Genomic DNA, 72,089 nt, shown 5'->3' on the forward strand with positions numbered 1-72,089 from the left:
TTCTCTGGAGTAAAAAGACACACACCATTACAAACGGAAAATGAGTCAAACTTCTATTTTATTGACAGGAGTCCAAAATGAATACAAAAGAATGCCTCCTTTGTATGTTATATATTTTTTTCCTTAAAAGGCTTCTGATTGAGTCAGGTAGATTAAAAGCTAAGAATGTGTTTCAGCTTTTATAGTGAACCTTTTAAAAAAGGTTTAATAACATAAGTCACCAACGTCAAAGAACATATGGTCCCACAATCATTTTTAGATCTATAGCTTATAAAAAGAATTAGATCCTGCATTGATCTGCTTAAAATAGAGGCTTAAAAATGTTCTAAGCCATTAAAGACATTTTTATTATCTGTCTGGTTAACTCTGGACAATCAAGAAAAGAAAATCCAAAAATGCAGCCCTCTATATTGTGTGGAATGTGAGAGAATGCCAACTTATGACCAAGATAGGTAAAAATAAAAGGTTTAAAGCTATGAATGTAGCTGTTATAGTCTTGTATCACTGCAAAACGTAAATAAATGAATGATAGAGCTTATCAAGATTAAAACTTCAGCAGATGTTACTTAAAACGTATTTGTGGTGTTTATCATACTTTAATGTTTGCTAAAACTAAAGATGAACAAATAAAAGTTGCTCATTTATAGATTGATTTTCAGGTACCTTTACTTTTACGGGGACCATAAGTTGATCAGATAATACAAGCCCACACTTCTGGACAGTTATAACAAAGGGTTTATTATCATTTGCAAATGAAATAAATGCACCAACCCATATTTAAAAGGCTTTAACAAGCCTTAAGCATTTTTCAGATGGTACCAAGGCACCAGCATTGCCTAGTTATATTGTGCACCCAATTCTAATAAAGAACTAACACCTCCCTCAACATCAGTTCTACACTGTTTCTGGTTTATTATACACTTCCAAAACAGCAAAAATTTGCAAATGTGTGCAAATATTGTGGTCCATTTGTAGTACTGCTTAGTCATCATCTTCCTCTTCTTCTTCCTCTTCCTCAAAGCTATCTTCAAAGCCTTCGCTGTCCTCCTGGTCTTCATCCCCCTCTATTGCTGTGTCCCACTGTGGATGATTTTCTGGCACAGGCTTAGCCTCATGAACTTCCAACTATAAAGAAGAATTAAATGCAGAAATCAGAAATTTGGGGATGAAAAAACAAATACATGGTAAAGAAAAGGTTTTCTCTGACCAAAGCAATTATAAATAAATAAATTTTATGGTTATAACTCCAAATTTAAGACATTCATTTAGAATAGACATTTATTCCAGAAATAAAAAGGTAAATCTACTAATATATAAATGTCATTAAACTTCTAATACAGTTTGATATTTAGATTTTATAGAAGCTATAGTATTTATTCCATGGCATGAACAATTAATAACTGTGGTTCTTGAGCAAGAACACTGAGTAATGTCTTAGAAATCTGATAAGGGAAGAAAAACTCAAATGTGACCTTCAAAGAGGTATTTTGCAGCTTCCAGACTCATGATGTAAAATTCTATAGCCAATGGTAAGAAATATGGTACCCTTGCGGGAAAAAAAGAGGCACATCTTTAAACAGAACCCCTCTGGTGAGGCCATGTAAAGTTAAAGCATATTATAGTACATTAAAAGGTTATCAATTAAGTAATTTATGTTCAAGGTTCTAAATCATTATACTCCTTTAACTCAACAACTTCAGTTTTTATTAAAAGAGTAGTCCATCAAGTATATCATATATCAAGTATGATATGAGTCTCTAGCATAGTAAGCACTTATTCAACTATACAATCACATTTATTGAAGAGTCACTATGCTTACCTTCAAAGGTTTAATCTGATCCAAACCCATATAGGAGTCTGATCTAAGAAACACTGTATACTGGTAATTCCCAGGCTTGCCTGGTGCAGGAAACTTCAGTTCTACCTAGAAGATAAAATCAGCACTTAAAATCTAAATCTTGAGGAGTGAAGAAATAACAGCTCACTCCTAAAATTCCTAGACCAGAATATGTAAGAGCTAGGTGTTTGTTTACTCAGATGACACATGAAACCCTAACAAAGGTTACAAAAGTTCTGACAATAAATATACATACAACATTTATGTCACATATTATATATACTATACAAAAGGAAACCAAATTAGGCAGAACTGACAGGGTTCACTTAAGAAAGCATATTTAAAGCAGTCAAGTTCTATGCTGACCATCACACCTTGACAACTTGCAGAAATGAAGGAGAGTATAAAAGAAAAAGAAATGAAATGTTAGAATAAAACAGACTTATCAGAAAGGCGATAATTCTTGCCAAATGTTCTTATTTCTAAGATAAATGATGTGAGATAATAGAAAAAATATATACACATATACAGGTCTCTGCTCCTGGTTTCTGGCACAGAGCTCCTCAAACCCCTGTAACTTCCTAAGAGATAAGAGCACCAGGTGCATCTTTTGTTCTAATATTTGGTCTTTGACTCCGGTTTGTAAATCTCTTGGAACTTCCTGGGTGATAGGAATGTGTTTTGTTCTGAGATGACTCTTGGTGGGCTCCTAGACGAGGGCTGATCACCAAAAGACCAAGTCATGATTAGAAACTTGAAACTTTCAGTCCCACCCCCTATTCTCTGGAGAGAGGCTACAATTTGAGTTAATGATCTACATGTCTAAGTGATGAAGCCTCCATAAAAATTCCCAAAGTAAGGAGTTCCAGGGGGCTACTGAGTTGGGGACACGCGGAGGTGCTGGAAGAGTGGTATACTCAGAGAGAGTATGAAAGCTTTGCACCCCTTCCCACATACCTTGCCCTATGTATCTTCCATATGGATGTTCATATATATCCTTTATCATATTTTTTTTAATAAATTGGTAAATGTTCTGAGTTCTGTGAACCATTCTGGAAAATTAGTGAACCAAGAAGGGGGTCATAGAACCCCAATTTATAGCCATTTGGTCAGAAGTTCAGGTGACAACCTGGACTTGTGAATGGCATCTAAAGTGGAAGAGTAGGGGGCAGCCATCCTGTGGAACTGAGCCCTTAACCTGTGGGATCTGACACTATCTCCAAGTAGACAGTGGCAGCACTGAATTAAACTGTAGGACACTCAGCTGGTGTCACAGAGAATTGTTTGGTGTGGGGAAAAACCCACGCTATCTGGTGTCAGAAGTGTTGTGAGGGTGGTAGTAGTGTGAGAGTAAGGAGAAACACGCAAGAGAAGTGACTTTTTCCTTTACAAATGCAAAATACCTTAAAATGTCAAGAATATATGTTATGTCCTATCAAATCATAAACTTCAGACACAAAGGGTTATAAACTCTTAGAAGTTTCCATTGTACTAGGACAAAGGAAGAATGAATTTTTAAGATGACATTAGGATATTCTGGTGACCTGCCTCCAAGCTCTAAAATCCAGATTTTGTAGGCAAGATTATTTATCAAAGTATGCCATTGAAACAAACTTAAAAAATAAAAATCATAGGAGAATCTTTTTTTAAAAAATTAATCTCCAATTTTGGCTTTTCTAGCTATAACACGAAATCTAAATGTCATAAAAGAAAAAAATTTGTAACACTATTAAAAAGCTCTGAATATAAATAAATGGATAAACAAATAAATAAATATTTATCTTCCTTGATAAAAACAACCTTCATAGTAAAACAAACTGAGATACGTATTTGCAATACATATCATGAAGGGCTGATTTCATAATATTAAAAATTAACAAAACCAACCTAAAAGACCAATAACTCAACAAAAATGAACAATGGTCACAGACACAAAAGGAAATACAACTCAAATGCACTGAATTTCAATATTCGGTTTCATCCTTAACAAAGTTATATCATCTCTGTTGTATTTTTGCCAAAAATATTTAAGATAACTATAATCATGACTCACCAATGAGACAAACTCAAACTAAGAGAGATTCTACAAAATACCTTGCCTGGACTCTTCAAAATTGTCAATGGCATGAAAAATTTAAAAAGAAAAAGGCCAAAGAAATGTTCTAAAGAGGAATGGCAAGTAAAAGCAATGTGTGATCCTTGACTGGATCTCAAATTTAAAAACAAAACAAAACAATGACTATAACAGATATTAGTGGAATATTGAATACGGACTGCATATTAGAAAATAATACCATATCAGTGTTAAACTTCCTGAATATAATAATTGTATTGTACTTATGTAGAAGGCTCTTATTCTTAGGAGATACACGTATTGAGGGGTATAATGTCATAATGTCCGCCAAGTATCTAAAGTGAGTCAGAGGGGTGAAATACACATATGCGTGTATGTTCTTTGCATGTATACATACAGAGAAAGATGTAAGACATACATGGCAAAATGTTAACAACTGGTCAATGTAGATGAAGGGGCTTTGGGAGTTCACGGTACTGTGCTTACAACATTTTTATAAGTTTTAAAGTTTTTAAAATAAATAATCAGAGAGAAAAAGTAACATTGGATGCCATTTTTCACCTTTCTGATTAGCAAGGCCATTCAAAATGTCTGACACACTGAGAAGCAATGGGCATACTTAAAAATTCATTCTCCCTAAGGAAAAATAAATATCTAGTAATATCTTATCAAAATTACAAATGTACAGAGCCTCTGATTTATTAACTCTACCTCTATGAACTTATCCAACAGATATGTTTACACATATACAAAATGACATGAGGTTAATCACTGCAGCAAAAGACAAGAAACAATGGTAAGTCTATTACATAGCAGAATGCCAAATAAGTAAACACTCACACAAAAGAATATTGCAGTTGTAAAAATGAATGAGGAAGCTTTTTCTGTACTAACTTGGAACAAATTTCAAAGTACATCACTGAGAGAAAAAGGTAAGGTACAGAATATGATGTAAAAATATACACACAATATCACAGGAAGAATAAAAATTTAATAACATTGATGGTCTCCAGGAAGGAGCATGGGTGAGTGAGAGACAGGTATGCAAGATATTTTAATACATACACTTCTGTATATCATCTGAAATATTAACTATATTAATAATGTATTTTCGAAAATAGGTAAAATCTAAATTTAAAAAATTAAATTGCTCTGTCAAAGAAATACCCTTAAGTTAGCTCTGTGTCAAATAACAAATTGTTTCATACATGTATTCTTGGCTATAAGGGGGGCAGGGGTTTTTATGGATTAAAAATTGGTATCATAGAACTATCTCAAAATTTAAAAGCCTTGCTCTTGTCCAACAAGGCTGGGCAGGCAGAACCTTCTTCCTAAAAAACTAACATAAAAAATCAAGAGGAAAAATAAGAAGAGAAAGGAGTTTCCAAGGGTAAAATATGTTCATCAAATACTATAGTAGTGATGTCGTCACCAGTGGACAATGCCACGTAATCAAATATTCCACGCTAAAAATCTAATCACCCAATCTTACACTTATTTTTAAGAAAAAAGGTAGCACTGATCTAATGAGGATAAAAATCATACATTTAATATAATTTATTACAATATAATTTAATTTATTACAGTACAATATAATTTATTCTGGAGAGAAGGAAAGGCATATATTCTTAGACACTAATAGTGAAAACTCCCCCAAATAAGTTGAGAACAAGTTTTTAAAAGACCGACAAAGTTGCCTACCCTTAGCAATTCAAACTTTATAAATTTTAAACGAGCTTCTCCTAAGAGACATCAGAGAGAAGTTATGAAATGTCTTCATAAATAAAATTTAATAATCCAAATATAATAAACTATTTTTTAAAAAAGATTTTATGAAGTAGCATGATGGTGAAATGCTGTACATTTATAAAACTGAAATACTGTTGTTGGCTAATTACCTCTTCTGTATCTTTTAGTGTACACACATGATATGGCATAGATATTAATGTCTGTTCCTTCCTATCTGCGATGTAAAGCCACCACCATTCTTGTTTTTCCTGCAAAGAAAAGAAGGGTATAAATAATCAGAAAGAACTAGAAATAAAGTTTTGCACTTTGTTTCATTTTAGAGGTATTATCCTTGTTTTATTCATTGCTATAGGCTCAGCACTGATATACTGCCTAGAACAAAACAGAAGTTCAAATAATATACACTGAAAGAATAAATTGTTCTTAACTATTTGTAGATCACCTCTTCAAAAGAATTTTGTGTGTAACTTTGGAGTTTCAAATGGCCCCTTAAACCTTATTGATGGGTCTCTGTATTAAAAACCCCTAATTAACCTTAAATGACAAAAGATATCCTAAAAAAGAAAGCGATATAAACTATTACAATATCATCTAGCAAATAATCTTAGTAATCTTACGTAGTAATAAACAAAAGCCAAAAAGTAAGAGTGGAAGAGACTTGGACAACCAAATGAGGAATCAATACATTAGAAACATCAACACATTACTCCTGAGAGAGCATCCTGGATTCTAAGAGCCTATTTATAACTTTCACTGCACATGATTTTAATATGAATTAGCTCAGCATTTTTAGTTGTACTTCATAAAAGATCAGAAACAGGAAAAGAGATGGGTAAAACAAACTGCCACTAGAGTACACAATGACAGCACGGAGAGCAAACAAGAGACAGAAAACTATAACAAAAAAAAAAAATTATAGAAGACTAAGTGGTCTAGAAGCACCAAAATTCAGTCTGCTCAGCAACCATCACTATATTATATAGCGCACGTCAGTAATTATTTAGTCATCTGCTTAGTATTCACTGTTTAAGAATTGAGTAGGAAAGATATCTTTCTCAAATGGCTTAAAGAAAAATGTTTTGGAGCTAAAAATGAAAGCACTGTAACATTAGTAAGAATAAATAAATCATAAGTGCATGATTAACCCAACTTCTGCTTAACCCAAGGATTAGGAACACCACAATAGGTTTTGTGTGTGTGTGTCTGTGTGTGTGTGTGTGTCTACATGTGTTTTGCACACACGAAATAGGTAAACACATAATGAACTCAAAGCGGAGTATTAATACCTGGGCTTTGTGGGCCTCAGGGTCTACTGCAGCTACTCAACTCTGCCACTGTCATGGCTGTGTTCCACAAAAACTTGATTTATAATAAAACTTTATTCACAAGAACGGGCAGAGAGGCAGATCTGTCTGCAGGCTGCAGTTTGCCGATGCTGGTTTAAAGCCACACAGATCTGGATTATTTTACTTCTCTAACCCTCACTTTTCTTCTCTGTTAAATGATAAGTGCCTACCTCGGGCGTGTAGTAAAGATGAACTGAGATAATGCAAGTAAAATGTGTTAGAATGTCTAGCATATAAAGTACAATAAATAAATTATGATTATTAATGAAATGAGGTAAACACCCTATTATTTAAGTGATGCTGACATTTCATTGTCATAAATATCATTACCAGAACATGCATGTAATATAAGCTCAGGGTTATGTTCAAGAAATATACATTTCTCCTTTCCCTCTCCACTTGGAGAATGCCTTTCCCACCCCTCTCCCAAGAATATTTATGAAGAAGCTAGTGAGTATCAATCCATGGCATGGCACCTGTACCTAGACTCTTTGATGCACATGGTAAAAGTGGAAAAGATGTTCTACCCTGAGTTATTTTCATTTTGAACAAAACTGTTTTTCTGTTATGTGTGATTTTCCCAACCATTCTTAACATATTACATATAATATCTGAGTTTCGATAACATTTAAGCCAATTATTAACATAAATGTTTAAGAAATTTAAGTGGGTAGTGTGATAGGTACATGGGAGGTACATGGGAAGGTAGACAGGTAGATATTAAGAAAATCCTAAATAAATTTTATCTGATAAATGGTACTTTGAGATGTTTACTATACAGATGCAGACTAAATTAGAAAGAGGTATTTTTACTGCTAAAATGTTCTAAGAAAATAAATGACTATTTTGCCTATTAACTAAGCATAATCTAAAATGAAACTGTTATAAGGATAAAAATTATGCAGCTTATAGAATCCCATGACACTTTTAAAAAACAATCAATGAGTAAGATTTATTCACTTGATTTCAGGAGCATCGGCATTGGCAGACTACCAGCGCAGTGGGCAAAATGCCCCTAACAGATGGGCTAATGCTCAGGACATGCCAGAAGATCAGCATGTGCATTAAGATGGAATCCTGGAATGACTTCTCTCCAAGTCAAAACAACAGTCTGTGCATAGCCACTCATTTATTAAGAAAGCCAAATTACTTAGAAATTTGCCTTCAACACCCCCCAGCAACTCTAGATTGACATTCTAGAGCAGAGAGCAGATTTATACATGAAATCACCTGCCAAACATGAGTGGTGAGCAGAAGGTTCTGTAGCAAAGCTGTGAGGCAGTCTGTGGAACAGCTTCCCTGAACTAAGAGGCAACCAGCTCCTGACCTCTAGCCACAGAGGGAACCATCTACAAAAGTGAAATGTCAAGCAAATCCCAAATTCATTTGAAAGACAAACAACAGAGCCTATTAAAGAGATCAAAAGCTGAGCAGGTCACAATCACAAAGTAAACAGGATAAGGGAACAAACAGCATTGCAATGATCTATCCTGAGCTAGGGGTTCAGCCGTGGCTCAGCTCTTAGTAAACTTAACTGGTCCCACGACTCCCATGGACTAGAGAAATTACTGGGACCAAAGCAAGTCTAGTGGCTCCGGGTGGCCAGTACAGGACCCTCAGAGAAAACTAAGAACTTTTCATCCTATTTAATACTTGACAGAAGTGAGAGATTCACATAGCAATAGCCAAAACATGCATTTGAATGATTAAGACTGCCTGAACTGCTAATGAAAAATCATCACAAAGCACAACCCTTAGAAATCTAGGCACAGAAAAGATAGAAGCACAGGAAACCACAGAAATTCTTAAAGATTTAACAATCCCATTTTTAAATAACACATTCTCTAAACATAATTCATGTTGAAATATATCCTTCAAAAATGTGGCCTATCAAGAATAGATCACGTTTAGCACATCTGAGCCAGTACACACCACAAAGTGATAAATGGCAACTGAGAAATATCTGAAGAGAAAGTGAATGGAGTAAGGAAAACACTAGGCTGCGTGTAACTCACCTCAGGAAAGTAAAGACTATAAACAGGATGTGTTATCTTTGATTTGGTTTCCAGTAGAGCTCTCTCCTTTCGCTGTATACTTTGTTGTAATTCTTGCCACTCCTAGTAAAATAAATATTAAACATTTGAAATCAAGTATGTTTTCAATCATTTTGAGGAGTTTCCATCTTCTTCTAGCTATTAATCCTGACAATGCTAACTACTACTGAGCTCAGTCCCACAAATCTGATCATTTCCCTGCTCAAAATTTACAATGCTTCTTTTCCTAAATCAAATCTAATCTCTTCAGCATGACTACATGGCCATTCGTGATCTACCTGGGCCTATCTCTCCAGTCTCCTGTCACTGCCTTCCTCCTTGCACTTTTTATTCTAGTCATTTCAAACTACCTGGACTTCTCTGAACTCACTGAGCTATTTCACTCTTCCTAAACCCTGTTTGGATTTTCCTTTTTCTCTTTCCGGCAAATTCCTTCTCATTCTTCTTTCAGGAGCAGCTAAAGCCTAAAGTGTGAGCTCCTGAGTACCACAAATTTCCCTCTGCCTCAGGACTGAGTTGATCACTCCCTCCTCTGTGCTATCACTGCACCTTGTACAAAATGTACATCATCTCTTTTGTACTAAAGTGTTTATTTATCTGCCTTCCCCACCAGCCTACTATCATTCAAGGGCAGACCCTGTTTCACATTGGGCTTTGCATTTCTGTCATCTAACACAGTACCTGCAATGTGACAGATAGTGAGTAATTATTTGTTACTTGTATAATTATTTGTCAACTAGATGAATGTATTTTTCGTCATGTGAAAAAAACTAGTCTGTCAAAACTCTAAGAGTCATCTCTACTAATCCTAACAGACTCAGAAAGGAATATGTCAGCTCTTTCTCAAAGCAAGGCTGGGGGATAATTTCTTCGATAGGTTTTAGTTTTCTAGCTATCCACTTAATTCTCAAAATACAAAAATAGGCAAAGGCCAGTAACTGCTAAAAACAGCCATTGTTATTTTTTCCCCACCACTACCAAGGACAGGTACATTATTTCCTTTACTTTAATCCTTTGTCCTTTACCTTTTCCTCTTTTTGGCCTCTACTTTTGCCTCAGAGGTTGTTATTTAGGAAATCTCTTTTTCTCTCTTAAACCACAAGGATTATTTTAGATCAATGGCCCAGTCAAAAAGAACAACACAAACATAAACTGCTGATCAGTTTATAGTTCATCTGGCTGGGAACTTCTTTCTACCAACCATTATTGGCCACCAAAGAGTCTTTTCTGCAACCCTCCCATAAATCATCTGCAACTTAATTCCCTGCCATGAGATTTTTTTTTCCCTATTCTTTATAACCTCACAGTCTTAATTACTTAGAGATCCCCTTTACTTAATGTATTATATACCTCTTGAAACAAGGTGGCATTTTGTAAATGTCAGCTCTTCCCTTAACCAACCTTTTGACATTCTTATTCACAGTAATGTTTCCTTACCCCTAAACATTACATGGAATTTCTGAGACTCTTCCAAGTAACTGCTACCTATTGCATAACCCACCTTTCCTTACTCATATTTCCAGGGTCATCTCCAACACTGAAAATTGCCTTAAGACACCAAACTGACTTCACCTCAGACCTAGGCCTTCATTCATCTAGCAATTTAAGATTTAAGAAAATTAGGATTTCCAATCCTTGTTAGGAACTATTTTTCTTTATAATTCTGACCACCATCCCTTGAAAATATTCTTAAAAAGCAATACAAGATTATAAAATATACTGGTAGTAAACTGACAAGCAAACAAATAAACAATAATAAAACCCAAAACTATCATCAGAAGTATAATTCCAATTATTTGAACCTATAAGTCTTACTGCTTCATCATCTTTGTTTTGCTTTTCATCTTGCTCTCTATCAGAGTCTCTGTCACTACCATCTTCTTTTTCACTTTGGGAGTCTCTATTGGTTTCTTCTTCTTCTGAATCACTGCCTTTGTCAGAAACTTCTTCTTCATCTTCCTTTACTGCAGTTTCCTAAAAGGAAAAAGTAAACAAAAAAGTTCTAAGTATCTCAGTGAATATATTATTGAGTTCCTGAAGGTAACTTATTGCCATATTTAATCTGGCTCAAGATTATAATTTCACTTTTCATATAGAATTTTAAAGAATTATAAACATTCTTATTTATAAATATGTGGAAGTCAGACTAAAGACTTTAACATTTGGCTTATTTGTCTAATGTTAGTTATTTTAGTCATTCTTCATAGTTTATCTTCCATAACTGACAGAGTACAATGCAGTAAGGAAAGCCAATATCTCAGACAGTATACTTACTAGTTCATTTCAAGATGCAAGAAAAAGAACAGCAAATTAAATGCAAAGACCAGAAATCAATGAAAGAAAAAGCAGATATACCAAAGGGAAATCCAAACAAAAACTGGTTCTTTGAAAAGATTAATAAAATTGATAAATGTTATTAGGCAAGACTGACAGACCCAAGGAAAAAAAGAGACAGAATACAAATTAGCAATACTAGAAATAAAAGAGACATAACTACAAATCTAAAAGACATTAAAATAAAGGATATTACGAATAGCTTTATGTCAATAAATTTGGTAACTCAAGAGGAAATGGGCAAATTCTTTGAAAAACACAATTATGAAAACTGGTATAAGAAAAAAATATGTTAAAAAGAACTCTATAACTAAACTCCTTTTTAAAACTCTAAGCCCAGATGGCTTCTCTAGATAGTTTTTCCAAATAAGAAACAAACTCAATCTTATATACATTCTTCCAGGAGAAAGAGAGACTATTTCCTAACTTGTTTAATGAGGCCAGCATGAACTCAATATAAAACATGGCAAGGACATTACAGAAGAGAGAATGACAAACCAATAATCTCTCATAAACACAAACGCAGGAATCCTAAACAAAATATTATCAAATCCAAATAAATATAAAAAAGAATACTACATTACGACCAAATGAGATTTATTCCAGGAATGCAATGATTGTTTAAAAATTTTTAATTTATCAATATAATTCACATTAACAGAAAGAATAAAAATCATACAATCATCTTAACAGATAGAGGAAAAGTATTTAATAAAATTCAGTACCTGTTCATGATAAAAATTCTCAACATTAGAAGGAAACACTTCCTTAACCTGATAAAGACTATCCACAAAAACCCTATAGCTAACTAACATCATACTGAATAGTGAAATAATGTTTGCTTTCTCCCTGAGATCAACAAGACAAGGGTGACCACCATCTTCACTCCTAATCAACATTACACAGAAAGTTCTAGCCAGTATAGTAAGGCAGAAGAAGAAAGAGCAGAAAGATTAAAAAATAATAATAAAACTGTCTTTATTCCCAGATGGCATAATCGTGTATGTAGAAAGTCTATTTAACATTTGCACAAATGGTTAGTTACTGTCAATTCATTAAGACTCCTTGATACAAGATCAATATTTAGAAAGTAACCGTATTTCTATACACCAGCAATAAACATTGCAGAATAAATTATTTTAATGTTATTTGCAATAGCACTAGAAAGCATCAAATACACAGGAGTAAATCTAATGAAAGATGTGCCATGCCTCTGCCACTGGAAATTACAAAAAACTGCTTAGAAAAATTAAGGAAGATACAATTAATAAAGATAAACCATGATTATGAATAAAAAGACTCAGCATTGGTAACATATGAATTCCCCCCATATTGAACCATAGATTCAATGCAATACCAGTCTAAATTCCAGCAGCTTTTTTTGGTGGAAATTGTCAAGCTTATTCCAAAAATTAGCTAGAAATGCAACGGATCTAACATAGTCAAGACAACTTTGAAGACGTGAAATAAGAGTTTGAGAACTATACTACCATATTTCAATACATAACATAAAGTCACCATAATTAAGACAGTGTGGTATTGGCAAAAGAATAAAATAACCAATGAAATGGAGTAGAGTCCATAAACAGATCTGCGATATACAGTTATAGTCACTTGTTTTATAACAAATCACCACTGCACTTCAGAGGAAAGGAAGATCTTTTCAATAAATGATGCCAGAATAAGTGGCCCATAATTCCTATCTCACACTACTCACAAAAATTAATTCAAGATGTATCGTGGTGGTAAATATAACAAGTAAAACGATAATACTGCTATAAGAAAACAGAAAACTATCTTGTCTTTATGTTCTTGGAATAGGCAGGGATGTCTTAAACAGGACACAAACCATATAAAAATTGATAAAACAGACTTCATTAAAATTAAGAACCATCTAAAGCTACCATTAAGAGTAAAAATGACTCATATCCAGAATACATAAAGGAATCCTACAAATCCATAAGAAAACAAACATCCCCAGTAAAAAAAAGAGGATACCCAAATGACCAGTAAGCATATAAAAAGGTGTCCAGTATTAGTTATCAGGTAAATATAAATAAAAACCACACAGAGATACAACAGATCCATCACAGTGACTAAAATAAAAAGACTGGTAAAACCAAGTATTGGTGAGGATATGGATCAACTGGACTCATATTTTGCCAGTAGGAACATAAAATGGTACAACTATGGAAAACGGGCTCTTTCAACGAGTTAAAAATACACCTATTTTATTACCCAGCAATTCACTGCTAGGTTCATACCTAAGAAAAATGAATGTCCACAGAATGACACACATGAGAATAAGCACAGCATCTTTATTCAAAATAGGCAAAAAACTAGAAACAACCCAAATGTTCACCAACCACAAAACAGGTAAACTGTGGTCATACAGTGGGATCACACACACACACACACACACAAATGGATTGCTATGTACAATAAAGATGAATGTCACAGACATGATGTTGAATGAAACATAATTTCATTTATATGAAATTTAAGGATAGGCAAAACAAATTAATTAAAAAAAAGGAGTGGAGGTGGAGAGAGGAGTCACTGACTGAAAAGGGACACAAAGCAGCCTCTAGGCTGCTGGTAGGGCTTTTTATCTTGATCTCGGCACCACAGGTACATTACATATGTACAACCTCAGAAGCTGTGTACATAAGATTTGAACATTTTAGTGCACGCTACATCTCGATAAAGATAACTATATAATAAGAACAGTAAACTTACACTCCCAATGACTCCATTTGCCTGCTTTTGTTTCTGTTGCTTTGATTGTGGTAAGGGCACTGGGGTAGGTTTTTTTTTTACAGGTTTCTTTTTTTTTGATTTAGCAGTTTTCTTGGGTCCTTTACTCTTCTGTTGCCATCCTCCTTTTGTCCTGTTCTTGTTAATATCACCCAGCTGTAAATCACAACACATATACACACTCAGAAGTTACAGCAATAGTTTCATTCAGGAGTCACAGTAATTTTTAGATGGAAATGGCTAAACTAAATGTTTTCATAAACTGAATTATTCTCCCGTAACAACATAAATAAATCAGTCAGAGAACTAAACAGAACATTTCTATCATCAAGAAAGAGAGGTAATAAAACTTGAGTTTTACCCCATCTTCTGCCAGCTGTTCTTCTGCAACACAAATGGACTGCTCCTTTTCAAATACTTCCTAGAGGTAGTGAGAAGAAAAACATTAGGTCTGTCAACCTGTATTTATCTTTCAGATAAGCAAAGTAATCTTTGAAAATGTATTACCAGTAAGTTTTAAAACTGGTGACAATGGAGGAGGGGCAATGAGAGGGGACAAGAAGCTAAGTAATCAGTAAATGATGAATGTGTGCCAATTTAGCAATTACTAAATACTTCAGAAGTTACCTTCTGAAATATCTCACATCTGTCTTGAATACAGAGTACAGAGTACTTAAATTTATAAATGCAATGACTTAACATATGTAAACGCATTATAAAGTCAAAAATATTTCAGTTTAAATTTTCACTTCTAATAGTAATCAGACATGACATAATGTTATGAGAGGTTGAAATTTTACATTATTTTCTAATATTAAAACTTCAAAAGACCAATATTAGTTTATTCATTATTGTCAGTGATACTGTTCATCGGATCTGTAACTAAGTGGAACACCAAGAAAATCCACATATCCTTAAGACATATCCACCACCATATAATGTTTCTATTCAGTACAGAGGCTATTATTTGGGACTTAAATTCCAGGAAGAATCTATACTAGTAGCCTAATTCAGGGATCAACAAACTATGGTCCACTGCCTACTTTTAAAGTTTTATTGGAACACGACCACGCCTGTTTGTGAGTTCAGTAGTTGCTACAGAGAATATACAGCCTGCAACACCTAAAATATTTACTAACTAGACCTTTACAGAAAAACTTTGCCAACCCCTAGTCTAATTCTATCATCCGTGCTTCGTTTCTTCATTTATTATTGAGTTCTTAATACGTAATTACTCTAAGATACAGTTCATACAAGAGCTGGATGATAAAAACTTATACAAGAACCAGATGATAAATACTCGATCATTTCCCTTCCTCCAGGGCAGTTTTGTTTATTCTCCTACCAATTCCCCCAGACTGTCGTCTGTCAACAACCCAAGGCCAATTTTTTGCTCATTTCTCAAGCTGGGAACCCAAAAACATGTGAGTAGTATAAATTTGGATTCTAAACCCAATCATGGCCACTGGCTTAGCGTTTCCTCTTCTCCTAGGAAGCATCTCTCATCCAGTCTGTGACACAAATGCTTCCTTACCACTTGCTACCATAAAATCAGTATCTTTGATTTGATATATCCTACTATAAAATATGGTTTTCCTACTAGAGGTTTTAGACATGGAGTTTAATGCAGCATATATCTTCTGCAGATGCTCACAGACCTCAGAGCAGAACAGGCTAAAATCTACCACTAGTTGAAAAAACTGAGTTGAAATACCAGTCTATTAAACTCGAGTTACAACTAGAGTTGTAATTTGGGAAGTATTATAAATGTGTAATATCAACTGAGACAAACTAGATGCAGGAAACATATATAATATGATCAGATTTAATAAAAAAGAATGAGAAAAGTACACATGTGCGTGCGCGCGTTTGTGCGCGCATATACATATATGCACTATAAAGGTCCAGACAGTAAATACGAGCTTGGAGAAAGATATGAAAGGATATACACAAGACTGAATTCTGGTCATCAGGGGCTGACAAATGGTTTCCTGGGGGAGGTCAGTGAGAGAAAGAGGATATGATAAAAATACCATTTAACGCTATGGATATTCATGCATGAGGCTATCTAAAGGGGTAAGCATCAGAATGGTAGGATTAATGATGTCCATTTCTTCCTATACTTTCTTGCATTGCCTCAATTTTTTCTCAGGTGGCACAAATTTTTCACATAATTATTAAAAAAAGTTATTTTCATTATAATTTTAAATTTTTAAATAAAAAATAAAAATAATTTAAAATAGAGAGTAAATTCTCTAAAGAATTGACTGAAAAGGAGCAGGTGATAAAATTATCAACAATAATTGATAATAATCTCTGTATAGCACTTTAAAGTTTAAGAACTATATCCACATTACCCTATTATTAAAATGTTTTATAGGGAATTAACAAATCACCACATGAAGAATTAATCTATTTTCCAAGGTTTTTTGGTGTGTGAAAACTAGTGTGAAAAACTATGAATATTAATTTAAAATTTCGAGACAGCTAACAGAACTTGCAAAATTAGATTTTGTTACTCAATAGTTTCGACTTAAGAATGTATAACTTAAAATAAGAAAATAAATACAAAAACCTTAACATATAACTTAAAGCATAAAAATACAAATAGATTTCTTACTGCCATTGTTTGCCGTGTCAATTTAACCAACACTGTAACTAGGGATCCGACTGTTATGTTGTTGCTGTCTTCATCATCCAATACTGTAAAAAATAAAAAAAAAAATTGAGTAGAAAATACAAATCAAGTTCTTTGTCAACATAAACAGCAAAATGACTTATCCAAATCAATTTGGTACTTTAGCATTTCAGACATATTATCTTTTAAACTTATTCAGTAAAGAATAATTTACTGACTGTCTATTCTGTATAAGGCTCTCCAGGAAATGCCTTCAACTATACATTCATTTAATCTTTAAACTCGCTCTATGAAGAATTATTATTTCTACTTAAAGGAGAAACTGAGATTCACGAGGTCACATAATGGCTATAATGGCACTGCCAAGTTTCAAACCCAGGTTTTTTTAAAACGCAGTATAATGTGAGGATTACCATGTCATAGTTTTCTCTCCTAGCGATATAAAAATAGGCTTCTGTCACTCTATTAAGCTGTACAAACCTTTATATTCACAAGATTTTATCTGTATGATTAATGCCTGCCTGTCAGAATAAAATAATTAAAACTAGTCTTCTAAGCCACACTAAAGAGATTTTTTTAAGGCACGTACTTAAAAATATTTTTATATTTAAAATATATTTTTGCAATTGTTTATTTTAAAACCATGTCTGCCAAACTCCCAAAAATCTAATAATAAAATAAACATTAAAACTAATAACACTAAAATAAATTAACATTAAGTTTAATGAGTAAAATTAATATAACGTGTCAAACATATCTTCCATTCAAATGTAGATATAATACATTTTTTCTACCGATTTTATCTATAAGCATTTTCTTCACTATGTATTTCTGCTTACAGGTTTTTCTAAATTTGTCATGTTTAGTTTACACAGATTTAGATTAGCACATTGTTCTGGTCTGCACTAATATACTATCAGTTGGAAGAGAATGGCCTCCAACAATTTATAACTGATAATATCCTCTATTACTGGTTGCAAGGCACAACAGCTGGGCATCAAAAAAAGGTACAACATCCTTTCTTCACCCTAGAAGTCTCCATTATCATAAATCATCAAATCTGGACTATATATTCATCAACACTGCAAAGCTGTATGTGCGTGAGCACTGCATGTGAACTAACAGCTATAACAATGTCTGTCATTTGATGCTTTAAAGTAAAGAAAAGCCTATAGGGGATTCTATATAGTCTCTACTGATGTGGGAAAAGAGATCCACCATTTCCAGCACTGGATCATGCAGATGATCCTTTCCTGCTTCTATAATTCTTCTACTCTTCCTCCATAAACTATATTACTCATATTACACATTTGGATAGCACTGTAAAAATGTAAAATAATAAACTGTCAATAAAAAATGCTATGGATTGAAACACATAATGTTCTGAAGTGAGACTGAATATTCTTACATCAAAATCACTCCAACATTCATTTTTCTAAGCAGCATGTACATTTTAATACCCTTGATTATATCAAATGGTATATCTTCAGTCCCTAACTGGATATTTAAATAGTTTCTGATTAAATTAGTTATGTTCTTAAGTGAAGCTTTGAGATTAATAGTTTTAATATTTAAACCTGTGGACTCACTAAGAAATCCCAGTTCCCCACCAAAGCAGCCACAGCTTTCACTACACATTTCTTACACTCCGACCAAATTGCACTTTACCTTCCTTTCTCAAACACCCCAGTCTTTCTAATTCCAATTATGATTCCAATTAGAATGCATATTCAATAAGGCAGAGGCTTTGTCCTACTCACCACTGCTTCCTCAGAACCCAGGAGAATAAATGGCATGCAATATTTGTTGAATGAAGAAAATGTACAACTCTGTCATTCACTTAACACTCGCCTATGCTTCTGTGTTTTTAATCCTAGGTTTATGTTCAACTAGACTATAAACCCTTTAAAGACAGAAAACATTCCTAATGCATCTTTGTATCTTGGTCCCACAAGAATCTTACCACAAAGTAACTTAGTAAATGTTAGAGCTCAGAGCAATGCCACAATGAAGGAATGGAGCAGTTAATCTCCAATTCTGTAACCATTCTATGATAATATTATTCAGCTATTAAAATGGAAACTCAAAAAACAATTAGGCAGAAAAATAATCTCTTTTTTCACTAGATAAAGGTAAGTCAAGAAAAACAAATGAAATGTGATAGAGAATATAGTAATTTTTAAGGCTTAATTAACGTAAATAGGTTGGGTTTTTTAAATTAATTTTAGAACTAAACAGCTTTGTCTTCCACACTAACAACAGCTATATCTTAAATGTCTTTTATTACATCTGGAATTCTTTCATGCTTTGAAAAGTTAGATATTCCTGAAAGCTGAACTACAAAACAGAAGAGTCCTCAAACTTAATTCTCTTATAAGGATAATAAAAGCAGGGCTCTATCAGTGTCCTCACAACTATTAAATATACATCATTTCCCATCACAGTATATCTGATAAACTATAGTTCTGAAAAATCTAATTACAAGGTATGTTATTAAATGAAGTGTTTTGAGAACCTTGCGCTAAACATACAAGAGGCAATCTGTCAAAAGGGAAGCAATGCTCAATAGGAAAACCTCCCACTTACCCTGTGATTTTATGTCCATAGTCACATATGGGAAACTCCCAAGGACTGCCATAACCTCTTCATATTTTTCATCTTCAAGGAAATGCAGCAGATTGTGACGATCTGATTCTTTTAAACTCACCAAATCCTGTATCGTCTTAATTTTGTACTGAATTTAAAAAGAGAGAAAGGAAAATAAATCCTAAAGTAATAAAACTTTTTATTCATAAAAGGAAAATTACTAGCATGTTTACTAAAACAAATCCCAAAACATTTTTGGAAAAATGTTAAGATGATAATAAATTTCAAAGCAGAAAATACAACTTTATAGCATTTCATGGCCTTTTTCTCCAAGAAACTTTAAATTTAGGATTTTTTATTTACACAGTTAATACATGGTTGTTTTTTAAACTTAGAAGTAGTTATAGGGAAAAAACAGTATTCATATAGAATCCTGACCCAAGCAAAAACTAATGTCGTTTGATGTGCTCAGTTTGCTGACCTCTATTTTCTATTTTAATGATAAAAACCTTTAAGAGTATGAATTTATGTCCAAGTACATGTGCACCCTAACGGTTTTAATATGGAATATTCTCAATTTTGTTATTTTCTAAATATAACTGTCCATTATTGCAATACTATCCATCTCAGCTAAATGGATACTTAGGAGGAGAGTGTTCTTTAATTTCCAGGTATTTGGTGATAGTTATTAATTTTTATATCAGACAGAGATTAGATCATGAGGCATGTGAAATGCTCACTTTTGGATGCTGAAAATTTTAACTATGACTTAAAATATGATCAAATTTATAAGAGTAATACAATTACCTGAAAAGAGAACTCTGACACAAATTTCTAGTATACACTTATTAGTCCTACTTTAGTATACTATCAAATCTAATGTCTATCTTCTGCCTGCTTTGCCTAATATATAAAAAATAATGTTTAAAATCTACCAATAATTTCCTTCATTTTTTCTCATATTTCCTCAAAGTTTTCATTTATACATATTTTTGCTGTCTTAAGATTCACTGTCATGCCTTTACTATAACTGTTTCTAAAGTAGAATTTTCTTTATTTGATCTACTTATTTTTGAATACTTATTCTGTTCATACTAAACTAATAAACCACTGCCCACCATTTAACTTACAAATAAAACAACTAGAAAGTATACAGCGCATTTTTACTGAGTACATTTATTTTTAGTAACATAAGGAAAAAAGTGTTAGCTGTTAAAGTGCATTGACCTCTGAAGTAGTAAAATCACTTACAGTAGTAAGATATTGTAAAACAGCTACCTAATCAAGAAAACATTAATGGAAACACTTGAGGGATAGTTTTAGAAATGTTTAAGACATTCTAAATCAAAAAAAAAAAATTCACAGTAACCCTTTCTAGAAAACTTTCATTCATGTTTTCTTCAAGTGATATGACAAATTGCTTAAAACTGATATTAAAGTAGCGAACAATTACCTTTTTATGATTAGAAACCCTTCTAAGATTGTCCTCTTCAATGTGTGGGAGCTGTAGAAGGGGAGACTTAAACTGCTGAAGGCCTTGCACAGCCATCTGGGAAAGCTTCATGCAGTTTTCTAGGGATGCCAAAGTTGGAGCACGGAACTCCCTTTCTTAGAAAGAATAGGAGAAAAAGAAAAAACAGAGCTGGACTTTTTATATGCTCAGGAGTATACAATTCATCACAAAAATAAGATTCACGTGAATATCCTGAACCCCTCAAATTCCAAAATCTCAGTGTTGATTTTCCTTTAAAAGTTATTGGATAAAATACAAAATATACACAAAAAAAGTGCTCATTATCCAGCAACAATCACCTGATTTAATAGGAAAATTCTTTGCATCACCTCCAAAAACAGTGAATTGTTGGACATATCAGTATCAAGAACATAATGACACCACGCCAAGAACTGAAATCATCCCTGAGAACAAACCACAACCACCATCTCCTTTTTTAAGGGTCTCCCTTTCCCTTACTGACCATAAACTCTCTCATTCTTTTTCCCTTTAGGCAAAAAAAACACTACATGTCAAATGAATGAATGAATCTTCATTACATCACTTAAAGAATTATTTCAAACTCATTGTTAAAATGCAGGAATAACCCAAATCTAAAAATATTCAGAGGAAGGAAAAGGATATTTTAAATCTTTGCGAACAATAAAACACGAAAAAATTAAATTCAAAACATAATAAGTTGTGATAAACACTTTACATAATGGAAAATATAAGGAAAGAAATAAGAAAAAACATGGACAAAACTGGGAAAGCTGATTCAACTTATAGATAGAAATATATTAAGTACCATAAATCTTAAAACTATGAAGTGTAATCTGCATATGCTTGCAAGAAAAAGTACAACATAATTAATCATGTTTCTTCCTCACCTTCACGGCTCCGAGCCATTATTATTAACTGGCAGATTACATTAACCATTTCTTGAAGTAGGGCAGGGCATTTTTTCAGCATAAATTGCTGATCTGTGAAACAATAAAAAAAAACCTGAAACAAATTCCACTTTTATAGATAAAATATCTTTATCAACTGTAGTCTAAGACAAGTACTAAATTTGTCTTACAAATATCTCACATGACCTCAGAATTTTACAGGTTGAACCCAATAGTGTCTCCTCAGCAGCACTGTGTCAAAAATCAGTCAGCAAACTCTAGCTCAGATTAGATGTATCACAGGCAAATTTTTAGTATTATGGTGTTGGGCTTTATTACCTCCCCCCTTTTTTTAAGAAAGTCTAATCTTAAACTTAATATTATATTCAAAAACTTTTAAAATTTTTGTGTGTACCTAAATTTCTATGAGTATAATTACAGATAAATCCAAAGACTATAACTGAGACTGTTAAATAAATTTAGAGAAGAGGGGTGGGGGATGAGGGACAGAGAGCAACTCTTTCATTTATACTGCATTTAATACTTAACCATTAAGATCATCCATTGGGTTAATACTCAACCTAAAAAAAAACTTATTTCCTATTTCTTAGATAACTGATAAAAATAAAGATGGTTCGCATCTGTACAGAACATTAGGAACAGAATTACTCGTTAATTTGCAACTCTAATTAACAATGCCTAAACAGTGCTCCTTCATTCCATCATAATATGTACCCTGTCCTATCAACAATCATTGAGCATCAATTTGCCTTGACTACATTACTGGCTTAAAAGAGATAAGAGAAATTTCATTCAGAAAGAATATTTAGTCCCTAAAATAACTTTCTTTTAAAACTTTAATTGAAACAATGCAAATGAAGAAGAGATGACACTCAAATTCATGACATCCCTGGAAACACTGTTGTCCCAATCTACTGCTTTTCATTTAACTAGAATAGATGGTTTCATGGACTCCTTGGTAACCGTTGCTGAAGGGTAATTGTGGTGGAGTAAAAGAATTGATGGAGATATCTGTTGTGAAATTCATTTTTTCTCCCCTCCCAAAAAGCTTACAAAATCCTTTTTAAAGTAATTAAGAATTACTATATAATCTGAAAATGAGTAAATATTTCTCATAGAGTATTCACTTTGAAATACTAAATTTTAACATTTACCAAAACATCTGACTTCCTCATACCTTCAAAGTATTTGTGAAATAATTAAGTAGCGTATAGATTTCTTTTTAAAAGGTCCTTGAGCAATTATCTGAACAAAAAAGAACAGTGACAAAAACACTGCACCATAAGGTATAATTAAATCCACTGCTTTTGTACCACTAAAACTCTGCAGATAGTAGAGTCACAGATACCTTCTTCAAGGGTCTCAGGAATTTTCATTCTAGCAAGATGAGACAGTAAAAGAACTCTGGCCTTCAGGCTATATGGGCAGGTAAGTGGAGGCTCATTCTTCTTTAAATTAATGCTGCCAATTTCTCTGATTAGCTAGAATAAATAAAATAATTATTCAAAAATACACACTTAAAAAAGCATTAATTTTAATAATTAAGTGCTTATCAAGGAATTTCAGAGGTAGGCCTAACCTGAGGTATTAGAATATTATCTGTTGGTCTGCTTGTGGCATCTTTATTATACTGAGGGTCAAATTCAGAGGCTCCAGCCAACACCATAATAAGACCTAAGAAAACAAAAGAAATATGAGGATAAATAAATATATTTGCTCACCTATTAATTTCTCTTCCTATGATAACTTCATTAATCTTATAGCGAGCCAGTTTTCCAATCACACACAATGCTTAAAAATCATCTGAACTCTACTACTAACAAGTATTAATTTATCTCATTAAAAAAAAGTCTCACTTTTTAGAACATGGGCAACATTATCACAAGTGAATAGAAATAAATATCAAATTAAGGGCCCCAAAGCAACTGAATACATTAAAATCACTTCAAATAGCATCTGTTTCTAGACCTAAGCATGTGGTCTACAGAAACTTTCTATAGAGCATTAAATATTCCATGTGATATTAATAAATGCTACGTGAAAAAAGGGGGCTCTATGCTTAAATATGGCTGAGAAATAGTTAAAAACAGTTTTAGGTTTCTTCATGACTGCTTGGAGCCCTGAGTAAACTAAAACACACTGTCATTTATAGAAATTTTTATTATGGAACCCTGGAGGTTTTTGTGGGACTACTGTTCTTGAAATACACATAATTTGCAGCCATATGTATTAGCATTACTCTTGTTAGCCTATACAAGCTCTTTAATGACTGGCACTATAGTATTTAATCTCACCTTACAGCAGAAAAATACATGCAATGTATTCACAAAAAGCAGGATAGTTATAGCAATTAAGTGTGTAGACCCCGGAATTTTCGCTTACTGGCTAAATGACCTAGACAATAGTCTTCAACTCTCCATGGGCCTGTTTCTTCATATGTGCCTGACACACAGTAATATGTGTGAGCTATTACTATTATTACCTTCAAATGTTTTAAAAAAAAAAAAAACTGTTCCTAAGACAGCTATTTAGATGGTGCCAGTGCTAAAGTAACCAACGATATATAACCAAGCTTAGCAGCTAAATGATATTTTTTTTAATAGAATTGTATAAGGCTAAGTACCACCTTCAGAAATAAAACAGTAATCAAGATTGCTGATGCAAAAAACACATTAAAGCAGATTATAAACATGAAACATTTTCATAAGGGAATAAGTTCTATATTAATATTTCAATCCAGCATAAAAAAAAGTGACATGTGCATAAGGGAAAGTAACATTCACTTGTTCCTCAGAAATAAAGATGTGCTCATGCCTCAGAAATATAAGATCTATTAACACAGCCATGATCCTGAGGAGTCTCTTTCTGGTCACCAAGAAAGTTAGTAAAATTGGCAAATCCAAAATACAGAAAAGTCCATTTAAGTTTAGAAAAAAGATGCATTCTCCAGTGAATCACAATTTAACACATATCTTTTTTTTTTTTTTAATTTAAGGAGAGAAAGAGGGATGTCTATGATTTCTACAGAGCCATAATTCTGAATGGCAATACTATATATTCCAGGGATAAAATTTACAGTTAGTTTTATGAGAGCAAAGAAAGTATTTAAGATGATACTTCTTTTTTTTTTTCCTTAAGAAATTTTGAAATAAAATTCTGGCAATGAAATATTCCAGCAGTTTTCTTTCAACACACACCTAGGAACTCCACTTATTTTACTATAATAAATACAGTATAATGTCCTGGTTATGGCTCAGAAACCAGATTGCCTGGGTTCAATGTGATCCTGGCTCTATCACTTACTGTATATCCTTGGATTCAGTTTCCTCATCTATAAAATGTGCTTAAAAACAGCACTTATGGGAGCCTGGCAAAGATTAAATGAGTTAAAACATGTATAGTCCCTAGCAATGCCTGGCACACAAATACTCAAGAAAAATTAGTCCACATGAAGCTTTACCATATAATTTCTGAAAAAATACATACACACATAGCTGAGTAAATGAGAACAACAGAAATACATATCGGAAAATGTGATAAAGGGTGTTTCCCCTAGATTTAGTTATATAAACTGATTATCTATAAAACTGTAAAATGGAATTTCTCCAGCTGAATGTATATCAACCCCACATAAATGACACAGAAAAGAATTTAATGTCACAGGTACTTAAATTTACTTACGTTTCATATCCATATTTCGCGTTTTATAAACAAAATATGTATAAATCTGTGTTGTACGTATTAGAATTTGATCTCCACTGTAGCGTATTGAGCGATACCACCAAGAGCCCTAAAACACAAACAAAATTAAACAAGAAAAAAGTACGAAAACTGTAATAAAAATGTTGTTTGATGCAAAATGTTTACAGTCAAATTTTCGAAATGTTCATAAACCAATAATACCTGAGCTTTAGATCAAATGCCTTTGTTACATATTTCTAATGATTTATTTAGCCAATATTTACATTGCCTGATGCCTAAGCACCAGCCTACTCACTACATATATATGATTAAGTTACAGCTAGAAATTATTTGAAGACAAACAGGAATAAAACCACCCATTACTATAAGCAACAAGCTGGTTCTTAACACATAGTATTTCTACAATAAACATTTGATAAATAAGTGTAGGAGCAATTTTACATTTGATATACAACTTTCATTAACATTCCATACAACTAGATCCTTATACAATAATCCTATGAAGAAGGCAAGACAGGTTAATTATTAACTTCACAAATAGGCTCAGGTACTATAAGACCAGAAAGAATACCACCAAGTCATAAAAGCAACAAATGGTAAATCATAAACTTTCTGGTATCTCTATACTGAGGTACTACACATATGTTTTTAAAAATAAGGTTACTCTATACATTGTGCCCCTAATATATGAAGCAAAAAAACTCACAGAACAATATAGTTAGATCATATTTTTTTAAAAAATGTTTATATATATATTATGCATAGAAAAATATTTGAAAAGGAAAACAAACTTAGCAGTGATTGGTTATCTCTGACAGAGAGAAAGAGTTGAGAGGGGTGGTGTAGGAAGACTTTCATTTTAAACTCATTTAAATACATCTGTATTATCTCAGCTGTGGGTAACTTTTGGATTGGGAGAAGAGAGACTTAATACTCTCAAGTGATGCCACCTTTAGAAGATCTCTGACGTATAGCTGAATATAAGATACTTAAGCAATTGAGGGAATCATTTTATGAACAATATAGATGTCTAACCATTTACTGTATACTTGAAACTAATTTAAATAAATTTATATAAAAAAAGATTCTTAAAAATTCAAGGATCAATGGATTATATTCTAATACAAATTATAATCTCATAGGGAAACTCTAAAGTATGCCATCAATTCCCTTTCAAAAAAAAAAAAATTGTTATTAAAAAGAGCTAGAACTTACCACAACAACAGGAAGGATAACCATGAATGCCAATCCATATACAAGTAAAACCTAGAATTGCAAAGAGAAAAAGAACATAGCCTCATAAGGCAAATTATAACAGCCACGAACATTATCTTGAGGCTTACATGGAGGAGGCACTATAAAAAGCACTCCTCATGTATTATTTTATTTAATCCTATTTTCAAACTCTACAAGGAAGGTACCATTATTATTTTTCTTTTGCAGATAGAGAAACCACAGCATATCTAGGTTACATGGCTTGTCCAGGTCACATAATGGAGCCAGAATTGACATTCCAGCTCTAGAACCTATGCTCTTTTTATACCATAATAAATTACCTTTTAATTTGCTCTATAGATAACACCAGCCAAACAAATACTTGTATATCCACATTTGATATGTGCAAGCCAACATCCAATTTCTCTTATTACAATTAGATTTCTTGTAGCTGTTCATGTTATTATGGAGATGAAAAATATATTGGCCTATTTTTCTGACTTTTCCCTTAAAGCAGAAAGCCTTTTTTTTTTTTTTGCTTTTGTTGTGAAGGGGGAATACATGATAAAGTAACTGATTTGATGTTTTTTCATTGTATGCTGCTTCTGAACATCTAATTGTTTTTAGTTATTTAAATAAAATAGTTCCAAAATAAAAAACAAACAAACAAACAAAACAAAAAACCATCCTGGCTAGTGGCTGGTGCCTTGGAAATAAATGATAGAACCCTGCCTGGTTCCTTTGCCTAAATATGAGGGAGCCAACTTCATAATTTTCTGTTTGAAGTCGGCTGGTCTTAGATTTTTCTCCTACTGCTTGATCTCAATTCTGGTAGCTAACTATCTTTCTCTTCTCTAGTACTCCCAGAGTGCCCCTAAGCATGATCAACACATTTATATACAGCAACCATATACCTTTGAAGATAACATTAATCTGCTATAACATTAAATAGCCATTTCAAAACAACTTATAAACTACATAGATTTTATTTTTTATTGATTCAAAGATAGCTCCTAATTATTTTCAAAACAGTAGAAAATCACATATTTCTTAACAATAGGTTAAAATAATTTCTAATGTTTCAAATTCTATAATTTATTAAAGTCTAATATCCTACTGCCTCTGGAAGTACTGTATGGAACATATACCATTAATTAGCATACATAAAAATTAATTTAGTCTGGGTAAATGTGAAATGAAGGATAATTTAAATTTTGAACACTACTTAGGAGGATAAATGTAGGTACCATAAAAAAACAGTAATTTCCCAAACCAAGGGTAGAATCCAATTTGAAACTGTCTTCAAAAGAAAACTGTCACAATTCTAAGATTTTAAAACTACGTTTAGAACACACTACCCCAAATCAGCAGCCTAGTTAATAGGAACCAATTCTTTTCTCCCTTATGTTGTTTCACAATACATAGTTAAATTAAAAACAGCATACCACTATTCTATTGAATAGCTCTCTTCATATTAACAAGATATATCAAACACATTATAACGTGTCTTATTAAATGCACTCACCAAAATTGAGTTTTTCTGGTCAACTATCCAAGCTGGCAGGGCAATTCCAAAGCTTGTGGCTAAAATAGGAAGAATATTTCTGAAAAGTCTCCACTTTGTTTTATTTCTTTATATCTCAAAATTCTGTCCCCCACCCCCTGGAAAAGTTTTTTGAGAAAAATCATCTTATTATGTGTGTTCCCATTACACAAAAGTTAATGGATATCATTTATATCTGAAACTAAATTTTTCCAGGAGGAAAAAAGAAAAAACCTCAAACTAAGTAAATGAATTCCTTCTTCCTAGAAAACCTAAATTCTTTTATATTTACTGAGTTTATGTAAACACTATAAATATATGAAAAAATGTTTAAAGTCAGCAAAGAAAAACAGATTTTTTTCTATCCAATTTTTATCAACTTCTAACTGGAAATGATGAATGACAGTGACTATTCTTCTCATCAAATCAATCGAAGTTCTATTTTCCAAGCTAGTCTCTAGAAAAAAAAATATGTAAAAATTAAAGGGAACTCAATTTACAAAACTGCTTTAACTCCATGTGGTTGTAATTTTCCTATTCATAAACTAAGAAAATCTAAATATTCTTTTCAATTTAGTTAACATTTTCATAATATACATCATATCCCCAGTACTTTTTAATAATTTACCACACCTTGAGGTCCATCTGGATTTCCAAACTCTTCCCAATTTTTTCGAGACTCTTCATCAGTTAAACTAGCACCAAAAGAACAAAGTTTAACAATTATAAAGCCCCATTTTAAAAATACATACTCATATATACAATCTCCATTAACCAACAAACTCATTTCTTAAAGATGTTAATTTCAGAGAATCAAGAAAAGCCTCTCTGAAATTAGAAAAAAAGCCGGGAGAGGGGAGAAAGGAATTCCGCGTTAACAGAAAATGCCAACTATTAATTAATTAGCCTTGATACAAATTCCTGGTTGGCCTTTGGGTCCTCAAGTTTAGCCAGTAGAAACTGAGATGAAACTTTAAAGACTAACACATTTCCTGAGAAAGCAGAGAAGATTACAGGTAATCTTTTCTTTCTTATACGCTCATACATTTTCCAAAAGTTCTTCAATGAGCATGTTCATACTTGAGAATGATATATATCTACTTCCTAAACATAAACCTAATACGAAATTAGTGATAATAATCCCTCCAAAATTGGCACCACATTCTCAAAGAAAAAAAAGAAAAACACCTATAAAACTCCATTGCTGTGGAAAAGGTCATTTGCATTGTGCTGAGATCAGTTTTCTCCTAAACCAACTGCCAACAGGACTAGGAAAAGACCTGTTAAAGCAACAGCTTTCTAACCCAGGCCAATATGAAAGTGAGAGAGTGATTTAAAAACAAAAACAAAAGAAAACAAAAAAACAAAAACCAAAAACCTAAATATAAACATAACCCCTGACTTGGGCAATGGCTCAAGGAACGAAGAAAGAGTGGTTTTATTCCAGGTCTCAGAATAAATGTTAAGAAAACATTAAAAGAAAATTTTAATTCCTGCAAAAACTTTACAATGTTGTTAAGGAGACAAGGCAGACACACACACAAAAAAATAACCAATAATTTAATAAGGAAGGCATTCTTGTACAGCAGTTGGCAAAAGATTGTTTATGTCCAAATCTAATTTTAGACATTTCTATTTCCCCAAACACATGCATTTAAGATACAATAAAGGTTCTATTCAACCAAGTTCCAGGTTGACAGAATGCAGAAGTACCTTTATATTTATAAAATAGCAAAACTTTTCAACAATTTGAAAATATTTTTAAACTTATCAGTTTGGTCATTTTCGAAAATAAGTACCTTGATATCTTAATCCTTATTTAATTTTATCTCTACTTATACAATTTGAACTAAGGCCACAGTAAAATACAAGAGTCAATGTAAAGCATTATTAGAGAAATTGCAAGTTAATAAGAAGTGGAGCTAAGATCCTTTTCTGCTAAGGAAAACATCCAAATAAGGATGTTTCTCAAAAAATTCTGCCCTGGTTTACCTATACAATTGTCCACCCCTCCCAGAGCTTAAGCTATGGTTTCCCTCAATATTTTGTCTTCTAATAAGATTCTTCTCCCCCAAATGAATACCTCCGTCCCCTTTTGCCTTTCTGTTGATGGCAGCACAATAAACTGCTCTGCTCTCTCTACAATACCTTCAAATTTTGCAAAATAAAGCACAGCTCACATTATAGAAACACTTGACACACTTGATTACAATCCATTAACTCATTCATTAAACCAGCTTGTACAATTGCTGTGTGACAGGCATAATGCTGGATACTCAATCAAATTAAAGGAATCAACTTTTAGAAGTCAGAGTAAAAACACAACTGATTTTTTTTTATTAGTGTTTTAGTATAATACCATTCCTAAGACTTAAAGTACTTAAAAGCTATGTGATTTGTTAATTCACATAAAACAACTTAAACAAGACCAATGATGCTAATTATTAAAAACTCAATGAGTATCAAGTTTCCTAAACATGATTTTATCCCTTAACTTTGGGAACAGGAGGTTGTATCATAAATCCAACCATGAATCTAATAAAATCTATGTCTCTTTTGCTCTGGAAAAAACACACATTCATAGACACACATAAATTCTGTACACAATTTCAGGGACCTCAGATTATAAAGTCTGATCTTGAGAATGCTCTCACTTAATTATATGAGTGAGCTTTGTAGAGCTAAATTCCATGTTCAGGTGCACAAACACATAAAAACAAGTTTTTAAAAATTAAAATAGCTTTAAGGTAACAGCTCTGCTGCTCACTTGTTATTAAGTATCTTAAAGATAGGTTTTACACCTGAAAGCCAAATCCCAACTATATCCAGATGACTAAACCAGAGAATTCAATAGTTAATCTAGCTCCTCAGACCTCCTTTCCTTTAAGTTAAAATCTGGTGTGAAGAGATAGGAATGACCCAGCTAGTTTATCAGAATGGGCAAATAAGGGAAGAGAAAATATCCTAAATAACCAATACAAATTCTAAAAAAATTTGTATATCAAAGCCTATAACGGCATTCCAAAAGTTGCTTCAGTTATACTCAGACTGCCAGACATATACAGAAGATGGGAGCTTCAATGCGATCAGTTAGAACTTATATTTAGTAAAATGCACACCTTTAATTTAGCTGTACTTGCACAAGTTGCAAGAAATCAAAGTCTGGGTCCCATAATCATTTACTTCTTCATTTGTCTAAGAGACCATCAACATTTTACATACAAAACATTCTATACCTCAATCAAAACCAAAGGCTATGTATTATTCTTCTGTACTTTTTCAAATAGTGACTATATGTCATAAAGAGTCAGATTTCCAGTAACCTGAGAACTTGAAAATGTTACAATATCTAAAGAATGAAGGGAAAAAAATAACTGTACCAAAAGCCCTAAAATTAAAACTACTAATTAAATAATCTTGGCTATCTGATATCCTCTGGAAATCTTCAGTTTTTCTTAAATTACCTGAAGACAGCAACTAAGGCACTGCAATGCTATGCAAGAAAAGTAAATGCTTGAAGGAGACACAATTTTAAAAAAGGGAAAAAGTGACATCACCTGAAAGACAGCAATTTGGAGGACATCTGCTATGCAGAAAAGAAAATGAAGTACGCACTGCAGAAGCTCCTGAAGGGACTGCTTTATTACAGAATAATACTCACATGGATAACAAGTAGTCCACAAGAAAAGTGGAGAGAGGAGATAGTCAATATGCTTTTATTAAGTGCAAAAATGAGTATGACAATATTTCTCAAACTTCTGTCATTTACATGCCACTTCCCATTCACTGTTATACCTGAGTATCCTATTTACTTATATTCTTAAAATTGACCCACAAAATTATATATCACTGAGTCCTTGAAAAACAGACATCTTGTCTGTACTTTACTCTTTAATTCAACAAAAGAGCTGTGTGGAGATATATCTATCATGGGTCCTAAAGGTACCAGCTAACTTTTATCTCTTGTAATAGTTAACACTCAAGGAATAACCTGCTTTTAATTTTATATACTCTACCCTGTTTCCCAAAAATTAAACTGGTCTTTAAAGAGTTTAAATGAGATAAGTTATATTGCCAAAACAGGAAAAATAGATCTAGCCTAATAAAAAGCCTAGGAATGAAAACAGATATAAGTATAACTCTTCTAATCAGGGTGTTTAGGAAATAGCTCAACATATCACTTACTGCTTAATTTAACCAACTTCATATGGCAAAAGCACTACTCTAAGTTACTTAAAATTAAGGTTTAGTTAGATTACCGCTTTAGGGTTGCCAGGTAATTCTATAAATGACAGACTCAAGATATGAGGTCAGTATTTAATAAAAGTGTATGACAACTATTTTACTCAGTATTTTATTTGAATAGAAAACTATCTTTACTACTTCTTAAAAATGTGTAATGGATTCTATACTTACGCTGCATAAGCTTTTGCTATCCTCATGAACATAACTTCATCACCTCCTTTATCTGGATGATATTTAAGTGACAGCAAACGATACTGTTTCTTAATTTCTGCTACTGTTGCCCCCTAAAAGGAAAAGTTTTGTTTTAATAAAAATAAGCACGATGCTGTAAAAACAAAATCTATCCCATTTTGAACTTAAAATATGAACTACTCTGTATTTTCAGAAAGAGGAAATTTTTATCTTATTTTGTCCCATAAATTACACCCCACGTACTTTTTAAATAAAATATATTTTGTCCAATATATTTATTTTATTGAGCACCTACTATGAGCCATGCAGTACACTAGGCACCAATATGAGAATGAAACCATATACTGTTGACACTTGAACAACATAGGTTTAAACTGCACAGGTCCATTTATACATGGATTTTTTTTTGTAACCCCTGGTTTCACATCCACAGATTCAACAAACTGCGGATTGAAAACAGTATTTTTACATTCCCACCTGCAGTTTCCCAACCACAGATCGAAAATACTGTTTTCCATTTGATCTGCAGATGCCAAGGGCTGACTATAGAGTCAAAAGTCATACTTGAATTTTAGACTGAGCAGGATAGATGCTCCAATCCCACAGTGTTCAAGGGTCAACTATAATGCTGTATTTAAATAAATAAAAGGATAGTGACATTTAAATATCAAAAAATGATCACAGTAAATTAAGTCTGGCTAAAAAAAACCCTCAAGTCAAAGGTTAACTTCCTTTCTAAGAAATAATATGAAGAATATGGTTTCATTTGCTTGTCAATATTTTCATATTAAGTAACTACATAAGTTTACCTTATTTATTCCCTAATTAGACTTAATTTCTATTAATAAATTTTTCATACTGACTTTTTATAGCATTAAATTGCCCTCAAACCTTTTAATCTTTAATATCTCTCTTGATGACCATGATCATCACAACAAGAAAAATCGAATGATATGTAATTACACTTTTCTTCTACAAAGCAGAAAACTGGACGATAAACACACTCCTTACTTTGTATTATATGAATCTCTGGAACAAGCCACCTACTAAGCAGAGACTAGAAGTAAAAGAAAGTGGCTTGGGGGGAAGATGGAAAGAACACTAGATTCAGCTTGACTATTAAGAAGTTATGGGACCCTGCAAAGATACGAACTTTGCGTGCCTTATTTTCTCCATTCATTTCAGTTCTAACTTCCACTGATAAAATTAGAAGACTAATTTTCTGTTGGGACCCATCAATTAGGTTCAATCAAGAGATCATCTAACAGGTATACCTAAGATTAACCTGAATTTCTAAGACAATGTCACCAGTTCTTCATAAGACATAAAGACTTAATACACTGCCGTAGTGTCAACTAACACAGAGTAATAAGATTTTTATCATCCAACTAACATACATGAACCTCTCAGTTTTAACTTTGCATTAAACCAATCTTACATGTTTTTTAAAAATATATTCACTCACTAACTTCTCATCTCATCTTCAAATATTCTTATATTTTAGCAATTACAAATCAATCCTTAATAGGATGGCAAACATCTGTAGCTTAAAAAATATATGTACATTAGAATAATAATGGATTAGATGTCTTACTTCAATAAAAAATTTAATGGACAAAGTCTGATTTTTTTAGGTACAGCCTAATTTCTTTAAGGATATGGACCTATAGCATTTTCATGAGATCATTAAACTAATGTGCATTATATAAAAATACTACTTACGGGATCCAAATTTAATACTTCATAAGGATTGTATTCTTGATATTCTCGGTCTGTTTTGGAAACTTTGTATGCAAGGAATAAGAACAATGCCCATCCTGCAAGCAGAACTATTTTCCTGTTTAGGAAAAAAATAAGTGAAGTATAAATAAATATATCTCTATGGTTTTTCCTTTAAGAGTCATTATGGCAAGATCAAGGCATAAAACAATCTAAAGTAGTCTCATACTACTATGCTATTGACTCAAATTCTACAATCACTGGGTTTTAAACTCCTGTTACAGCAAGGACAGTGTCTTTTTCACCTTCGAATTCTCTAAAATCTTGTACAGTATACCCGCATATAATATTTTCTGTTACTATTTGCAGAATTTTAAGTACAGAAGTTAATTCAACTTATTAACTTATTGGACTATCACATTTGATCAAAATATATTAATACTAAGTATTCAGTAAACCATATAAGGTAAGAAAGAGTTGCTCTTAACCTTGCAATAACAATTTTAGTAAGATAAAATATTTTTTAAAAATGGGTCAGTTGAACAAAGATGAATAAATAGCCTTATTTACAATAGTAAAACTCTGGAAACAACCTAAATGTCCATTTATAGGGAACAAATTAAATAAACAATTTACAGGAAACTAATTAAATAAACCAAGAGAGAGCCACAAAATGTAACATTTTTAGCCAATGGAAGTATAGAAAGATGTGCATAATGGGTTAAAAAAAGATGTAAAAGAATACATAATCTGGGGAAAAAACTAATTTCTTCTCTCCAATATGTTCTGTTTGGTAAAAATATTTAAAAGAGTGACATCACCAGTGTTGGAGAGGCTAAAAAAAAGGAACTCTTATACGTTCTACGTGCCGAAAGAATATTTGGCAATAAGGTATCAAAAGCCCTAAAAAAGTGCATACCCTTTTAACTGCCATCCACTCCACTTCAAGAAACTTAGAAGGAAATAAACTAGAATTTTATAGTGTAAAATAAACTAGAAATATATAGTGTAAAAGAGTGGTAAGATATAAGTAATAGCAAAGCCCACACACATACACACACACACATCCACAAGAGTACTAGACACATAAATTGGTGTCCGTACAGTGAAATATTATCTAGCCACTAAAAATAATTCTGGCTATGAAGATTACATACCTTGTATTGTTAAATTAAAAAAAGAAAAACAACTTTTAAGCTATAGTGTATATAACGTAACCTTATTTTTTGTAAATACGTTTATTATAAATAAAAATATAGATGGTAAATCATCTTAATAGTGGCTATTTTTCAAGTTACGAAATTGAACGATTTTTGTTTTTTATATCCTTTGTATCACAATTTGTTACACTGAATAGGAACTATTAAACAAAGACATAAATGAATCAGAGAAGGCCTAATCAAACAAATTGAAGTGACCTATTTCCAAAGACAGAAAGAAAATGTTCCATGTGTTTAAGCTCTCCTGGTAGGAATCTAGCTTAAACATGTTTATTTGGAATGAAGACTCTAGGGTCCAGTTCCAACCTACTTGCTTACCTTTATCACCCTGATTTTTCAAACAAAATATATCCCCATCTTCCTAAGTTCCCTAAGCTTTTCCCACCATTACGCTTTTGCTCTCTAGGATCTTTCTACCTAGATTTCCCACTTCCCATCTCTGCCTCTGCAAACTATTCATCCTTCAAGACTCAACTCAAATTATTCACCCTCCAGGAAGTAATCTTTAATCCTCATCAAGATGATCAATGGGGAGACTGTGGTCACAGTAACAAGCACAAACCATGACTTTCTTCCTGACTTGCTGCAAGCTCCTTGAGCACGTGGGTCTTAATTCAGTTTTGACTAACTCCAGAGTAGCTTAAACAGCACTCACACACAAATTTCTTTCCATCTGGCCAAAATAATGTTCTAAACCTTACTAAGGGCCTAACACTGTAAGCTGCTTTCCACAGTACCTACATGCTGAAAAAGGAGGGAAGCCCTACCTGGAATACTACCAGTTTTACCTGTCTATCTAAGGAGAGGTAGTTAGGAATATAGGCTCTAGAACAAAAACTTTGTGAGGTCAAATCTCAGCTTCACCACTTATTAACTGAGAGATCTTGCCAGGTTGCTTAGTCTTTTACAACTCAATTTCCAACGTTTAAGGTAAGTTTGAGAATAAATGAAATTAGGTATGTAAAACACCTAGAAAGTGCCTCACAGATCGTAAACAATTCATGTTAGCTATTGGCTATTATAGTAACTGTTTACCCAAATTTCAGCTTGTACCTCCCTCCCTTACTCAGGGAAGCCTTCTCTGAGAAGCCTAGAGCCAGACTTAAGAGTCCTTCCTCTGCCCTTTCACGGCATCCCTCTCGCAGCCCTATCTAAAACTCTATTATCATTACTTGCCAGAATCCCCCAAGACTGTTGGTTGAACCATGTCTACTTATATATTAGCACTTAATATAATGCCTGACACATACAATATAGGTGCACAGTAACTACTTACTGAATGAACGAATATAATTCAAAATAGTAATTTTTAACTCAAACCCAAAGTTTGCTAATATATGCTAAAGAACATATGAAAATACATTTTATTCCTACACAAATTAATAACTCTCCATTTTCTTTTGCAAACTCTACAACAGGCTAACAAAGGTCAGAAAACAAAGAGGTAAAATTGAAAACCACTAAAACAAGATTTAAAAGCAAACATGTGTAGAAGGAAAGGAAACAAAACACCTAGGATATGCTACACCCCTCATTAGATGCTTTACGTGTAGCCATGGAGAGGAGAAGCTCATGACAGAATCCCCAGGCTGATAAAAACTACAACCAATAATACTGCTCTAACTTCCCAGAGAACCAAAGCAAAGGTGGAAACATAATGAATTCTATCATGCTCTGTAACAAATTTTTTTTTAAAGCATATTTGGTTCTTCTAAAAAGATAAGCATTTTCACTATAGTTTCAGTAATTAATTAACTTATGAAGCCTTTTTTTTTCTTTTAAAGCATACATTAAAAGTCGTTTTGGAAGTAATGTTCAGAAATCAGAGTATTATACAATGACTGCTTAATTTTGAAAGAATGCTTCAGCGTTAAGTAGCAAAAAGGCTTTTATGGTTTCTGACCTTATCCAAATTGTTACCAGTATCTAAGTAACTCTTCCTTATTTAAATATACTTTAATCTGTACTTATATTTTAAGTAAATCAGTTTATAAATCACTGAGACCTTCACAGAGTTGGGGATTTTTTCCTTGAAAACAGGTTCAAATACCCACAAAGTGTTGACCAAAGCCCAAAAGAGTGATTGGGAGGCCAAATATATTTGCCTTGCTGTCTCATAAAGGTTTAATTTAAAATGAGAAGCAATAGCAAATAAACCTCTTGTAAATGTTAATTTTGCCTTTTAGTTTCCTATCATTGAAGAACTCCAAAGCCAAGATGTCCTTCCCTCTACAAAGGAACTAAACCAGGCAAAGTCAAGGCTTAAAAACTATTTAAAGCTAATGAAGTTACACACACAGGTATGTTGAAAACTATCATCATCATTAAAACCAAGATTAAAACATAACTGGTTCTACTTTCACTAATTTCCTCTGTTAAGTCTTTCCCTCCTATCTACTGGATAATAAATAAATGCAGGTAATTTAAAGATACAGTCCTCCAACTATGGCACTCTAACTTCCTGTTTCGTCTATTACCTCTAAACTGACTTGGAATAAGGTCTAAAAGCCTAGAGTCTAAACCAGCATATCCCACAGCCTCACAAAATCAGATAGCCCTGCGGTAATCAAACATGCTACAAGGGCCTGTTTAAGCAGATGCACCTGCCAAAATAAAGGGTGACTAGGTCCCCACTCCATCACTTCTAGCAGCACAAGCTTGGTCAAGTTGACTCATTTTTTAGCTTTGTGGGTGAAAAAAGGGGTTCTGTGGAAAGTTGCCTTACAAGGTGATCTTATCATAAATTCCTAACTGGACAGGTCATGGTGGGGAGTCACTCCCCAGGCCTGTAACTTTTAAGTTAAAAGGTTATCTTTTCCTTAAACAAGCCACTAGATTAAGCATATAGGTTAATACACTTGAAATAAACCATAACCGCCCTCAAGAGAGCACATAATCTTGTTAACCACCCTGTACTGCAATCCTTGCCTTGCTTTTTCCCAACTCCATATAATCTTTTTTGCATACCCTCCTTAATTTCAAATGCACAAAAGAAACTGCAAAACTGCTACTCTCCAGAGAATTTGAGATCTTGCTCCCTTGGCATATGTCATCAGTTTGGCTCAATAAACTCTTTAAAAAATTTTCTGCAGGTCTGGACGTTTCTTACATCGACAGACTCAGTTTCCTCATCTGAGAAAAAGGAAAAACATCTACCTTGAAGTTATGAAACTAACTTATATGTGAGATCACATATAAAGCCCTAGCACAGCACCCGGCATACAGTATGAGCTCAATAAACTTTAATTATCACCATGAAGTGCACACTTGATCATGTTACCTCCTTGCTTTTGATGATCTTTTAAAGATTCCCTCATAGTCTTAAAGATAAAATTCATATCCTGATATAAGATGCACAGGTCTTTAAGATTTGACTTCTTTCTCCCCTCCTCCTCTGAGTCAGAAGGGCGCTCTCCTCTGAACTTGTAAACCATTTTGTTCAGACAGCTCTCAAATTTACTATTCGCATCTTACTCCTACTAAGGCCACAATTTCTTCACAGACTTTTATCCATTACTATACCCCTACTTTAGACAACACCTAGCAAAAAGTAAGCACTAAGTATTTTTTTTTTAATTAAAACCAATTACTTACTTTATTGTAGGAATAATATTTGGCTGGGGTTTTAATAACCGTAAACGATACCACATACATCTTCCATATACTTTTCTGATGTTCTTTAATCGAATTTGCTCTGTTAAAAAAAAATAAGGTGATAAGTTAAATCATTTACCACAGAGAAGGCAAAACTAGAGTTAATATCATACTAACCTTCATTAGCATGCTAATATTTTAATGGAACAGGAAAGTACTGCCTACTTAAATAACCTTTAAGAAAAATTCACAAGATAGGTCAAATTTACTGCCACTTAGAACAAACGATCTGGAAAATTTTATTCAACTACCAAGGAACTATTTTTCATGTGAAACTTAAATAACTTCTAATTGAAAAATGTAAAAACCGACTTGAATCCAAAATATTTAGTCACATATTCAGTAATTTCTGAGAAATTCTCTCTTCCTTTCCCTTCTGCTATAGAAAGGACAAAAAAATATAAAATAGTTGAAACATTTGGTTTATTAAGGAAGCTAAGCAGAAATTATATTCTTCAAACATGAAAATTATGTTAAATTAGAAATGTTACTCAAACCCATAAGAAGTTAAAATAGGTTCATATAAAAGTTATGACAAAAAGTATCATTTTAGTTCCCAGGGAAAATTTGCAATTCAATTAAAAAGTAATTAAACCAAAACCACAATATCATATATTGTTTAACTACAATAAAACTACAATCACTTGGTTTGAATAACTCCCAACTTAAAAAAAAAATTGTTTTAAAATAAAATCTTTTCACAAAGATGGCGCACAGAAAGCAAAGAAAGCCCCTGGCCCTCCCAAAGCCAAAACAAAGACTTGAAAGGTCAAGAAGGCAGTGCTAAAAGGCATCCACATGCACACACACAAAAAGATCTGTATGTTGTCCACCTTCTGGTGGCCCAAGACACTCCAAAGGCAGCTCAAATATCCTCAAAAGTGCCACAAGCTTGACCATTATACTAAACATCAGTTTCCCTGTTGGCACTGAAATCAGCCATGAAGAAAATATAAGACAAAAGCATGCTTGTGTTCACTGTAAATGTCAAGGCCAACAAGCACCATATCAAATAGACTGTGGAGAAGCTCGATGGCAATGACATGGCCAACGACAACTCCTGCCGAGGCTTGATAGAGAGAAAAAGATATATGTTTAAATGGTTCCTGACAAAGTAGGTATAAATGCTTTGGATGTTGACAACAAAACTGAGATCATCTAAACTGAGTCCAGCTGGCTAATACTAAATATAATTTTTTTCATGATATTAAAAAACTACAAAACAACAGTCCTGAAATGAGAAGTCAGGCAAGTAAAAGAACTTTGCATATAACAGAATGATCCAAAGCCATCATGTAAGAAGTCCAACTACCCTGTCACCACCATGCTTTGAGGAAAGCATCCATATGGGAAAGCTATGTGACAGGAGGTACAAGAACCAGGTGTGATAAAGAATCCAAGCAGGAAAGGGGGTGGTGCCAGAAGAGGTTAATATATAGTGGGACTGATCAAATAAGTTAATATATTAAAAATAACTAGAATCAGTTTTTCACTATCAGAGAAGGGTTTTATATATATATGTATTTATATGTATGTATATATATATATACACACACACACATATACGTATATATATATGCATACGTATATATATATATACGTATATGTATGTGTGTGTGTGTGTGTATATATATATATATATATATATATATATACACACACATGTGGTAATCTGTAATCTGTTACCACAACTTTATAACCCTTCTCTGAAAAGTAGAAAACAAAAGTGAACCCTGTGGTGTTGGACTGGAATTTAAGACATCAGTATGAACTAATATAGAAATACAGATATAGATCTATACACATACATACATACTTCCTAGCTCTAGAAACAGGGATATTAAGAGGATTGAACACACCTAGCACCTAGATCTTGGCTTCTAAATACCATTCTCCACTAACAAGAACCAGGGATCCAAGTCATCTTCCCACAAAAATATTACAACAGGAAAAAGAATGATTTTATAGTGGAGAAGAATGGAAGGATAAGTTAACTGCCCCCTCCCCACCCCCACACACACACCAAGATGTCCATATCTGAATACCCAGAACCAGTGAATATATTAACTTACATGGAAAAACAGACTTTACCAATGTGACTAAATTAAAGGTCTTGAGATAAGGAGGTTATCCTAGATTATCTGGTAGGCCCAATATAATCACAAGGGTCCTTATAAGAAGGAGATGGGGAGAGTCAAAGACAGAGAAGGTGATGTGACAATGGAAGTAGAGGCTGGAGAGATATCCTCCGAAGATGGAGGGGGGCCACAAGCCAAGGAATACAAGCTATCTCTAGAATCTGGATAAAGCAAGGAAATAGATTCGACTTTAGACCCTCCAGAAAGAACCAACCCTGCCAACAGCATGACTAGCCCAGTGAAACAAATTTTGGACTTCTGGCACCCAAAACTATAAAATAAAAAGTTTGTGTTGTAATAAGCCACTAAAGTTGTGGTAATCTGTTACAACGGCAATAGGAAACTAATACAGAAAACTTATGCATTTACCACATTAGGTTATCAGTGAACATCACCAGCAATGGGACAAAATGCAATTACCCAATAACAGAATATAGTGAGAAGAACATAGAATTAGTTTTGTGAAATTCCTGCCTAAGATACATAACCTGAATGTAATCATGAGAAAACACCAAACAATCCAGGTCATTCTACAAAATAATTGGCATGTAATCTTTGAAATCAAGAAAAAAATTGAAGAACTGTTCCAAACTTAATTAACTAAAGAAACATGTCAACCAAATGTGATGTGATTCTAAATGAGATCTTTTACTGTAAAGGACATGACTGAGACAAGTGACAAAACTTGAATGGGGGATGAAAATGAGAACAGTAGTAATGTTAATTTTCTGATTTTTATGGTTATATTATGGACACTTTTGAAAATACCACTGGCGACTTCTAAATCTGTATTTCAATAAATTAAGCCTCTGCAGTCTTCCACTTTCAGCTACAAAAAGAGGGAAACATTTGATGAGGTTATAACACTGAAGTCTCTTTACTAGCCAGACAGCTTGATCTATTCAAAGGAATGAAATTATCTCAATGTCCTTGGCCAAAAGAAAGTACACATGGTTTTCAGCCTCAACATTCTTGCACAGTGCCTACGTGCACCTTGTACGCCTCACTCTTCCAATCCAAAAATCAAATCTTAACCTTTTAGAAGAATAGTTAAGTCAGTCAATTAGTACTACAGGGTACAGTTTACGCTATAACACAGGGGCATTTAGTTTTCCAGTACAACTAAATAGTCACAGTACACATTCCAAATCTCTATATGAATGACCTCAAGTCAAAGTATATACATCTTTCCAGACAATTTTTTACAAGATACTTAGAATAATAAAAAGTTCATTTATAAACTTCTAGTTTATAGAATTACTAGTTTCATAGCCAGTAAAAATTATGTTAGTAATATCATTAACTTATATAGTTTTTAAAGAAATTAAATTATAAAAAAAGGGAAATTACAAGGTCATAAAAGAAGTCTGTGGTTTTAAAAACCAACATATTATGATTACTCTTAGCAGCTGAACATAAAGTTTATATGTCTGTGGGAGTAGTCCAGATTTGGAGAGAGGTTATCATGGTTTTGCTTCATAAGCTATACAGTGCCTCTGCTAAAACAGTCACATCCATCTGTCCATGACAGGATGAACTGCCAGTTTGTAATATAACTGAGTGAACTTGTAGTATTCCTGGGACCCAAAGAGCTGAAAGAATGTAAGCTAGAACTGCGACTTTCAAACCTGTGTACCTGCTTACTACAAAAAGAATTTTTAAAAATCAGGTACCTTCTTGTGGATTTCTAATTTGGCATCTAAAATTTTTCATCATAAGTTTGAAGAGTTGGAAAAAAATGCTATTTCTAACAAAGTTGACATTTTATAATAAAATAGTTCCACTGCTTTTAAATGCACCAACGAAATCTAAAAACCATGGTTATTTCATACCCAGCATCATCCATTTACAAAAATTCATGAAAAACCCTTCTACTTCTCCCACATAGTTTTATGTATTTTTATCCTGGTAATTTCTTATAATACTAACACATACTTCTTAAAATCAACTGTTTAATCCCTGCGACTTAAGTTTTTCCCAGCTTTTTATTTTGAAACTCTTCAAGCCTGCAGCAAAAAATGATATTCACCAAGTGTTAACATTTTACAACTCCTGGCTTTATCTCTAGCTCCTTTTTCTCTCCCTCCTTTTTATCCGAATTATTTTACAGTAAGATATTTCACCTTAAATGCTTTGGCATGTATCACCAAAGAACATCACTAAGTTTATCATAATGTAGTTTAAAATTTCTGATGATACATTTTTTAGTGTTATCAAGGCAACATAAATATTACAAATTGATAAATTACTAAAATAAGAGTAAGATATCTATCTGTTGTGCAACTTATAAGCAACTTGTAAATATCCCATGTGTTCAAAAGAGTTAAAACTCTAAATACTAAAATTTCTTAAAAAAAAAAAAAAAAGCACACTTTGCCAATACGGCAGTGTTAGATAAAATAGCTTTATCTTCTACTTTAAGTGTATCTTGCCAAAACTTAAAGTTGCAGATTACCTTGAGTCATTCAGTTTATAGAAAATATATGCTGTGTAACCTAATTGGCAAAGGTAGTCCTTGTTGTTAAATCAATTAGGCTAATCAAATTTGGTCAAAAAAGTCTGACTTCGTTTTTTCAGTTCAAATAAATATATCTATACATTTTGATATTTTGAAAATTATAAAAATCATTGAGAAATAAATTTTAGGACATACCTTTTAATATAGATTATTAAAATTAATAAAGCTAAATGATACACAGATAACATTTAAAAGAAAAAGATGTACCACACTTCTCTTTATAAAATTCAAACTCCTAAAACTATCCCTAAATTCCTAAAGAGTCCAAGAAAATAGCACCAAGAATCAAAAGGTTATATTCAATATTCCAGAAAGTCTAAAAGACATAATGCATCAGTTTTCTAGCTACCCAAAGTCTCTCTGCAGCTCGTCATGATGATACTGGCTCACTCATTGTTGGGACAATTTTGTTCTTTTATTAATTTAAAAAGATAAGAAAACACATTTTACTATAATAGCACAGTCTGGTTCCCTGAATGCTTCAAAATAGGAAAGGCATGAGAATGACTTGGAAATGAAAAATTAGGACTCACTGCTCTAGACCACCAAAACTATAGCTCACCTAAGTCATCTTAATTTCGAAACAGACTAAGGGAAAATAAAGCTTCTGTTTTGCTCTTAACTTCATTCTGAATAGTTAGCCATGATGTATCATTGTCAAGGCCAGCTCAAAACCATATGAATTTGGGACAGAGGCTTGACTAAACACCATTCACCATCGCCACTGCCCAATTATCACAATCACAAATTAACTAAATTGGAGGATTTCAGAAACTTGGGTTCATTTACCACCTACCCCTATGCCTACTCTGGCAATGGAGAAGGGAACCCAGAAGGCAACGGAAAACTTTAGGAAAAGAGCAGAACCACCAAAGTTCATAATCTTCAGGACTGCCTGAAGATTATATAATTGCAAACTAATACAAATCAAGTGGTTCAAATAGATTAAGAACTATTCAGTCTTCCTAAACTGGTAACTATATCATATGCTCATCAACTACCTCAATTTTCTTTTCCCTTGTAGTACTGAAACACGTACTATAGAACGGAGTTTTGCAGCCTCAGCATTACTGACATTATAAAGTAGATAATTCTTTGCTGTGGAGGGCAGCTGCCCTGTGCATTAGAGGATGTTTGGCAGCACTACAGTCCCAATCTACTAGATGCCAGAAGCACCTCCCCACTGAAGACAATATTAAACTCACACACAAACACACCCCACTATATACAGGGGTCACTGAAAGCAAGTTCAATGATATGGCCTGCAGATCAGGGACACAGGGAGAAGAAAGGAAAGGTTAAAAGAATAAACAGAGGTGATATGGCAACAGTTACCTTTTTCCCGAAAAGTATCCTTCAAGAAAAAGAATCCCTATATTTGGGCACTCATGAACACCTGGAAGGGGAGGGAGTGGGGAGCTTGATTATTTTAAAAGACGAAAAGAAAACCAAGCAACAACAACAAAAGCTTGGGAAAGACAACCCAAAACAATCTCAATTAATAGTAGTTTAGCATACTTAGAGGTCATCTGAAGGCAAAAATTAAAAAAATATGATATTTCATAATTATCCCAGGAGATATATCTCACAATTACAAGTGTTAGCTGTCACTGTAAGCAACCTCTGTAAAGACCATTTTAAAAATACAGCAAGTGGCTACATCATGGAGATTAAAAATATATACCTACAGCATGATCAAAATACCTAATGTTATATAATGCCACACTATGGCTTAGAATAAAATTTCCAGTGGTGGTATCATATTCATAACCCAAAAGTGCTACATCCCAAACAAATGCAAACTTAATGTATATATTTTGACGAACTGTTAGATGAGTGAAAAATAGCTCTGGTAATCACAAAAACACTGAGGCTGAATACATGAAGAATTTGAAAATAACTGTTTCCTGACATGTAAGAGGATAAAACTATATTTTAAAGTACTGTATTTTACAGTATGTGATTTTAAATATGTAACTAAAATTTATAAATTAAACATTTTAAGTAGTATGACTTCATTCTTAAAAGGATATATAGTCAAGCTGGCCAAAAAACTTTTTCATCTCATTAAGAAATAGAACAGTAAGTCAGATCTTGTCACTTCTCTGCTTAAAAACCTTCAATAGTTTCCTACTGCACCTAAAATAAAATCCAAGCTTCTTACTCTTACCCTGGCTTACAGACATGATCTGCATCCCAGCTCTCTGACTTTATGAGATTATTCTCACCTGCCATACTCCTGCCACTTTGGTCTTCTCTTTTCCTGGAATATGCCCAACTCCTTCTTGCTTTAAAAGCTTTTGTACACAACTATTCCTCCTGCCTGAGACAGGCTTTTCCCACTCAATTCAGATCTTTGTATGGCTGACTCTTTTGTTCCTTGAAGAAATGTTCTCAGGAAGATTTCTCTGAATACTCTACTTCTCTGTATAGTGTTATCACTGTCTGATATTTGTTCATATGTAGTAGTACATCAATCATCTCCCTCACACTAGGATGAGAACAGGGATCTTGCCTATATTATTCACCCCCATCTTCCACTGCCTAACACAATGCCTGGAAAGTAGTATATACTTAATAAATTTGTTGAATGTATGAATTATCTCATTTAGACATCCTTACCACCACCGTGGGGGTATGTATGTATGTATGTATGTATGTATGATTATATTTAAAAAACCAAGGGTCAGAGAGGTTAAGTAACTTTCCCAAAGTTACAGATGGTATCAAAGGAATATCAAATAACCACTAAAAGAGATGGGACTTATGCCCAGGTTTAAAATCATAGGCCTGTGTGATTCATCTTTATTTTAATTGCCTTCCCCTAATAAAATAACTAGATTGCCTAAAATACAGTTTCCCTGTTCTCATTAACTTAATCATACCTATCCTAACTATATCTCCAAAGCAGAAAATGTAATATGTAAAAAATCCAAGTCAAAAAATTTAAGAACAAGGGGTAGCTACAAACAACTGAGTAGATGATACCTCTAATAAAAAGTATGGTGAAAGAGAAGTTTACCAAAAAAAAAAGTGCTACAAATAAAACTGCTGCAAGGACTTCAGTACTGAAGAGTGTGGGACAGGGCAATACAGCACATACCTTTCAGGGGGAAAAAATGGGAAACCAGGTTTTTTTTGTTTGTTTTAGCTAAATTTGCTATAGAAGTATCAAGGTCCAAATGAAAAGCAAACATCCAATTTATTATAAAAGGATTGTACCCTTAGAAGAGTCCCGAAGTGGAATTGCTAGGTTTAAAATTTTTAACATTTTCATAGCTCATTTCTTAAACAAAAAAAAAAAAAAAAAAGATCTATTCTGTTGTGCTCTGAATATAATAATTCATGTATTTGTCTAATCATAATCCTTCCACTCCACCCAGGTTACAAACTCTATCGAAACAGGACTATATATACTGTATTCATCTTTGTAACCTTTCCTGCTCCTAGTCCAGGCAAACAATAAAATGCTTAATCAGTAACTACTAGATTTAACTAAACAGGCAAAAATCTAAAGCCAAAAATATCTGGAATCTATGAGAAAAATTCCTCCATCCATGCTGACACAAATGTAATTCCAAAAAGTAAAGAATATCTTTTTAAGAGAAGGAACACCACCACTTTTCAAAGAAACAATGTGATAGTGAAATGGTAAGAAACTTTTTAAAATTTATTTACATGTACCAGTTTATTATAAAAGATATTATGAAGGATACAGATAAACAGCCATATTTGGAAGTACACAGAGCATGGTCCAGAAGGGTCCCAAGTATAGGAGCTCTGTCCCTGTGAAACTGGGGTACACTACTCCTCGGGCACATAAATGTGTTCCACCTCCGAAGCTCTCTGAACCCATCCTCTTGGGTTTTTATGGAGGCTCAAGAACATTTCTTATCAATAAAGTCTGGCAATAGGAAACATTTTTTAAAGAAAAGTACTTGGACCTTCTTTATGTATGAATATAAAGTATGATTAAGGGAACAAACACCTGAGAAAATGAAAAAAAAAAAGTCTATCTTTGTTTTTCCGGTTCTCCAAGAACAAACAAGTATGCAATATGATCTTTCAATAAAAAGAATTTTACATAACACACTTACTAATCCAATGTTTGTCACATCTATAAAGTCTAAATGTTGTACTATAACTCAAACTGCCAAGTTCCCAGCTAGTTTCCTCTACTGTGAAGTGTATGACCTAAGTGTGTCTATGCTACATGTCTGATACCCCTTTCTGTCAGAGAATATCACAGAAAGAATGACTTTATTTTAAAATGACTCAAACTTCTCAGATTTCTAACACTCCTTCAAGATCTAAAGTCTTAAGAAGACTATATGCCCTAACTTGAATATGCACATTCATAAAACATACTCCTTTGAACAGAGCTGATCCTAGCCAGTTTTTTGTTAAAAAAAAAAAAAACTCAAAAAAAATCCACTTAACAAGAGATTGAGATAATCAACTCTACTCTAAATCAGAAATCACCTACACAAATTAAATCGATAGATAAGACCAACATTTCATTTTAAATAAAAATGTTCATCCCTATCTTTTCCCTGTACTGAATTCTCAAAACTGATAAATGTTAATAGGTTATTATTGGTCCAATCACCAAACAGCTTTTAAGAGAAAGAGAAGTAAAGGCAGAGGTGAGTGAAAATTCAAAATCTGCACTCCACTCTCTCATTCCCTCCATGGTATTATATTCCATAAATAGCCCAGCTATCCTAGAATTCTTTCTAATCTGGCCATTCCCCTATGTCCTAACATCAATGAACTAATAAGTCTCTGAAATGGACTCATCCATCTATTTCCCCACTCAGCCACCACCACCTTCCAGCCCCCTTCCACCAAATCATTCTTCACACAATGCTGTACAAAAGCAAAACTGACCATGTTGTTACCCTACTTAAAAACCTCCATTGTTTACCCAATAACTTACAGGATAAAGTATACACTTCCTAAAATGGCTGATTTGCTCCTAAGTGACAATCACATTAAATGTTTACCATTTACCAAACATCGAACTTTCGCATATGCTTTTCCCTACATCTAGAATGCTTTTCTCTCACTTACCTTTTAAGACCTATCACAAATTACCTCCTAGGCATGAAACACCCAAATCCCAAAATAGAATTATTCACTCCTTCCTCTGCGTTCCTGCAGCACTTTCCATTTGCCGTTTTAATGCTTATTATAACATGTTAATTACAGGAGGCAGTACTGAGTAGTAGCTAACAAGAGAAGCTCTGGCATAAGACAGATGTAGGTCAAACACCCAATCTTCTGCCTAGTAGCTGTATGGCTTCAGGCAAGTTGGTTACCTCCTCTAGGGCTCCATTTTTTTCATTAATAAACCTGGGATAATCCATGAGTCTAGCTCCAAGTGCTACTGTGAGTGCATTGAGTACTACCCACCTTGAGGCTAGTAAACATTCAATGAACAGTAGCAGAGCTGAGGAGGGTCATAATTATCCCTTGCAGACTGAAGGGGGATATGGAGCCTTCTCCCACAAGAGGAGGGACAATGTCTAAAGTCCCTCCACAGAGGAAAAAGAAAGGATTGCATACACCAAAATGTTAACTAATTACCCTTGGGTGATGAAATTACAAGCAATTTTTGTTCTGTTCCTTTATGCTTTTCTGCACTGGGTATATGCAACTTAAGAAAAAAGTTAAAGGCAATTAAAAATTTGATCCATCACCTAGAAGTAGCATCTAGCACCAAGATAATGCTCTATAAATATTTGCTAAATGAAGCAATTTCTACAGTGTGTTTAGTGTTGCAAGCATGTTCATATGTATTTATTTCTTTGCTTCTTGAAATTACTTCTTGGGTAGGAAAGGAAGGTTATTATTATTACCCCTAGAAAATGAGGCTGAGAGTTTAGAAATAACTAAATAGGGACTAGGCTGGAACTTAAAACCAAAACTTCTAAATTTTCAAGTTCACAGTTTTCTTACTAAACTACTGAGCACTAAAAGTAGACTCCTATCCACATTCCCAAATCAGAAAGCTGAATCACTTCTATACCATTTGAGAGGGAGCAAGCAAAGAATAAAGAAATGTAACTTTTAAAAAGTTTCATTAATCCTTTCAAAAAAAAATCTGATTACTTAAATTCCAAATCAAATTGTACAAAAAAGACCATGTACTAGCAAAACATGTAACAACCACTTTACATATATGCATGTGTTTAAACCTCACTTTAATTCTATGAAACAGTTAACTACTGTCCCTATTTTACAGATGAATAAACTAAAACACAAAGAAGTTAAATAACTTGCCTAAGATCACACAGAGAGTAAGCGGCAGATTTCAAAACCAGGGAAATGGCAGGTTTCAAAACCAGTTTTGAAAAAGTAAGATCAAGGAATAAGGTCAATAAGTTTTGAAAAATTAAGGTCAAAAACAACACGATTAAAAAATGGGCAGAAGACATGCATAGGTATTTCTCCAAAGACTACACACAAAGGGCCAACAGACACATGAAAAGATGCTCAACATCACTAATCATTAGGGAAATGTAAGTCAAAACCACAATAAGATAACACTATCACCTCACAACTGTCAGAACAGCTATTATCAATAACTCAAGTGTTGGTGAAGATGTAGAAAAAAGAGAACCCTTGTGCACTGTGGATGGGACTGTAAATTGGTGCAGCCACTACGGATTGTAAATTGGTGCAGCCACTACAGTATGAAAGTTCACCAAAAATTAAAAACAGAACTACCATATGACCCAGCAATTCTATTTCTGGGTATTTATCCGAAAAATATTCAAAACACTAATTCAAAAAGATATAAGCATCCTTATGTTCACTGCAGCATTATTTATAATAGCTAAGATATGGAAGCAACCTAAGTGTCCATCGAAAGACAAATAGATAAAGAAGATGTGGTACATATATACGATGGAATATTACTCAGCCATAAAAAAGAATGAAATCTTGCCATTTGTGACAACACGGATAGATCTAGTAGAGGGTATTATGCTAAGCAAAATAAGCAAGAGAAAGATAAATACTAGATGATTTCACTTATACAAAGAATCTGAAAAAAATAAACCAACAAACAAAACAGAAACAAACTCAGATACAGAGAACAAACTGGTGGTTGCCAGATGGGAGGGAGTTAGGCAAAAAAGGTGAAAAGGGATTAAAAAGTACAAATTGCCAGTTAAAAATAGTCACAGGAATGTAAAGTACAGCATAAGAAATACAGTCAATAATACTGTAATAACTATTATGGTGCCTGATGGGGTGATCCACTTCATAAGGTATATAAATATCTAGTCTATGGCCATGCAACCCTGAACAAGCCCAATCCAGTCCAATCTCGGAAGCTAAGCAGGGTCGGGCCTGGTTAGTACTTGGATGGGAGACCACAAAGGAAGACCAGGTGCTATAGGCGTAAAAAATAAAAAATAAGGGATTGTAAGCTGACAAGGTCCTTGCAATCTATGAGGTCAACTCACAAGGGGGAAAGGGGTTGCCTCGCCTAAAGAAAAAAAAAATTAAAAGGTATATAAATATCTAATCACTACATTATATACCTGAAACTGATATAATATTGTATGTCAACTATAACTGAAAAATAAATTTAAAATAATAAAATTTAAAAAAATTACATAGGATACCAAAAAAAGTAAGGTCAAGGAGTCAAAAAACAGAAAACTTGAAAAAAAAAAGTAACGATATATTTTACCTCAATTCAAAGGATTTATAATCCTTAACCCATGAAAAGAAAAAAAGCATGCTCTATTATTTGAAATTCTAATAACTGCAAGCAGTTATTTTCTCTTGTCACATATCACTGTAAGCCTGTACTATTTACGTTTTTTAACAAAGTATATGGCTTCAGCTACAAGAACTTTACAGCATTATTCTACAGTAAGTCCTTCTTAGCTTTGTAAAACAAAAAGGTTAAAACATTAGCAGGTTTGGGGGTTTTTTGTTTTGTTTTTTGAGCCAAGAGCATATATCACAAGAAATATACCAACCTTCCAGCAAAAGACCCCTACTAAGGAAGTCCTCCTCTCAGCAGCACTTCTCAAACCTAGCTACGATTTACAATCACATATGGACCTTTCAAAAAACCAATACGAAGCACCCACTCCAGACCAATTAAATTAGAATATCTGGGGATGGGCACAGCATTTTTAAAAGCTCCCCAAGTGATTGTAATGTGTAGCCAGGGCCATCTAAACCCTCCACATTATTACTTCACATAGAGCTTTTGTCCGTAATGGTCTGAAAAAGTATTCAGTCATCTTATTCAGCCAATTTGCAAACCACCAAGAGAGTAAGTTATATAGGACCCTTCAACTACTAAAAGGGGTATAAATTATAAGCCCACTTAGCCAGTAGATTAGGCAAATAACAAGAAAAAAGGATTCCTCTGATAATGTTTTGGATAACAGAGTAATATCAATTAACATGTCATATATGTCAATGATCAAACTATTTCTATTTTTCAAACCCTAGATTTTAAAATCTGTGAAATAGTGCCATATTTTCTGAGAGCCCAATAATTCCAAAAGACCTACAGTAAAACTGTCAACTGAAACTGAAAGCCCCAAACATGTCATTTTAAAAAACTAAACAAAGATTATATGAACTGAACTTTAAGATTGTATAATTGCTGGCAAAGAAAATCTTTTCATGCTTTCATACAAAGGAAAAGTCAAGACTGTTATAAGAATTCCAAAATGCAAACTTGTATGCCTACATTTTTGAATTTGGCTACTAATAGTTTCACAGAAAAATTAAATAAGCTTTAAAATCAAATATTAAAATATCCTATTGTATTATTCAAAAAATGATTACAGGTCCACATCCTTTATTCAAAATTCTTGAGGACAGATATACTTCAGAATTTCTCAGATTTTAGAAACAGTACAGTGTTTCTATCCTAACAAGCCCTCGAGGGTCTAAAACAGCTCCAATAAACAAATTAATACAACAGCAAAATATGCCTATTTTCTAAGTGAGATGAATAAAGATTCCAAGTAGCTTCTGGTCAGTTCAAGTCACCAAATTATTTTGCTGTAAACATCTAAAAAACTTTTTTCCCAGAGCTTTGGGTGAACCTACAATTCAAGATTTCTCTTTGATATTCAAGAGAGTGCATCTGGACTTTAGGGAAAAACGTCACTATGACAAAAACATCCTTTTAATGTCACTGTAGTTTTAAAGAATTCAGGTTATTATGGTAGACAGACACACACACACACACACACACACACACACACCCCCAAGTGGTGTCCACCAATTTTCATGATAATTAGAATAGCATTTAAGTATCCACCTTAATTTTTACAGTGCAAGACCAAACAAATACATCAACATGTGCACATTTACTGACTAAAGCAAGTCTGAAGCAGAAAGCCAGATGTGAAGAAGAGGCAGATCAACACCTAACTAGCAATATGAAAACAACAGAGAAGGCTTGGAAGCTAAGCAGACCTAGCTCCATCACACAGGAAAGTTACTTAAGCTCTCTAAATTCCAGCTTCTTCATGTAAGAATGAAGGTGACCTACGGCCATGCCACCCTGAACACACCTGATCCCGTCTTATCTTGGAAGCTAAGCACAGTCGGGCCTGGTTAGTACCTGGATGGGAGACCACCTAGGAAGACCAGGTACTATATAGGCTTAAAAAAAAAAAAAATGAAGGTGATAATCATAGTATCGACTTAATTGTATTTTTAAGAGGATTAAATAAAATAACATTTAAAGCCCATGACTTACAGTCAATATTAACTCCCTATCACTTTTCCAAAGACCAAACTATATGTTTAAGGGGCTCAAGTATGACTTGCCTTTAAGTTATCAGGCAAATTTTAGAATACAAAACTCACCATGAAAATATGACTTTCGAATTTCAAAAATTCAGTATATATTAAAATGACTAATGTCTGAAACCAAGGCATCTTTTTTCAACATATCTAACCAAATCTACCTACTCTCTCAATACCCTTTTGCCTTCCACACAACCAACTGCATACACAAACGGGTGATAAGTGAAAAGAAACTATTGTACTGAAAAGTGCACTCTTTTAACTTGAAATAAAATTACTAGAATCACCTAGGTTTTATAGATAGGGGAAACCACTACTGTACTGACTTCATCACTTATACAAAACCACTGTCCAAAGAACCCGGACAATCTAAATAAACTTAGGAAAAGAAGGCAAACAGACCAAAATCCAATTTTCATAAACTATACAATGAATGAGAAAACTGGTACCTTTCGGCAGATTTTTGCACCTAATAGATATTTTAATTATTGTTATATGTGCAAAAAGATGGAAGCCTTTGTTATTATTTATCCTACATTCAATTTAATTTAGATCCATTATGTAACTCAAGAATTTTACAAAGCAATGAATCAGTTTTAAAGCATAAATTCTGAGCTAATTCAATGCTTCAGTGTTAACAAGTTCCCTAAAGTACAGTAGTATATATAACCTGGACAAACTAGACCTCCACCACGCCCAACCTGAGGGAAGATATTTAATCAAGTTAGCATAGCTTTTGTGAAATAGAAAGTTTTCCCTATATATTGTTAATACTCAAAATCTACTAGTTACCGTTAATGTTTCCATAAATAACCAATTAGGGCCTTGCAGTTCCAACAGCTTTATAATTATCACCTGCCATGTGTCCTAGTAGAGTGCAACAAATGGAATCCAAGCATAACCCAAACATAAAATGCCGTGACAAGAATCTTTATTATTCTGTGTTCTAATCCAATGTTATTTAATATGAAAAAATTTCGAACTAAAAGCAAATGAACCAACTATCTCACAACTACCTACAAGACTTAAATTAACCCTTCATACTTGCACTTTCTGTCAAAAACAGGAAACGCCAAGGAAAGGAAATACAGAAAAGCCTATTTTTGCTAAAGGGAATAACAGCATTGCTTCCATCCACCACAGTGAGTTAAGAAATGAAAAAGCAATAGGGAAAGGGACAGGAAGGAGAAGCGGCTGCTGAGCTCCCCTGGAATCCTAAACATGCCACCCGGCTCAGACGGTACCCAAAACATCTGTAACGACAGCTGCAACAGGGAAACGGGGGTGTGGGAAGAAGAGCATCGGTGGCTTGGGGGCTCAGAGTTGTGCCTGCGGCTTCGGCTTCCTCCTCTGCCAACTCTTCTCTCACCTCCCCATTCCCATCCTGCTCCGTCTATAAAAAAAAAAAAAATATGCAATAAAACCAAAAGCAGAGAAGACAAAGAGGCAGGAGGAGGCTGCAAAGAGTGTCCAGAACAATGGAGGAAGAGAGTGTGAAGCAAACTCCTGAGAAGGACAATGAAGGGTGGTGGAGAGGATCCTGGAGAGGCACCGGGGAAAACACCGCCGAGCCCGGGCTCGCCAGCGGCAGACGCCCAGACGCGAGGCCGGGCCGCGCGGGCGGCATCACCCCGGACGCGGCGAGCTGGGCTGGGCTGGGCCGGAGCGGCGCGGCCCGAATGGGCCGGCGGAGCCTGAGTCGATCCGCGGGCAGCTGCCAGTGGGACTCACCGGCATTCTGGTCTCGGGGCCAGAGGTAGTAGGTGGCCGGGATCACGATGAGCCCCACGAAGGAGGTGAGGAAGTAGAAGAAGGTGTTCCCGCTGTCATCGTACTGGAACTGCTGCCCCGCCATGGCACCCCCTCCTCCGCCTCCCTCTTCTCACCGCCGCCGCCACGACCCCGCTCTGCGTTCCGGCTCCCAGGTCCCCAGCCCGGAGTGGCGTAGCTCGGACGCCGACGCCGCCTCTCCTCCCCGCCCCCACGCCACTCTCACGGACACGCCGCTGCCGCCGCTGCCGTCACCAGCTCTCGCGAGAAGAGGCAGTTCTCGCCCCGCTCGGTTTTTTCCTACCCCAACTTCTCCCCCACACGCTCGCTTAAGGAGACGTGGCGCGCGCAGCCTTGCAACACTGCGAGGTCCGCCCTTGGCTCCGCCCCGACGCCACAGCCCCGCCCCCCGAGCTCCTGTACCCTCCCCAAGGGTCCCGCCCCTAGCCCCTCTTCTTTCTCCGCTTCCTTTCCCAGTGTTACACTCTCGATCCTGGGAATCGATTTACTAGGTCCAAGCTTGCAAAGTAATGTTTGCTATTAAAAGACTGAGTTCTACGCTGCGCCCATTTTGCAGATGGACATTCCCCAAGCCGATAGAGATAGTGATCTACTGATGCCAGAGCTGATATTTATAGCCGCCAGATGAACAGTGTTTTCTTCGACTCAGGCAGTGGGCTAAGATCTTTACTGCTCTATGTCATTTAATCGTCGGTAAACCCCTTAGAACAAAGCAAAACATATCCCGCTCTCCAGATGAAGAAATTGAGGCTCAGAGAGATTGCCTAAAGTTTCACACTTTAAGAGAAGGTCTGGGAATTCAAATCCAGATCACTCTGACTCCACAAAGCCGGTGCCCTTGCCCAGCACCTCGTCGCGGACGTTAACATTTCCCTGAGAACTGCTAGCACTCCCCGCATGATGTGGGCAGCAATATGAGCTTCCAGAGACCGCTAGGGTGCAGTCGCTCTTGGGAACTTCTGCCTTCGCTGGTGTGATCCCAGAGACCGCTGTCAGCAGAGCTGGGAGAGGGCTGGTACCCTGATCTAGGAAGACCCCACGGTCCCTGGGCAGCTCTGGCTGAGGACTATCCCAGCGTCTCTATCTCCTGTCTGTGGATGAAAAGGAGAGGAAAAGAGAGGCCCCCTCAACCCATCTCACAGAGTGGTTGTGAAGATTAAAGGGAAATACAGTGAAAATGCTTTTCAAAGAAAAACTATGTAATAAGCAAATGCCACATATTACACTGTATTTTAAAAAACTCATTTTAAGTCTGGAAAAGATAACACACAAAAAAAGAAAACCACAGACCAATATCGCTCATGAACACATAGGCAAAAATCCTAACTAAGATACTAGCGAACCAAATACAGCAACATATTAAAAGGATTATACGCCACAATCAAGTGGGCTTCATCCCAGAGGTACAGGGGTAGTTCAACATATGCAAATAAATTAATATGATATACCGCATAAATAAATTAAAAATAAGAATCGTATGATCATATCAATAGATGCAGAAAAAGCCTTTGACAAGATACAACATCCATTTATAATCAAAACACTTAATAAAAACAATATAGAAGGAAAGTAACTTAACATAACACAGGCTATATATGACAAACCCTCAGCCAACATTTTACTTAATGGTGAAAAACTAAAACCCTTCTCTCTAAGGTTAGGAACAAGGCAAGGCTGGCTGTCCACTATCGCCGCTGTTATTCAATATAACATTGGAGGTCCTAGACAGTAAAATCAGGCAATAGAAAGATATAAAATGCATCCAAATAGGAAACGAAGAAGTCAAACTGTCACTATTTGCGGATGACATGATTCTCTATATAGAAAACCTTAAAGACTTTACAAGAACGCTAATAGAAACAATAAGCAAATACAGTAAAGTTTCTGGGTACAAAATCAATGTTCAAAAAGCCATAGCATTCCTATACTCTAATAATGAAGTGTCAGAAAATAAAGTGGAAAAATTATTCCTTTTGCAATTGCAACAAAAAAGAATAAAATACCTAGGAATAAATGTATGAAACATATGAAGTGCCTATATAATAAGAAATCAAAGAAGATACAAAGAAATAGAAAGATATTCCGTGTTCTTGGATTGGAAGAATCAACATAGTTAAAAGGACCATATTACCTAATGCATTGTACAGATTTAATGCAATCCCCATCAAAATCCCACCGGCATTTTTTAAAGAAACAGAACAAAAAATCATCAGATTTGTATGGAAGCACAAAAGACCCCGAATTGCCAAAGCTATCCTGAAGAAAAAGATCGAGGCTGGAGGCATCACTCTGCCCGACTTCAAATTATACTACAAAGCGACAGTAATCAAAATGGCATGATATTGGCAGAAAAACAGACACGGACCAGTGGAAACAGAATCAAGAGTCCAGAAGTAAACCCATATTTATATGGGCAAATAATTTTCTACAAAAAAAGCCAAAAACATACAGTGGAGAAAGGAAAGCCTCTTCAATAAATGGTGCTGGGAAAACTGGAAAGCCACCTGCAAAAGAATGAAACCAGACTGTTGTCTATCACCACACACCAAAATTAACTCAAAATGGATTAAGGACCTGAATATAAGACCTGAAACAATAAAATGCATAGAAGAAAACATAGGAACTAAACTCAGGACTTTGGACTTAAAGAGGATTTTATGAATTTGACCTCAAAGGCAAGGGAAGTGAAAGCAAAAATAAATGAATGGGACTACATCAAACTAAAAAGCTTTTGCTCAGCAAAAGAAACCATCAACAAGGTAAAGAGACAACCATCCGAATGGGAAAATATATTTGCAAACAATGTCTCCGATAAGGGCCTAATATTCAAAATATACAAAGAACTCATATGACTCAATAACAACAACAAAAACAAATGATCCAATCAAAAAATGGGCAGAGGAACTGAATAGACACTTCGCCCTAGAGGACATACAAATGGCCAACAAATATTTGAAAAGATGTTTAATGTCGCTAGCTATTAGGGAAATGCAAATCAAAACCACAATGAGATACCATCTCACAGCTGTTAGAATAGCTATATTCAACAGGACAAGTAATAACAAATGTTGGAGAGGATGCAGAGAAAAAGGAACCCTCATATACTGCTGGTGAGACTGCAAATTGGTACAGCCACTATGGAAAACAGTATGGAGTTTCCTCAAAAAACTAAGAATTGATCTACCATGTGATCTGGCAATCCCTCTACTGGATATTTACCTCCAAAGACTTGAAAACCCATATCCAAAAAGATATTTGCACAGCGATGTTCATAGCAGCATTATTCACAGTGGCCAGGACATGGAAGCAACCGAAGTGTCCTACAATAGATGATTGGCTAAAGAAGCTGTGGTACATATATACAATGGAATATTACTCAGCCATAAGAAGAGATGAAATACTGCCATTTTCGACAACATGGATGGACCTAGAGATAATCATGCTAAGCAAAATAAGCCAGATAGAAAAAGTTGAAAATCACATGATATCACTTATATGTGGGATATAAACCTAAAAGCAACAAATGAACAGGACAAATAAATGGAGTCTCATGGTCATGGACAATAAACTAGTGGTACCAAAGGGTAGGGAGGATGGGGGAGGAGGGAGGTAGATGGGGTAACGGGGGTCAAATATGTGGTGATAGAAAGAAATCTAACTATGGGAGGTGAACATATAATGTAAACATGTATATGCTTTATTGTTAAAGTGTACAGCTGAAACGATTTCGTTAACCATTATCACCATAAAAAATAAATTAATTAAAAAATAAAAATAAAAACTCATTTTAAGACTTCATAGTCTATTTACTAAGTTCCTTTCAATATGCCTTCCATTGTTGGAAGAGAAATCCGGTCTCAAATCATCTTTGATTTCACGTGCTCAAAACTAGTATTTATCACTGTGGTGATGCTCTCCTTCATAATAGATTATGTTAACACATATTTTCTCTTCTCTTTCAAATACCCTAGCAACCCATTTTGAAAGAAAATTTCAGAAAATCATTTCCTCTGTATTTTCCTCCTCATTTTTTTTTTGTATAAAGTTTTCAAAGAAATGAGAGGAAGAGGACCGCACTTTGAAGTCAGCACAGCATTCTGAACACCCAACACCAGATAGCCAATACCCAGAACAATTTGCCTTGCTTCAGAAACAAATTAGCCATAAAATTGGCTCTGCTGAAGCTTCTTTTGTCTATGTTGAGTTTGTTACTCTGATCATATGTTTCACTCAGTGTTTGTGTAAAGATAATACATCAGTTTTATAACCTCGTAGCAATATAACTTATTGATGATAAATATTTCACTTCTGACTTTTTTCTGCAGGAATAATCTCTTCACTGTAGCTTTGGGGTCATGCATAAGAGTGGCTTGAACAGAACTGAACCACGAAACATTTTGAACAAATCACATTTATTTGCTAACCTCCAGACCAATCTCAAATATGACTTTTTTGCCAAAGCAAATTAAAGATTTAATTCTCTCTTTCCAAAGGTATAAGAACGTTTAATCTTAGAACTTAACGTTACGGCAGATAGATTAACTCAGATCACCCAAACGTTCTCCAGAGCAAATCTGAATTATACCTTTAATTAATCACGATTTCTCATTCATCGTGATGATTTTAAGCTAACGCAAGAGATCTTTTAAGAGAGCATTTTAATGAAATATTTAATAGTAAGCGAATGCGGTAGAACCAGAGCTACAAACACATTTTGTTCTCACTCTAATATTAAAAGGCATTATCTCTTTATGAGTCTGTAAATGAATATTTGAATCAATTTCATTTTAATTGCTAGGTAGAGATTTCCTCTCAAGTATAGAAAACCTATTTTTAGGTTCCTCTTAATCCTCTTAATAATTTGCTTTTTCCCTAGAGTGAATCTTTCCTTCATTGCAAGTCATCTTTGTTCTATTAGTGTTGACTTACATTTACACATACCAAAATACATTTATGTAGCCATAATCAACTTCCAGATTAGAGGCTACATGCTAGCAATATTTCCTTTCAAATGAACTTTGTTAAAGAAGTACATGAGTGGGAGACATTGCAAACTCTTTTAGATGCCTAAAGAAAGAAAAAGAAATGGTTTTAACTAGTATGGTTTAAGTGTGGTCTTGCATGAAACAAGAGGGTGGACTGGTCGCCATTTCTACTATTTTCTTCTTTCCTCTTTATCCAGAATATAGTTTCCACTCTTGGATATCAACGAAATCTTCTTAAGATCTTAGACAAAAGTTATGTCCCCAAAAAGACTTCTTTCGCATACCTTACCTCACTTCACTGGCTCTTGTATTTCACATCCTGTCCCACTCTCAATTCTAATCCTGCTTTCCACCTCCATCCTGTCTTTTATCTGTTCTCTACACAGCAATCAAGGATTCTTTTTTCTTCTTCTGTTTTTAACTTTCCATTTTGAAATAATTACAGATTCACAAGAAGTTGCAAAAATAACAGAGAGAGGACCCATGTCTCTTCCAATGGTAACATCTTGCACAACTATAGTATAACATTGAAATCAGAAAATTGACATTGGTACAATCTATAAACCTCATTCAGATTCCACCAGTTTTACACACACATGTGTGTGTGAGTGAGAGAGAGAAAGAGAGAGAGACAGAGAGATACAGAGAGAGACAAAGAGAGAAAAGGAGAGATCCTTCTAAAGCCTAGAAGATGATGTAATTTTGCTCAAAATCCTCCAAAGTCTTCTTATCTCACTTAAAGCAAAAGTGCAAGAGTTTGGGTCTACAAGGTCCTAAGTCATCTTCTCTGCCCAACTCTACCTCTTTGAATCCAAACACACTGGCCTCCTTGTTGTTCTTGAGGTCTTTGCACACAGTCAGTCCCTCTGCCTGAAATATTCTTCCCCCAGCTGTGGTACTCTTCCTCTCTTCATTTAGGTGTCTTTCCAAATATTACTCCTTCAGAAAGGATTTTCCTGGTTTCCTTATAACGTAGCATCATCCTTCATTTTCTATCTCTTTGCTTTTATTTTCCTTCAGAGCACTTGTCACCAGGTGACATATTCTATTAGGTTGTTTTTTGAATTTTTCTCTCACTAGAATTAGAGTCTTGTTTTATTTATTGTAGTGCCCCAGGTGCCTAGAATGTCTGGCATATGGAAAGTGCACATTAAATTATTCGTTGAATGAGTGAATATTCAATTTATAATTGTTTTAAACTTGTCACATTCCATATGTTCTATCCCCTTACCATAGGTGCTAGGTGAATTCACATTAATTGTTACAGTCTCAGAAACTGGATTTTTTACTTAAACTTGAGCAAAAACCTGGTTAAAATTTTCCATTTAAAACAAGATTCATTGACTCTTTTTTCCCCTTTTCTTCTTTCCCTTGTTTCTTCCCATTTTTTCTTGTTCTATAAAATATCAGGTGTAGGTAATGAGAAATAGCGTATGTTAGGGGACTTCTGCATTTGCACAGAGAAGAAATGTAAGGCTTGTATAGGTGCGTCCAGTGGTGGGGCCTTGGTCACAGCCGTGGCCTAGTTGCAGAGGATGCTGGGAAAGTATTTAGTGTTTTCATCTTCTGTAGTGAGACAAAGGTTCAACCTCATAAGCTGGGAGATGCTCAAACCTTGGAAAAGGTGCAAATGGAACTAAGAATGTCAATGGTCCACAGTAACTGGGTGGTTAAATGGTGAGATCCTCTAGCCATACTTCATGTGCCACAGTTGGCATCTGGCTGAGACCCTTAATTGAAAAAGGAGAATATTAGAAGTTTAACCTCTCTAAGTTACTGAGGTTGCAGCAGTCCCACCCACAGTGGAGACTGGGCCTGAGTAACTTCAGAAGCACGTGAAAGCATCCATGGCAGCCCAGACCAGGGCAAGCATCTGGGTGGGGCTTTGTTGCTGGACTGCAGAGGGGTGAGTGGCTATGGTCCTGGTGGGGTTCCCAGCTCTTATATCTTACTTGGATTAGCCCAGACTCCCGGAAGCCACCCTCAAGGCTGACTGATAGCCAGCCAAGATGTTTCAGCATCTCTGGGCATTTCCAGTCCACTGAAAGCACACTGGTACAGGCCATTCCTGCCAACACTAACGCGCCAGATCAAGGGAGGGGAACTTTGACCTATAGTCTGACTAGATTCAAGCCTCGTTTTAATTTCCGATCACTGGAAAAGTTGCCAAGAGACCGTAAGTGTTAAATAAATGAATAAACTTGCCCTACAGGTTAAGTTGTTGTCTCGCTTTGATAGGTAGTGAGATAATGACCAAACCTATATGACAAATGAACTCTAATCCATAATCTTTACAGCAACCAGTCCAGGAAGCTAAAACACAACACTTTCGGCAATCGGCTTGGAACATCAAGATTAGGTCAACTGCCACGTTCCCAACTTTTTTCCCCCACCTCCAGTTCAGGATCAACCAAATATGCTGCCTAAACCAATCGCACAGAATATCTTGCTCCTGGTTAGTCTGCCTTCAGCTTCCATGCCAACAACCTACAATCAGAGCACAGCTGAAGCCTTCCCCTTTTTTTACTCTAAAGCTTCCCCATTCCCCTGCCTGGCTTTGAGTCTCTGACAAACACAAGAAATAGTGGCAAAATCTCTTGTTAGAGCAAGCTCTGAACAAATAACCTCTGTTCTCATTTGGAGGAACTTCATTTGTTTTCACATTAGGTAAATACTAAATGAATTACTTCTCACAGTCAGGTATAGTATTACACGCCAGTAGTCTAGCATAATAATCTAGGATTAATGATCTGCCAAGGGCCCACATCTTCTCTCAGGAGAACCCAGGTGCCCTGGGGGTAGGGAGGTGGAACAACCAACTAACCTGAGAATCGAGCTCACTGCTTGAATCTGAGACTGAACCAGAGAAATAAAAAGCCTTTTTAGAACCTAAGGAAAGTTCTTCCTTAGCAGGGATTACTAATCTGATCCTTATAATTAGCCCTTCTGTATGCATATTTGCATGTCATTCCCTATTCACATGGATAAGAAGAACTACCAAACATTGTACCATAGACAGCTGTGCTTTTCAAAGTGTTTTGCCCATTATTCTTAGCAAGAAAATATTTTACTTTCTGGTTCAGTATATTACTGAAAAAAGGGTCATAAAAGAGTACTTAACCCTCACCATGTGTAATGGTCTGTGATATTTTTCTATCTTACACTGTATATTTAATCACATTAATTATAAATAGATTATAATCATTTTAATATAAAATGCTTTATTAAAGATATACTCAACTACAGTCTGGAAGCTTTCCGAAGATGCATAGGGATGCTGAATCAGAATACAGATAAGTTTCCCTTTAACAGTAAGTTTGTTCTTAAACATTCTTTGCATTTAAGGTGGGGAACTCATTTAAAGAACTCTGGTACAGTAGTTCTCAAACTTTAACTGCAGGAGAATCACCAGAAAGGCTTATTAAAACTCAGATTGCTGGGCCCCACCCCCAAGGTTTCTGCTGCAGGCAGTACTGGGCGCCTGAAAATCTGCATTTTTCACAAGTTCCAGGTGACCCCGATGTTGCTAGTCTGGGAACCACACTGCTCTGGTGAATCATTTTTGTAAATCAAATAACCTTTTTGAGCAATGAATAACTACTTCCGAATTTATCCGTTTGTCATATGTCGAGTTTACCGAAGCAAAATGGACTGCACTGGTTGGATGCGTGTGAATGTAATTTGTGTCCAAGCAGTTCAAAGTCGGGAATTAAGGAAGACAGTCAGCTTGCCGATTCCTTCCACCAGCCACTCTGCTGCTCCTTTTCAGTTATTTAACCATCCATTCGTTTATTCGAGCCCCTGTGCCAAGCGCTGTGTTAGGCTCTAGATTACAGTCAGCCTCAGTATTTTATAAGTAAACATTTCCCTTCAGACAGCTGTAGAAGGATGCTGAAATCCTTTTTCTGTGCTTTTAAAACCAGTTAGTCTCTGATGGGTGAGGATCAGGTGCCCTTCCAGAAACAGGAAGATGACAAAAACAGACAACTACTCTATGTTTTAGAGCTCCTCACCCACAGGTCTTTGAAAGCAGTGTTTTCTAAACCAACTCTATGAGGAGCAGAACATCAGGGTGCTGCTTAAAATGACTGCTCCCAGGCCCTTAGTGATTCTGACACAGCAAGTGGGGATGGGCCTGGTTGTTGTATTTTTAGCAATTGCTTGGGGTGAGTCTCCAAATCAAAGGAGTATGAGAAACTCTGTTTTAAACTATCTCTAAATATAACATAGACCCCAGAATTATATTAATTGAAAGGAGAAGGTATTCACAATAATTCCATGATCCTCAGACTTTGCTGCATATAGGAATCTCCTGAGAAACTTAAAATATTTCCAATGCCTAGGCCATTCTCTATACCAATTATATCAGAATATTCCTCCCCACTTCTTCCTGTGATTCCAACTGGCAGCCAAATTTTAGAACCAGTACAATCATTTATATAAGTTAAGCCCCTCTGCGTCTTGAAGCACCTTTCACAGTCTCTTTCCATTGTTGTTGCCTCCCATCAGCATGAAAACCTACATCCTGCTTAAGCTTTGGGGGCTTAAGTGTTAGGGCAGGCAAGGTCTCATCAGGTGATCTTGAGGGCCCTTGATCTGCTGAGGCCAGCAGCCTATTGGCTTTTGAAAGCTGTTTACTGGATCAGATACTACCCCAAAGCTTAGTGGCTTCAGGGGTTCTGCTCAAAGCTATAGAGTAATGCCTCTCAAACTTTAATGTTTGTGTGAATCCCCTAGGGATCTTATTAAAATGAAAGTTCTGATTCGCTAAGTCCGGGATGGGTTCTGTGCCACCACATTTCTACCAAGCTCCAAGTGATGCTTATGCTGCTGAACCACGAGTGACACTTTGTGTAGCAAGCTACGGATCTTCCCCCAAATCTTATGTAAATAGATATAAGTATATAGCTATGGCAAATAGTCCAAATAGAAGGGAATGGTAACTATGACTCTCATGTAGGCAGGATGCTATAAAGCCTGTAAAGCATCCTAAAGGGCAGTATTTAAGGAAACAAAGGTGAAAAAAACTGTAGATGCTGTGGAGGTCAAATCAGATGACATTAAAATAGTTATAATTACTTACATTTGCATAACACTTTATTATCCATAAAGCACTTCTGCATATATTATTCCATTTGCATGAAAGAACTTTGAAATGTTATAAAGTTCTATGAAAGGACACCTAGGTTTGAATATCAGCTACATTTCTCTCTACTTTAATTTTATCATCTTTAAAATGGGGATAATAGTATTATCAACCTCATAGATTATTGAGAAGATTAAATAGCATGCATGTAAGAAGCTGTCAGCTCAGTGTCTGCCTAGGAGAAATATCTGATGAAATTCACTTTGTTCAGGTCTCTATGCAAATGTCACTTCCTAAAGGCCTTCCCTAAAACAGTGCCTGCCTCTACCATCCCTTCTAGTAGCCCCTGCCCTTCATTATTTTTCTGAGTAACACTTCCCACTACCTGATATCATATTGACTTATTTGCTGACTGCCTAGTCTCCCCCATTAGAACAGAATCTCCATGAAGACAGAGATTTTGCTGTCCTGTTTCTTTGTATCCCCAGCATCTAGACCATAGTAGGTACTCGGGAAATATTTGCTAAGTGAATGAAGTTAAACTGTCATCATTGTTACTGTTGTCATTACCTAAGGTCCCTCCCACACTTTGTTCTAATGCAGCTCCATGCATAGGACAACTCTGCTTTAGGAGTGATTTCCCTTTTTTGTTCTTTTTAACAATAGCTTTATTAAGCTAAAAATCCATCCTATTAAAGTGTACAATTCAATGATTTTTCGTATATTCACAGAGGTGTGCAACCATTATCACTATAATCTCAGAACATTTCATCACTCCAAAAAGAAACCTTCAATCTCCGTCATGTCCGTCCAGCCTGTGGCAGCCACTAACCTACTTCCTGTCTCGATAGATTTGCCTTTGCTGGATATTTCGTAAACACAGAATCATATAACATGCAGTCTTTTGTGACTAACTTCGAGGTCGAATTCAAGGTTCACCCTTGTTGTAGCCTGTATCAGTACTTCATTCCTTTTTACGGCTGAACAATATTCCAGGGTATGAACATTCCACATTTTGTTTATCCAATCATCAGTTGATGGACCTAAGGGTGTTTCTACCATTTGGCTACATCATGCTGTTTAAGAGCACTCATGTGCAGGTTTTTGTGTGGATGCACGTTTTCAATTCTCTTGGGTATATACCTAGAAGTGGAATTGCCAGGTCATATAGTAACTCTACATTTAACATTTTGAGGACTTGCCAGACTGTTTTCCAAAGTGGCTGCACTATTTATAATCCTACTAGTAATGTACGAGGGTCACAATTTCCTATTATCCTCATCATTTGTTATTATCTATCTTTTTTTTTTCTTTTAGCCATCCTAATAGCATGAAGTGGTATCTAATTGTGATTTCGATTTGCATTTCCCTAATGACTAATGACGTTGATCATCTTGTCATATGCTTATTGGCTATTTATATGTCCTCTTTAGAGATATGTCTATCCAAATTCTTTACCCTTTTTACAAATGAGTTGTCTTTTTATTGTTGAATTATAAAAGTTCTTTAACTCTGGTAAAAGTCCTGTATCAGATGTATGACTTACAAATATTTTTTTCCATTTGGTGAGCTGTCTCTTCACTTTTTTGTTGGTGTCCTTTGAAACACAAATATATATAACTTTGATGAAGTTCAGTTTATTTATTTTGAATTCACTTTTGAAATTTCTTCTTTTTAAGATCAGAGATGATTGATCTTTGTCCTACTTTCCCAAGAGCTGGCAAGGATTTATTCTTCCTGAGTGTCATAGCATCAGCTCTGGAACTTTTAACCAGCTTCTTTCTCATTTTCTCTGCTGTTTCGTTACTTGGAATTCCACCTCTGCCCCCATCTTCTCTGCCTAGCCGGGCCTTTATTGTCCTTCAAGACTTAGTTCAGACATTTTCTCCTCCTTTTGGGAGTCTCCAGGTCTCTGCCCAGACAGGAAGCCAGGGCCCTGTTTCTCACCACAGATAGAATGTAGCTCTGTCTTCCTTTATGGAAGCGATTGAAGGCAGGAATTTTGTATTACTGTCTCTCTTATTGGAGAGTGGAGTCTAAACAATTCTGCATTTGCATTTCAGCCCCATGGTTAGCTGCATGAACTTGGGCAATGTAATATTTCTGATCCTTGATCATTTTTATAAAATAAAATAATTTCTAAGTATAGGGTCATTATAAAACTAGAGATACAGTAATAAAGTTAAACTATTAAACTTGATAGATTCTCAATAAATCCCAGCTATCTTTTTTCTTAATGTGGGAGCTAAGAGTATCAGACACATGCTACATTCTCAGTGAGGAATGTTAGTTTTCTTATTTTCTAATTTCAGCTCCAATAACAGATGCCCTGTAGCAAAGAGAAACACTGCAGACCTGTCGAATCTCCTGTGTGGGCACCAACTACACTCCTTTCAAAGTTTCTAGGGAGCTGTGCTTTAAAGCATCTGATGAAAACAATGAAAATGCACATTAGTTTGTGCATGATTTAGGTGGGATTCCTGATGCCCATCATGGGCCCAGGGACTAAAGGTAAATACTTTCATTTTAGATGTTCACAGCCAGTGAAATGAGCAACCCTTACCATTTCATCTAGTAATCTCACTCTTTGATATCTACCAGGTAAGCTGAAAACATGTTCACACAAAAACCTGCACATGGATGTTTATAGCAGCTTCATTCATAAATTGTCAGAACTTGGAAGCAACCAAGAGGTTTTTCAGTTGGTAAATGGATAAACTGTGCTACATCAAGACAATGAAATATCTTCCTGTGCTAAAGAAATGAGCTACTGAGCCATGAAAAGACAGAGAAGAAACTTAGATGCATATTGCTAAGTGAAAGAAGCCAATCTGGAAAGGCCATTTACTGTAGTAGTCCCATCATATGACATTCCAGAAAACACAAAACTATGGAGACAGTAAAAAGACCAGTGGTTGCCAGGGGTTAGGGAGGGATGACTAGATAGAGCACAGAGGATTTTTAGGGCAATGAAATTATTCTGTATGATACTATAATGGTGGATACATGTCATTATACATTTGTCAAAAGCCATAGAATGTACAATACTGAGAGCGAATCACTTTGGGTGATTATAATATGTCCATGTAGGTTCATCAATTGTAAAAAATGTGCCACTTTGGTGCGAGATATTGATAGTAGAGGAAGCTGTGCATGTGTGGAGATAGGGCGTAAATGGGAACTCTGTACTATCCACTCAATTTTGCTATGAACCTAAAACTGCTCTAAAAAATAAAGTCTATTTTTTAAAAAAAGAATGAGCAACTGGCCCTGCATAGTAATACCTAGTAGCCGTGCAATCATCTTCCCAGGTAATAAATATACAAGGTATGTTCCTGAGAGACACATTCTCTAGAACTATGGCATGGCTCTCTGGTATCCTCATGGGCTTTAAAAATATTGTCTCTGGGGCTGCAAGAACTACTTAAATCAAGCGATAGCCAGGTTGTTGAAATCTTCCTGGGAATTTTTATTTTCTGGTGTGGAGAACTACCAGCAGATGGCAATCAAAGAATACAAAACCTGAGTTTATCCTATTCAAAATATTTTGATAAATAGATTTAAGAATATAATGATAAATTTAAGGTAAGGAGACCACCGCATTCTACCTCTTGAATACCAGTTCTTTACAGAGCCACAACTTCTTAAGCTCGAAACAAATCTCCTTTCACCGGTGACAGAAATAAATGTCTAACCTCAAAAAAGGCACCAGAGACAAATTCTTAGATTCTTTAATCTAAAGAGAACTTTGGTTACTCTCTGTAAAAATGAATTAAGAGAGTATTTATTTATTTATTTATTTATTTATTTAGATATCATATTTCCTTTAGGTTTTCTGCTTACATTGTAAATGTTCTTTGGTGTGTAAACATGAACATTTACATAAATGATTTTTCAATGATAGAAAACATACAACTGTGGTAGAACAGAGCTGCGAAATCACCAGGGTATGTGCATGGGAGTGAGGGTGAGGGGGCTTGAGGAGGGCGTTCTTACCAAACATAGGATTTTACAACTGGTTTTACAAAAATTAAAATTTCTTCTTTTCTCCCTTTTGCTCTTTGCTTCTAGAGATGGACTAGTGAGTAGATTCTCAATTAAATCAACCATTCGCAGTAATGTGATTACTAAGCATGAAAGATTGTGTCCTTGTTGGTAAATTCTGGTATTTGTGCTTTCCATTTGCTAAAATCATGATGAATCCACAGAGAAAGCTGCAGTGTGATAGAACCTGCAGAATATGAATATTGCTATTTTGTTAAGTTGAGATAAAGAAAATTTCACTTAACAGTTTATAGTTTAGGCATATTTGATGGCATAACAAAACCCCTTTACACATGGCTGGTAGATCATTGCAGAAAATGATTAACCTGTTTTGTGTATTAACAACATCTTTATGAAAGAAAGCTAATGAAGCACTTTTAAAAAACAACATTGGACCTGGAGACTTTGGGGAATACTCTGTAAGAAAATCTAGGAACAGTAAATAATAGTTTTTGGACTCCTGCTATGTATTAAGCAACTTTATCTCAAGACATAAATTATTTAGCCCCATACTTACAGAGGAGAAAACTAAGGTTCAGAAGGTTTTATAATTTGCCAACGTTGCACAGCTAGCTGCGCTGGGATTTGACCCCTGGCCTGTTTGGGTGAATATGCATGCACCATTCTGTCATTGCTAATCTTGTTCTAACAGGTGATGTTAAACATCTGAAATCTCCTACCTAATTCAGAAATTTAACCAAAACACCTGAAGAAGTCGTTAAAGATTCAGAATTCCAAGTCATCTCCCTAGAGATTCTAACTCAGAAGATTGGAGGTAAGGCCTCGGAATCAGTTTTTAACAAGCTCCCCAGTGATTCTACTGACCTCAAATACTTGGAGAAAACACAGTCCCAATGGACCTTAACCTTTTATGAGCAAAGAACACTTTGATGAGAGCTCTGGACCATTTTTCCAGATAATACATATTTTACATGCCATATTTTGCATATGATTTTAGGGGATTCACGGACACCCTGAAGCCATGGATGCTTGGTCTCCTGCATGTCTGTTAGAAGTGACCTAATTAGCAGCCCCTTCCATCTCTCCACCAAAAGATGTCACTCTTCCGCTTCAAACAGCCTCCAGAAGACTCCAGGTTTTTTCTTTTTTCCTTTCTCCTCAACTACAAGGAAAAGAGTTTTCCAGGAAAATGAATTTACTGTTTGAAAAGGAGGTCCCCCTTATACATAGAGCAGACTCTGACACAGTGCTTCAAAAAAATTAAGCTGAAACAGAATGATAGTGTTACCTACATTCATGACGAGAGCTAGCCTGGAAATAAAGGTGTTGTGGTTCGAACCAACAGTAGGGACCACAAACTAATATGAGCACAACCAGAATGAAGAGGCATGACATTTATTTTCCCCCAAACCCCTTCGCTAACTTGTTTTCAATCCCTAGGTTTTCTCTTAGGTCTCCATTTTAAAGCCAACCTTTGCATCATTAAATAACTCAAGACTCATGCAGTAAGTACATCATTTGAAACATGTACATAAATCATCCTGACACAGAGTCCTCGAAAATGTACCTTTAATAGGTGCTGGAATCTGTCAAACAGGAAAGGAATGAGGAGAACACGTGGTTCTCTCTGTGGGTCCCGGGTCTGGAAAACCCAATGGCAAGAAGCAAGGGAAAGAGTGTCTGCTTACACCGATGTTGTGTGTAAGTGTCATATATTCATGTATTTTTTCTGGGGAGAGAGTCCATGGCTTTCATCAGATTCCTAAAGGAATCTCTGACCACAATTTTAGAAGTCCTTATTCGTAGAAAGAGTCTGGTCTCACAACGGCTAGACAGGCAAATGGCATGAGCAGAGCCGTGGGGTCAGGCTTGGTGGGGCATCTTAGACACAAAGCGAATGTGTTGTGCGTACGTCGTGCAGACACGACGTTATCAGAGTGCTCCTGAGATCTGGGACGTTCTGCCAGAAGGTCTTTTGGTCCAGAAACACATCTTCCCTGTGTGAGGACAGAAGCTGTTTCTTCAATCAGAATGACGTCTGTCAGGGGCACAGCAGGTTATCCACACCTTTCTGCCCCCTCCCTAATGTGCTTGTAAGTCAGGAGTAATCACTCCTCATTCTCCAGCTTAGGGGAGGCGGACGTGCAACAACATCTGTAAAGTTCCTGGCCCGGTGCCTGGCACAGAGTGGGTGTTCGGAGGTGTTTGTTGTTGTCCCTCTTCTTCACCGCCACACGAAAATCCCCCCACAACGCCAGTGCTAAGTACCGACTATCTCTCACTCGGCCGGAGCTGCACCTATCTGACTGACTGGAGTCTGGTCTGGGAAATCTGAGGGAAAACAAGTGTCCTTTAGGAATTCCCGCTCTCCAGTTTCCCTTCCACCTCTGTTGCAAAGGTAAGTAAGGACCTCAGGCACAGAACATGCCTGAGGATCCCAGGAAATCACAAGGGATGAAAAGACATCATCCCTGTCCTTGGAACTGCCAGATCCCAA

At 35.0% G+C, this 72,089-nt stretch overlaps 1 protein-coding gene and 2 pseudogenes across 1 annotated transcript; 2 read left to right on the top strand and 1 right to left on the bottom strand.

Annotated features, from left to right (window-relative positions):
- Positions 1–717: 717 nt before the first annotated feature.
- On the bottom strand, positions 718–55,746 carry SEC63 (SEC63 protein translocation regulator). Its single transcript, XM_039869882.1, has 21 exons — positions 55,457–55,746; positions 39,209–39,308; positions 34,398–34,512; positions 32,655–32,767; positions 28,872–28,933; positions 28,221–28,279; positions 26,696–26,746; positions 25,460–25,568; positions 23,358–23,452; positions 23,127–23,259; positions 21,758–21,850; positions 20,829–20,983; positions 19,376–19,523; positions 16,772–16,854; positions 14,513–14,572; positions 14,134–14,307; positions 10,876–11,034; positions 9,022–9,123; positions 5,810–5,908; positions 1,820–1,924; positions 718–1,125 (listed from the first exon to the last, which is right to left on the bottom strand). The coding sequence occupies exons 1-21, from the start codon at positions 55,578–55,580 to the stop codon at positions 982–984; spliced, it is 2,283 nt and encodes a 760-aa protein (XP_039725816.1). The 5' UTR covers positions 55,581–55,746; the 3' UTR covers positions 718–981.
- On the top strand, positions 51,217–51,335 carry LOC120610172 (uncharacterized; annotated as a pseudogene).
- On the top strand, positions 53,460–53,580 carry LOC120610469 (uncharacterized; annotated as a pseudogene).
- Positions 55,747–72,089: the final 16,343 nt, after the last annotated feature.

Source organism: Pteropus medius, unplaced genomic scaffold (genome assembly GCF_902729225.1).
Source record: "Pteropus medius unplaced genomic scaffold, Ma_sr-lr_union100, whole genome shotgun sequence".
NCBI lineage: Eukaryota > Metazoa > Chordata > Mammalia > Chiroptera > Pteropodidae > Pteropus > Pteropus medius.

Bases quoted from the DNA above. Each gene is read 5' to 3' on its own strand.
- SEC63 (XM_039869882.1), bottom strand. From the start codon at position 55,580: ATGGCGGGGCAGCAGTTCCAGTACGATGACAGCGGGAACACCTTCTTC. The intron at 25,569-26,695 runs GTAAGTTCTAGC...TTTGTGTTTTAG, and splicing joins TTATCCTTCCTGTTGTTGTG to GGCTCTTGGTGGTATCGCTC. The intron at 11,035-14,133 runs GTAAGTTTACTG...TTTTCCTTTTAG, and splicing joins CAAATGGAGTCATTGGGAGT to GAAACTGCAGTAAAGGAAGA.